This window comes from Scaptodrosophila lebanonensis, unplaced genomic scaffold (assembly GCF_003285725.1).
Source record: "Scaptodrosophila lebanonensis strain 11010-0011.00,11010-0021.00 unplaced genomic scaffold, SlebRS2 tig00000136-arrow-arrow-pilon, whole genome shotgun sequence".
NCBI classification, from domain to species: Eukaryota; Metazoa; Arthropoda; class Insecta; order Diptera; family Drosophilidae; genus Scaptodrosophila; species Scaptodrosophila lebanonensis.
Genome location: NW_022060586.1, coordinates 704,346 through 776,434, shown reverse-complemented (window position 1 = coordinate 776,434; position 72,089 = coordinate 704,346). Strand labels below are relative to the sequence as shown.

At 39.0% G+C, this 72,089-nt stretch overlaps 4 protein-coding genes across 5 annotated transcripts; 1 reads left to right on the top strand and 3 right to left on the bottom strand.

Moving 5' to 3' along the window:
- Nucleotides 1–29,824: 29,824 nt before the first annotated feature.
- LOC115629201 (cAMP-specific 3',5'-cyclic phosphodiesterase-like) lies at nt 29,825–32,051 on the bottom strand. Its single transcript, XM_030525601.1, has 4 exons — nt 31,933–32,051; nt 30,976–31,783; nt 30,188–30,792; nt 29,825–29,858 (listed from the first exon to the last, which is right to left on the bottom strand). The coding sequence occupies exons 1-4, from the start codon at nt 32,049–32,051 to the stop codon at nt 29,825–29,827; spliced, it is 1,566 nt and encodes a 521-aa protein (XP_030381461.1).
- Nucleotides 32,052–35,769: 3,718 nt separating this feature from the next.
- On the bottom strand, nt 35,770–36,282 carry LOC115629200 (pre-intermoult gene 1 protein). The gene has a single exon (XM_030525600.1). It carries the CDS (start codon nt 36,280–36,282, stop codon nt 35,770–35,772), a length of 513 nt encoding a protein of 170 aa, XP_030381460.1.
- A 9,615-nt stretch (nt 36,283–45,897) lies between these two features.
- On the top strand, nt 45,898–48,179 carry LOC115629174. 2 transcript variants are annotated; one of them, XM_030525548.1, is made up of 4 exons: nt 45,898–46,161; nt 46,227–46,472; nt 47,430–47,632; nt 47,697–48,179. In XM_030525548.1, the coding sequence occupies exons 1-4, from the start codon at nt 45,958–45,960 to the stop codon at nt 47,971–47,973; spliced, it is 930 nt and encodes a 309-aa protein (XP_030381408.1). In that variant the 5' UTR covers nt 45,898–45,957; the 3' UTR covers nt 47,974–48,179. The 2 variants fall into 2 exon arrangements, with proteins under 2 accessions (XP_030381408.1, XP_030381409.1); XM_030525549.1 differs by lacking the exon at nt 46,227–46,472 and having other exon boundaries at nt 45,991–46,105.
- Nucleotides 48,180–67,627: 19,448 nt separating this feature from the next.
- Nucleotides 67,628–69,325, bottom strand: LOC115629199 (RNA polymerase I-specific transcription initiation factor RRN3-like). Its single transcript, XM_030525599.1, has one exon. It carries the CDS (start codon nt 69,323–69,325, stop codon nt 67,628–67,630), a length of 1,698 nt encoding a protein of 565 aa, XP_030381459.1.
- Between the last annotated feature and the right edge of the window lie 2,764 nt (nt 69,326–72,089).

Sequence of the window (72,089 nt, the reverse complement as noted above, 5' to 3'; positions counted from 1 at the left end):
CAGGGGTATACTATACTATATGAAATATCTGCTAAACACGTATGTGTTTGTACATGGTTTAAGCAGATATCGAACTTGGCACGTTTTTTGACAAGCAGAATATTACCAGATATAAAGAAAACGTCACGTTTATGTGTAAGAAGATTTTGCCATTCTGGAAACCTCATTGAAGTCCATCCAGTGAACGAACAAATTTCATAAGGTTTTCATGTTTCCCGCTTTTTGAATGAAATTTACACAATTCTTGAAACGTTTCTTGATAATCATTAGAGTTCAGCCTACGTCTTTAAACTTGGCTCAACGTCAATAGCTTTAACATGGCACAGTATGAAGAATACATACTTATAAGTAAGTATGTATAACGACTGGACTGACACGCACTTTAGTAGTTTTGTTGGTGAGTGTTTCGAAAATGTGGCAACACTGTTGTGTCCTGCTCGGCGTAAACGCAGGCGCACCAGCCTCCGAAAATTTGTTCGCTGTTGCACTACACAAGTAAAAAACTCTGACGCAACAAGCTTGCCGTGTGCTTGCAAACAAAAAAAACACTGGTATAATACATGTATATATTATATATACTTGTATATAGATAAATATATATTGCATATAATAATATACACAGTATGCATATATATTCATTAATATTATATATAATATATATGTATATATAGAAATATTTATTATATATGTTTTGTTGTAGAACGCAAACAGCTAGCCGAGTTGTTTTGTCGAAGGCAAATGCTTTTACACGTACCCACTTAAAGAGAAAGAGAGGAAAACACACCGTTAGGTTTAACGCGATGTTGACAATGGCGAAGACGTTGACATGGACGAAGACGAAAACACGACACGTGGTGCCGTAAGCTTTAGCTGCTGTTGGTGCTGCTGCTGCTGCCGATTTGCCGCTGTTGCTCAACTTCCTCGCTAGACGATTGCTTTGTTACTAAAAGGCGGCCGTTGGCGTCGACATTCATTGGTGGTTTGCTTGCTGTTCGGTTCGAACATGTTGCGAGTCCGATGGCCTGCTTGTGTGTAGGTGTGTGTGGTCCAGTGAAAGTGCAGCAGAAAGCTAAAAGGAAAATGGCAAGGCCGGCGGCAGGCTACAGTTTGCAGCTAAAACAAAACAATTTTGTGCGCCTGGCATCAGAAATTGGCAGGCAAGCTGGCCAAATAAGCCAAATCAGAGCGCAACAGACCAGCACTAGCAGCTGCAATGGCACTGGCGTTGGCAATGGCAGTGGCGATGGCAGTGGTTAATGTTTGATTTGGCCCGGGCGCGAGCCAACATGTTGGCTACGCACATGTCCCACGAACGGCTCTTGTAAGAAATTAGGGCGAGCAACATCAAGTTCAGCAAAAAGTAGCAAAAGCATTGGTAACGGCTTATCTTCATTCTGAATCGAGTTGTTTGACGCTGCATTATACTTAAAATTATCAAAAATAAGTTTCGGCTTATGATGTTTGGCTGCAACTGCAGATAAGACAAAATAACATATATACACCTAAATCCGAATCACTTGAAATAGAATAAAAGTTTTTAAGTCAGAGTTTGAAATATCATTTGTAGCACGAGAAAAAACACACTGAAGAACTTAGAATTCATAGTTTGGATTTTTAAGCGAATAAGGCCCATAGGAACATAGATGTGTTACCTTTATAGCCTAATAAACATTAAAAACGTGTAATTTTCGAACCACTATCATGTCTGGTTTTCAGTGCACAAATAGCTTCATTTTAAAGATAGCATCCATAATAATCAATCGTAATTGTACATACGAATTCCTAGAACTTTTTCAGAGAATGTGTGTACATACTTGTATATTGAAATAATTGTAGCTATATCTAATTGTATAATATTATTCACTCATGTTAATATCGAGTTCAAGAAGTCCTTTGGTTTCATCTCGACTCGCTGTAATGACCAACAACTCTTACAAGCTTTGTTATTTATCTTCATGTCAAGATGAGTTAACAAGTAGCGCACTAATAGCATCACAAGTTAAGTTAAGCAAACAAACAAACAACAGCAATATTTCGGAAACAGTGAAATCCCCAAACATACTTATATTTCCAATGCTGGCGACGTTCTGGGTAAAAGCCCTTTGAGTCGCTAGACACATTTGTCATAAAGATTGCGCTAAAATGTATAGCGGACGAAGGGTGGGGCGAGGTGTGGGTGGATGGTTAAATTAATGCTGGAGACAGACAACAATGGCTTATGTCAGTGCAGAGTGACATCAATTGTACTTGATTTGAAGCTGTAGCTTTTGCCTCAACTTGGCACTCTGGCGCCCGCATTGCATTTGTGCAACGCGGCGTATGATTAACAAAATTAGCTTACATTTATCATCCGTTCCCGGGCGAGCATCACTTTACTCAGCACGCCTAAGTGTCCCATATTAAGCAAACCCCCACCACAGAAAAGTGAGTGCAAGGTAAAATAAAATTGTTAGTTTGTACAACTTTAAAGTAAATTAACAATTGTTTCCCAAAGTGGAGAATAAGTTCTAAGAAACTAATTTCAATAATCATAATGCTAATAATTATAATGATAACACATTAATACAAGTAAGTGCTGCCAAAGTTAAACTTTAACTAAGAGAAAATTAATTGCCACGCGACGCTGACTGTAAATACTTGGTAACGGCATTTAGTTTGACGCTAAAGATGGGCGTGGGCTTTTTCGGCCTGACACGTAATTTTTATATATTTAAGTCTATGTGATAGTCCGATTGAAAGGACAAATATTTAGGTGGAATGCAAAAAATTAAACCAAAATAGCTTATATTCCTGAATTGAATATTCTCTGCACAATTTCGATTTTTTTCAAATAAATGGTTCACATTGTTATTTCCAAAAAATCACTTGATTTTGTCAACAATAAAATATATATTCTATACACACGATGGCATATATGTATGTGAGAATGTGAGGAAATCAAACCAGAGAACTGGGGATTCTCAATTGTTCATATTTTTTTCCTCGTGTGTGCCTTTTTTTGCTTTTTTAAGTCAACATGACTTTAGACGAATTCTGAAAATGCAACATGAACACGAGTGTACACACAGTTCTACGAGGCACCACCACCAAGAACAGCGCCCAAGTCCACCTCTATTTGTCGCTTAGCTTGTAGTGTCCTGCCCCCAACTGCTTGATACCTTATGTTGCTTGTTTGTTTTGCATGTGCGAAGCTAACAGATTATTTCTAAATTTTAATTGGAAATCAATCGGAAAACTTGCCTTGACTTGTTTTACTTCACTGAGCTTTAAATGTTAGCTGTCAGGGCTTAAAGATAAGTTCTTGCTGCAATTGTGAGGCCTGACAAAAGGGACCTCAAAAGGGACCCCTTAAGTACGTGAATATTGGGATGGTTAGCTGAATGGGGCCTTAATGTTTTGCTTACACGTGGGGTTTGCAAGAAAGTCAGACATCTGAGTACACACTAAGGTCTTCAATATGTATTATGATGGAAGTATACGAGATCCAAGACATTTCCCTTTTCCACATTTCCATTACATTGTCAATTGCATCAAAAAGTTTTATTTATGAATTCCTTTATCATGAATGTTAAAAAGCAATAATAATATCCTGAACCTGAATTGACATCTAATCGGACTGATTCCGAGTACGCACTGCATATGGCAATTCCATAATTGATCGCGCACCAGACGCATTGTATACTCGTAGATAATAATACTCGTAGAGCTTTCCTCTATTATCATTGCGTTGTTCTTGCATCTGCATTAGTGGAAAATGGGCCTTGGCTCACTCAGAATCATGAGTATGTGCATATAAAGCCATCTACATATGTGTGTGAAAGGGAAAGGGAAGGGGCAGGGACAGGGGTTGGGGGGGGGGGGGGGGGGGGGGGGGGGGTGTAATGCTTTTTGGTGGCTTGGATGTATGAAAGCGCAACCGAAAAACCTAGAAGTTTGCAGAGAAGGAAACATTTTTGCTTGTTTTTCCCTGCGGCTTTACACGCTTGCGTTTGTTTCTGACGAGCTTGACAGTTGTTGCCATGGATTGCGTCTGTTTGTCTGTTTGTCCGTTTGTCCGTTTGGCTTTCTGCCTGTCTCGCTGCAAACCGAGTGTGTGGGCTTACGTGCATTTCATTATTATTAGCAGTTTGTGCAAGTGTTTCTTATCTCAATTATGGAATTCTGTATATCTAGTGGTTGTTGCTTTTATAATTATTTTTGTTGCTGCTGTAGCCACAGCTCATTTAATTAAGCAAGCTAATAATAACAATATCGCACTGCACAAAGCTGTCATGCAGAAGCTTCGCACATGATCTTGGAAACAGCCTTCCATGCCATGAAAACAAAGTCTCGCTTATATACGTACTGTACTAAGTTTACTCGTAGACGAGTACAGTCGTAGGCACAACTATTTTGACAAAGATAATCAGTTGAATGATATTGTTGTTATATATTATAAAGGAGCAGACCATATTGAAAGGGACAAGAGAAGGAGACAAAGAAGATCCGATGGAGTGGTTTACACTTCAACAAACAGTTGTGATAAAGAACCTTGTTTCTGTACATGCACATTTTTAAAAAAGTTGTTTGCTCATGGACTGTAAGTCTCAAGAGGATTTTGGCTTAAATAAACAAGCGAGGGTGGTGTCCTCTCGTGTTTTTAATGGAACTTTGTTTCACTCTGCATGAGCCTTATGTACTTGTAACAAGACTTGAGTTCCGGTGGTTACATATATATTACAACTGTAATGATTGTTGTATTTAGAAGTAGCTACCCAGGAACAAAAATAAAATATCCATGCAGATCGAATGATGTGACGTCGTTTTAAACGTAAAACCGTATATACCATATGCCACACCGTACATGGCAAAACTACATACGGTACAACTATAACAAATCTAAAGAGCTTTACATACTTGTATAATAACAATTACGAGTATAACACTATATGATCTTATTATAGACTACACAAAGCACCGGTGAATATCATAATGTTAATATATTATTATAATAATAAGACCTAGTACCTATCGTTGGAAAGATATATATTCAAAAAAAGCCAACTTTAGGAAAAAGTTAGATTTAAAAATGCAAATTTATTTATTTAAATTAAATACTTATGCTTAGGGCTTTTTAAAACGTATGACAAGTTATATGCTGGAAGGCGAGAAACAATTACAGAAATTATCCTATGTGTTTTAAGGATCATTACTCATTACTCTTTATATATCCAACTACCTCCAAATCATGCCTCCTTTAAAGTAATCTAATGTCATAACATTTTCATCGACTAGTTTTAAAATGTTTCTTAATTTTGAAGCCCAACTCCGCAACATACCCGTAAGTCTTAAAACGAAGGATATATTTTTGTTGTCAAAGTAATTATACCTATGACTGTGCATGCGTATGTATTTGTGTGTATCGACGTTAAAGAGAAATGTAATTCAATAGGAAAGGTAAATTTAACGTTTCGCTCTTGTCAATAACAGATTGTGGCATACGTTGCATAATTGTATGCCCACAGACACAGACACACACACACACACACACACATACCCAACTGTGCCTCCACAAAGTGGCACAAAATATGGCAAAGTGAATTTGCAGGCCGCCCTTTGGAAATCATTGACATTTAATTGCTTTATGCACAAACACACACACACACACACACACACACACACACACACACAATTACATGCCACAGGGCTGAGCTCAGGCTACTGTGGGGGTCACAGGTGGCGGATAGTGAACGGCCTGTGCAAACAGGCCAGCTGCGAATAACCAATAAGCAGTCCCCGACCAAGAGCAGCAAGGATGGAAAGTGCGTCTAAACGTGGGAGTAGCAGTGGCAAGACTGCAGACCCTAAAGAAGAACCGGCATACCAAGCCGAAATACCCACGAGCACACCAAATGGAGAAGCGGAAAAGCGGGTCCGAGGACCCATCAGGATCGACCCCAGTAAGATCCTGATTATGGTATACTGGGCAAACATGCAACACCTTGAACAGACGATATTAGGCTGGTGGGTGAGGTATTCTGTTACCAATATGGGCTGGAGTGGAATCTGGTCCAGACGGCTTTCAGGCTAATGCGTCACCTGCCCCCGTCCCGTTAAAACCTGGCAAGCCTCGTAGAACGCTCTTGTAATCGTCCCGTTAAGTTGGGGTGTAGGGTCAGTTAAGGTTATCCTTCTGTCTAGCTCCCGGTCTGGCTCTGAACACATGCACTCATAAGGTCTTGTGTCAACCCTCGCATGGCCTCCCTGCATTGCAAAGATAACCATGGGACCAAATAAGGGTAACTACACAACGAATACAAGATAACGGCTACGAGTTGGGACCCAACAGCTCAAAAATGGAAAAAACAACAACAACAACACTGGCGGAAGTACAGATAGGCTCTAGCCCTCAGGCCGGCGCAAAGAGCGCAAAAGAGGCACTAACGGGAAGCCCGGGGCAAAACCCGTTCCAAAAAGCATCGAGGCTACCACGCTCCCCAGTACAAACCCTGCAGGTGCGGAGTATGGAAAGATCACGGTCATCTCCTCCTGAACTAGAGAGCGAACCAATGCTAGTCCAGGTTCCGAAACAAGGGAGAGACCCTCTCACGAAGTTGGGGGAGAAAATCGGCGAGCTCAACGAAATGTTTGGTGGTGGGAGAAGGTCTATCCACCAACCAATGCGCGACCTGGTGGCGGTGATAACATCACTATACCAACAAATAGCTAGGGCCAAGGAGCCGCAGGCAGAGAAATCCGTGCGTACAAATGATAGGGGCACACAGACTGCCCGACAGCAAGAGGTACGCGGCACACCAAAAAGGCTAAGAGAAGAGGTAGAGAGACCTAGAAGAACACCTCCAAAAAAGACGAAAACTAACAGACAGGAGAACCAGGATAACACAGATGCAAGCATGCCGAAAAGAACACCGAAGCCAAAAACCGACAAAGCAAGCGGACCGAGTCAAGAGATGGAAAAGGCACCAACACAAGGAGGAAGCAGCCAGGCAACCAGCAAGTGGATACAAGTATCAAAAAAGCGAAGGAGACCGCCTAGGCCTGATGTCATGATTATCAAGCCGACGGAGAAACTGTCATTCGCAGATATTCTCAGGAAGGTAAAAAACGCCCCTGAATTGAAAACAGTCGGAGAAGAGGTCCATGCCGTACGGAAGACGCAAAAAGGAGAGCTGCTGCTCGAATTTAAGAGAGCAACCGATGTGACCACCGGACAACAACAGGAGCACATCAAAAGCATACTGCCCACAGAGGTCGAGGTCAGAATGCTTACACAAGAAGCCACGTTCGAGCTAAGGTACCTCGATGAAGTGACTACGGAGGACGAAATACTCACCGCATGGAGGAACCAGATAGGTGACATACATGGCGAGGCCATCAAAGTAATCAGGGATGCTCCTGGTGGCACTAGGACGGCCATAATCGTCATACCGGAGAAACAGGCAAAAGAGGCAGAAGAGTTAGGCAAACTGCGAGTTGGATGGACAGTCTGCAGACTACTCAAAAGGTCTACACCGACAAGATGCTACAAATGCCTTGACTTCGGGCATATGGCAAGAAACTGTAGAAGTCTCAAAGACTGGTCGAAGCACTGCTTCAAGTGCGGGGGACTTGACCACCTAGCCAAAGCGTGCCAAGGAGACCCACACTGCCTACTATGCAGAAACGACCCAAATGCCGACGCCAGGCATGTCACAGGAGGGCCTAAATGCCCCCACTATATATCAGCCCGCAGGAAGGTCCTGAATAAACACAAATGAGGGTTCTTCAATTGAACTTAAACCACTGCGAGGCTGCCCAGGAGCTTCTAAAACAGATAGTGCGCGAGCAAAAAATCGACCTAGCAATCCTCAGCGAACACTACAGAGCGGATGACTCACAACGATGGACCACTAGCGGATGCAATAAAGCATCAATATGGACATGCGGCAAGTATCCACTTGAGAAGACGCACAGCGGCGAGGAAGGATACGTAAAAAGCACAGTGAACGGAATAACATACTACAGCTGTTACTACCCCCCCCAGCATGCCGCTAGAGACGTACAGACATGCACTTGATAAGCTCGTCAAAGACGCGGAAGAAGTAAAGCCCATAGTTATCGCAGGCGACTTCAATGCATGGGCAGTCGAGTGGGGCTCAAATCGCACGAACCTCAGGGGAGAATACCTTCTTGAAGCGTTTGCAACCCTGGATGTAGCACTGCTCAACTGCGGTGAAAAGGACACTTTCTCCAGAGGGGGGAGAAGCTCAAAGATCGACATAACTTTCATCAGTTCTGCCCTACTACCCTCAGCGGAATGGCACGTATCGGATGAATACACGCACAGTGACCACCAGGCAATAATATTTGAGATCCACAGACGACCCACGAGACGGAACCCAACAAATGGCACCCGACCAAATCCAGGATGGAGAGACACCACCTTCGACAAAGAGGCATTCAAACTGTCGATGGGTGAGTGTCACCTAATGGGTAGTGCGAGCAACAAAGCGACCATCCTGATGCGTTTCATTGCTGATGCCTGTAACGCGTCTATGGCCAAGAAAGGCCAACAGGCTAGAAGACAACCCGTCTACTGGTGGAACAGACAGATTGCCGACCTCCGCAAGAAATGCATACGCGCACGTCGAATATGCCAGAGAGCTAGAGGTCGCGAAAACTTTGTCGAACTTCAAGAAGAGTATAAGGCTGCGAGAGCCACCTTAAAAAAGCTATCACCCAAAGCAAAAGGAACTGCTACAGAGAGATGTGCGATGACGTTGAGAATAACCCATGGGGCACAGGGTACAAGCTGGTAATGAAAAAGCTAAGCAGCTTCCGTCCACCAGTCACAACATGCGCTACGAAGCTCAAGGCAATTGTGGAGGGACTCTTCCCCCAGAGGGCAGAAATTACATACTCAGTGGCAAGCTGTGAGGCCACAGAAAACATCCCAGGTGTCACTCTTGAAGAATTAGAGGCGGCGAGCAGAGGACTAAAACTAAAGAAAGCACCTGGAGTGGATGGAGTCCCAAACATTGCCCTCAGGACGGCTATCGAACACGAAGCTGAACTATTCAGAGAGACCTTCGACGCATGCATTAAGGAGAGGAAATTCCCCCGGATCTGGAAGAAGCAAAGACTGGTGCTAATCCCAAAAGGAAATATCGCCCAGGACGCTTCAGGCTACCGGCCGCTCTGCATGATTGACACTGCCGGCAAACTACTGGAAAAAATAATTAGCAGAAGACTGGACGAAGCACTGGAAGGAGATGGCCTCTCAGACCGACAATATGGCTTCCGCAAAGCCCGCTCCACAGTAGATGCGATAGCAGCAGTTATACACACAGCGAAAGACGCCATTAAAGGAGTGCGGTGGCTCGAGGGAGAAAAAGAGTACTGCGCCATTATCACGCTGGACGTGAAAAATGCCTTTAACTCAGCAGACTGGGATGTCATTCTTGCAGCACTTGATGGGAAAAATGTACCAAAGTACCTAGTAGAGATCATTAGGGACTACCTTAACGACAGAGTGCTCCTGTACGACACAGACGAAGGCAGAAAGCATTATGCCGTGACAGCGGGTGTACCACAGGGATCAGTGTTAGGCCCAATACTATGGAACATAATGTATGATGGCATACTTAGGCTGGAACTGCCCAAGAGGGCAGAAATCACTGGGTTCGCGGACGATATAGCAATAGTAGTGACGGGAAAACACCTTGACATACTGACAAGAATGTGTAACAAAACTGTAGCAATAGCTAGGAGCTGGATAGCAAGCATAGGACTCAAACTAGCTGACCACAAGACAGAGGTGCTACTTGTAAGCAGCAGGAAAAAAGTAGAGTTCATAACAATAGAAGTAGGGAATGAACAGATCACCTCAAAAGCAGCAATCAAGTACCTGGGAGTCATGATAGACAACAGACTCAACTACAAGGAGCACCTCAAATATGTTGGAGGACGGTGTGCTGGAGTAAGCAATGCCCTAGCACGAATAATGCCCAACCTTGGTGGACCGAGGCAAGACAGAAGGTTACTATTGATGAATGTAGTCACATCAGTAGCCCTATACGCAGCGCCCATCTGGTCTGAAGCAATGGCTAAAACTTCATATAAGAAGCACCTGCTCTCAGCCTACCGAAGGTGTGCCCTTAGGGTAGCTTTCTCGTTCCGTACTGTATCAACGGAAGCAGCAATAGTAATCGCAGGAATGCCACCGCTAGAGCTGCTGGCAGAGGCAGAAAAGCAGAGGTACCTTGGCAGAAGAACCGGCGTAACATACTCCCGGAGGCTAAGTGATGAGGCGATGGCAACATGGCAACGCCGCTGGGACACATCCACCAAAGGAAGATGGACACACAAGCTGTTAGGAAACATAAAGGAGTGGATCGAAAGGAGACATGGGCAGGTCAACTACTATTTGGCCCAGCTGCTAACAGGACATGGCTGTTTTCGCGCATACCTGCACAAATACAAGCATGACAACAACAACACTTGCCCGGAATGTGCAAGTTGCATAGAAGATGTAGAACACGTGTTCTTCCACTGTTCGCGATACGACCGCCAGCGGAACCACCTAGAAAGGGTAGTAGGGGCGCAGGTTACACATAGTACGGTAGTAAACCTGATGCTGGCATCCATCGAAAACTGGACCCATGTGTGCGACTTCGCCAGAGAAGTCATAAAGCGACAAAGGATGGCAGAAAAAGAAAGAGCTGCAACCCTAGAGATCAGCACTCGCTGAATCACCACCCCCTGAAGTCATGCTTGACGGCGGTACCGGGGGGAACACATGGTCTGGAGGATACGGATAAGGATGGGGGTTTAGTACGTAGGCGCGAGCAAGCCAAAGAGTAAGTCTTGTCTCACATGCGAATCGTGCATATTGGTAGCTCGGGCTACCAATATCTTTCGAAGATTACCCAGCCTTTAGCTCGTATAGCTATAAAAAAAAAAAAAAAAAAAAACACAATTACATGCCGATACCTAGACATGCGTATGCGTAGCCGCACAGCCACACTCTACAGGTTTTACTTTTTGAAAATTCAATAAATAGGTAAAGCTTGGTTTTAGGCATAGGTAGCGACTAACGCTGCGTATACACAACAAATTATATCCCTCGCTCGCTCTTCAGCTATTGCCCTATTGAGTTATTGTAGTTGTTGTGGTGAGCGGCGCTGCACTGCAAAAGGCCTATTAGCTAATGAGACCCACCCTCGCCCACGCCACCCCCTCCCAACTAGACGCTAAAAGGCATTCGCGTACTCGTATGCTTGTTTGGTCAGTTTTGCATTAGTCTTACGCTAATCTATTTACGAACTTGGGGACGAACATGGGACGAAGCTGTCGATGGTATGCATGCAGTATCTCCCAAGCAAAATGATGAAGCCTCTGTATTCCAGAGCTATGCAAGTAACTCCAGCTATACGTATAAGAGATTGTTCGAAAATACAGGAAATTAATTTAAGCCATGGAGTCGAAAGTAATTTGGTGTAAATGTCTTCGTATCCGAAGCATAAAAGGGCCATCATGAAATCCCCACCAAGAATGTATTTTGATTCTTAGAAAGCATAACAAAGCAAGTCGTGCTTGGCATGTTTACCGACTGTTCAGTTCGCCTGTCTGTGTAAAGGAGGGATCTCCGAAAGCATAAGAACTGGACTCGCCACACATGGTATGAAAGGACACGTTTAAGTGTTTGTTTCGAAGCACCCTCCACTACCCACCTAAATAAGTCCTGTTATGCATTTTCTGTCTTAAATTTTCTGAGCCTATTCACCCATTATCTATAGCAAAATTTGAACGTATGCAAGACTAATGTACATAGGGATATGTATAGTATGTAGAGCTATCCCAGTACTTCAAAATATTACTCATGTAGATACTTAGTTTTGAACGAATGTAGCTAGCACGCATTGAAAAGCGCGGCCGACCTCACACAGCTATGAATTCTCGATCATTATTTTGTGATAAGTTTATATAGCCATTTTATTAACACAAGTATCCTAGAAGGTATAAGATATGTATATATTCTCCTAAAATATAAGCAGGACCATTTTGTCCTTTATTTTCGATAATTATTAGCTAGACAGCGAACTATAAAAAAGATAATCGATTTAGAAAACCTTGTCTTCATGGGAATATTTATGTATCCTATACATATTGTATTTACTTAGGGGGATTATGCCAGTGGACTAGGAATAAGAGCCAGTATTAAGATTATAAGGAAATGGTAATTTTTAGGCTGTTTAACAAGAAGCAATGCTCCTAATCTATTTATTATATCTCCATATGTATCTAAGGTGCTGATCATAATTATAAGACGCATCAAAAATTAAACTTTCAAACCTCGCCACGCCTTTGCCCTTTGTATATTGAGAAAAAAAAAAAAATTTAGGTATGTACTTGTATAGGCTAAAGGCTTTGCAAAAACCTAGGCCATTTCTTATTTGAGATAGGATTATGAAAGTCCCGTTAGTTTTACTAAGAAAGCTCAATCTTAACAGTTCAGTAAATATAAGGTGTTTTAAATTAAAAACGAATAAAATAAGACATTCTTATTGAATGGCGTGATTAAACCTTTTAACCAGCTAAGAAAAAGGCTTAACTATGGTCTATGCTAAACCTGGATTGAATAATAGCCAAATTTCAAGAGCGATTGGGCGGAGTCGTAATGCTTTTAAGCCTTACCTGTAAATATCTATATTTTGACGAATTTTGAAATTCGAATTGAACTAGTCAGGAACTAGGCATTTACAGCATTCACATCATTTACAACGCCTTAATTTCTCAGTATAGATTACTATTTGGTACAAAAAAAAAATCACCCATTTTACACTTTAATCCATTGAATATAAGTAAATATTTTTTAAAATTGAAATTATCTTCATGCTGTACCGTTCCCTTAAGGAGGCCTAAATTGTATGGGTAATATATAAGAAACGACATCACCCACCGCGCATATATGTACCTTTAAATTTTAATTCCGTCTACAGTTGTCTACAGAGATGGAAACACGTCCCAAACGCCCCTTTTCTGCATATAGGCAATGGTACGTTGCGTCTGGCCGGTAACTGATAGAGGAAGGGTTACTGAAATCGCTAAGAAATGTCGTGAAGGGTGACAGAAAATGAAAGAGATGAAGAAGTTGGTCTGGAAGACGCGAGCAACTATTCCCATGAACCAGTCTAAGCAAGAAATGAAAGATTGGAAGGCAACCCTTGGCTACAAACTACTTTAAAAAAATAAAAATTGTTAATTTAAATAATTTAAATCAAAATATTCAATGCATATGTATGTAATATACATAGTACATATGTACACAGAGCATTTTTGTATGTGTATATGTGTGTATGTAGGTATAGGTGTGTAATAATTATACTTCAGTATATACATCAGCAATCGGCGCGCATTTAAGCGATAAGTGTGTTTACCAAACAAAACTTCATATATCGGTAATTTTAAATTAACTGCAAACATTCATGTTTCTTAACAGCTCCAATTATTTAAACACAGTCCGCTTAGTTATTTCTAGGTCTTTTCCAATAATGCCTGTGTTTTGAGTGTACAGATATCACAAATTTAAAATGAAATTTTAATTTCGCAACATAATTATTTGAGAATCACTAGCGTGTGATCTTTTTGTGCCATTTTGCACAAATCTGCTAGTTTATTCAAGCTACGGAGATGCAAGCAAATAATTTGCACACAAACTCAACATTGTAACAATGTTGAGTATTCAAAAATAAGACCAAAAGACAAAGTTGTGCAAACCGTTGTCCGGTTCAGTTTTGGAACAACAATTTATATTTGGGAATATAAGTCCCACTTTAAAGTCGTTGATTGTATGTTTCTTCTTTGTATTATTCATTTTATTTCCTCTCTTCCTATAACTACCCTTACAGAATATCTAGCCTTTCTCCTAAAGCATCCGCCGTGCTATCGCTATCATATTTCTATTTATATGCATTTCCAATAGAAATTATTTTTTTTTTTCTGTTTAATCAAAGCATTGAAGCCGTGCATTCAGATTAGCACCTTAACAATACATTTTTACAAATATAAAATAGCCCAACCTCGAGCACTTCCGCGCGAGGATTAATAAGTTAGCGGTGGCTTATGCTTATCTAAATGTTTTGAAAAAACCTAATCGTTTCAGTCTTCGCAAAGGTCTAGCAGGAAGGAGTCCTCTTGCAAGCAAACTGCGGTGACTCAGAAGCCTGTCACTGTATCTACTTGTATGCCTTCCAATCTGCTCCTTCACGGTGAATAGGTTTATGTCTCGGGGAAGGGTCGGGAATGCTGGCCGTTTTCAATTTATGCTTGTAGTGTGAAAATACCACAAGCTAATAAAAAATCTCGAACGACTTTACGGCTTGAAGTACCGCCAGCTGCGGCCGTGCAAGACGAACACAATAACATAGAACTCTGGAACAGTAGGACTGTAAACTAATGGCCGTCCTCCCGTTATCCGCCAAAGGAAAGCCGGGCCAATATCTAATTAAGCTATCACTGCTTCAACAGCAACACTTAATTCCTCTATTCTCATGGTCAGCGAACCAGCTTATTTATAATACCATCTTCTCGCCTATTAGGACCCATATCCACTACTAAGTATAGTACATTATACTCGTATGTAGTTCTGTTCAGGGCACGCTCTAATTATTTGGTTCATTTCAAGATTCCGGCCTTATTTAATTGTTGTATTTATAAATGTTTTCTTCGTTGTTTTTCTGTTTTTCTTCTCAACGTATTAAATCTTCTTAAAAATTCAGTACATTTTGATTTAACAGTTCACTTTTATGGACATTTTTAAAAAGTAATATGTTTAAAAATAACAAGATTATTTTTTAGCTTTGAGGACGAATTTGATAAAAGTACTAGCAATGAAGTACCAATATCCTAAGATTGAGAGAAACGGGAGAAGTAAAAATATATAAATACTCTTTTATCGGTAAAAATATAGCAAACTGTAAAGTTCACGTCAAGTATGGTACTCATAAAGGGCAAGCAGGAGATGCTAAAAGTTTTCTACTTACGTTACTCGTGCCTGCTATTTAGCGGAGTTCAAAGGCAAATAATTGCAAAACTTACCTGAAAATAAAAAAAGTTTATGTTAAGAAAACTTAATTTATAATAATTTATGTAAAAAATGTTTGTAAAGTATGAACAGAGAGAGCCGAGCTAAGTAAACAAGCATGTACACGGCAATTGTAAGTGTAATTGAAACTGCAAATGTCTTTGGCCTTCTAAATCAGGCGGTTATTTATAGGTAATACTTATTAGCAATCGAGTGCATTTTCGAATAGTTGACAGAAATTCTAGAAATGTATATTCGAAGTTTAAAAGCATTTTAATGTGAAAGTTCAAAGGTACCCAAGTAGTAGTAAGTGGACATACCCTGCGTCAGCTTCAGACTTTTTATTGTAAGAAATATTGCTTAATATGGTGTGTTACGGGCCTATGCTCGTATGTATTGCAGTGTTCATATACTACCCTTAGTATGTTGCTTTTAAGAGGTGAAGTTTTCGAAAGCTTTAAAGCTACACGCGTTTTTGGACGTCTGTATACACATAGGTGCTGGTATTGGCTGCAACGTGAAAAGCTTTCGCATCGAAAAAGCACCAACAAGTTTGCTACTTAGCTTTAAGCTTATCAAAGCTTTTCATTCGCACTTTGTGTTGAATATTTGGCCAATACCATTGCCCTTTGCATTGCAGCACACCAGGCGTATACGCAATTTGTCCATATTTCGTTTAAAATTAAGAGCTTCTACATTTGAATACTCGGTAGCCAAAGGGTAAAAGGGTATACTTGTACTAGTTTTGTGCGATGTGATTGTATAACACACACTAGGAGGTGTGGCAGACCGCACAAAGTATATATTTCCTTGATCAGTATGGCAAGCCGAGCCGATAAAGCCATTTCCCTCCGTCCGTCCGTCTGTCTATCTGTCCGTTTGTCTGTGTGAACGCAAGGATCTCGGAATGTATAAGAGCTTTTATAATGGAACTTGGTATCCAGATTCTCCAAAGCCAAAGAACTGACGGGCATAAGTTTATTTTCTGATGGACCCCTTCGCACTGCCACGCTATTAACAATTTTCTGGAATTCAAATTTGGCAATTACATCCCGTTAAGGCTTATGTATCCTCGTGTTATGTTTCAAATTGATGGATCAAATATGCAGGAAGCTATAACCGTAAGTGTAATCTTTAAGAGCTGGGCCCGCTCGACTATAGCATTCCTTTGTCCACCTGGATCTCACAGACTACAAGAGATAGAGACACCAAATTTTGCACAATGTTGCCTTCTGTGTGTACACTGTGCAAGTTTATTTTATTTTTTTGATTTTGTCCCCAATAATAGGTTTTCCGTAACGCCGTTCGTATAATCACCTATATCTTGGAGACTATAAGACTTAGAGACACCAAAATTCTGTCCAAGATGCCTTAAATGAATACGCAAAAAATTTGTATTTTGAAATTTCCCTCCCTCTTCCCTTTTGGTAATTTTACACTCCCGCAAATTTGGCAAATTCCAATTAGTGATTATGCGTTCGTATGCTAAGTTTCGTCATGGTAGGCCGATTTTAAAGGAAGTCATAGCCATATATAGGTTCTCTCTGCTCCAGCGCTGCCCACAGCTGTTGTTGCCGCTGCTGTGGTTGAACTTTGTGTTGCATACATGCTTACACAGACATGCATACACTCACATACAAGTACATAGATATTTTAAAATTTTTAAATTATCATACTTTATTAAGTTTTTCTAATTATTCTACACATATGTACAGAGTATTTCAAAGTCGGGACACCCGACATTAGCTTCTCCACTTGTTTTTTTATGTACCCCCACTTCCCTACGCGGGATTTACCAAAACTGCGGAGACTAGAGACAGATGTCCTGTAACGGTAAACTATCGATAGTGTACACGTATTTAGTGCCATCGATTGTTAATCACCTTCAGGACATACTATATATTCTTGGTCAGTACTTATAATAAAATGAGCTGATATAGCCATGTACGTCTGGCCATCAATCTGCCCGTACGTCTATATGAATGCGGGGAACTTTGAGCTCATATCCCAGATAAGTAGACAAACAGATGAAGCTGTACATATATAGTATGTACATATATGACCAGACCTCTTATTGGCTATTGTGTGTTTTAAAAAGACGTCCTTTGGTTATATACAAAAATGCAGGTTATAGTTTTTGGCAGCTTAAGATATACAAGTAAAATGTTTTCTACAGTACTGGGCTGTTCTCTCTTGGTGATGTACCGTTTGCCGAATTTACTTTTATTTTTAGTTTTGACAATAATTTAAAAATTCCTGTAGCGTTTTTGTTGTACCAAATGCCTTACACGAACACCATTTGCGTTTATTGATTAGCTGCGAGCTATTTTCGTGCCAGCAAGCAGCAGGTTGGTCGACCTTAAAGCGCCGGCAACGGAAACCGGCATGTACTAAAAATAAAAAGCGAAATATATCAATTGCACTTAGCGGGCACCCTCCACCAACGCACACGCCCACATATTCTGAAGTTCAATGACTACTAATAACGGCGCCATTCAGCCGTAAATGATTGTCACAAAATGTACTAAGCCATCTCTGGAGTGGAGGGTTAATGCTGGGGGTGGCTTAGCCCAGTATTGGGGACATTTTACGGAAATGTGACCACAATGTGAAAGACATTGCAGACACCAATGGCATCCGAATGGCAGTTGGTTCTGCGAGTAGTCAAACAACTGAATAATCCAGCAGTTGATTTCCACTTGCTGTCTATAAGAAATTATGCAAATCAAAATAGCTTCGAAAGACATATTGAATCAAGTGAAGCATAAATATTGAATTCAGACCGGCTGCCAAAGGGCAGGTAAAGTGGGAATATATTTCAGAAAATTTACTTTGGCACTTATGATGACATTGAAGGCCCTCAACCATACATACCCAGACATAGCCATGGATCTCTACTTAGGCGCTGACTTGACTTCAGCTCCCGAGGCTCGTCAGCTTATAGGATGACTGCCTTTCCTGGACATCCTAATTATTTATATTTATTTATTTATTATCTCATCAACAAAGCATTTACTCTCGATAATTTGTAATTGTAATTTCAACTTCAAAGATAACAAAGCCACAAATATAATTTTTAAATTATACTCCAAATAATGCCTATTTTATTTGCCATCCGGCTAGTTATGCCCCGAGCAAAAAAGCCAAAAGTGTTTAGAGACGTTATTAGGCCTAAACAAGAGAGAACGCTACAGTCGAGCAAGCCCGACAGTGAAATACCCTGTACCCAGGTAAACTTCTGACATTGAGGTATATGCGCCCATAGCAGCAGCAAAAAGAGGAAGAAGAAGAGCGAACTTGTTGCTGCAGTTTGGCGAGAATTTGTTTCGCTAATAACTTTTCTTAGATAATTATATATAAATTATGTGTGCAAAGTTTGGTTTAGGTAGCATTTGAAATGTGGACGCTATTGACGAAATTCTGCAGCGGGGGAAGGGGGGGAAAATTAAAAAAAATAAAATAAACTCGTCCTTTCTCGGGCTCAGGAGAATCTGGATACCAAGTTTGGTTATTCCAGATCTTATACTTTCTGCGATCCTTGCGTTCATACAGACAGACAGACGGACAGACGGACATGGCTATATCGACTCGGCTTGTCATGCTGATCAAGAATATATATACTTTGTGGGGTCTGCCACGCCTCCTTCTGTGTGTTCCATGTACACTCGCACAAAACTAATATACCCCTTTACCCTTTGGGTACAGGGTATAATAACAGTTTTGCGAGTTTAATCCCATGTACCGATGATACAATAAGTCCGTTTCCAGTAGAGCAAATGTCATGAAATTATCACTCAAAGTCGGTAAGGGATGTACCTATCTTTCCAAACTAAACAGCCACATAAAGATGGCAATGCCAGAAAATGTTCTTTTCCAAAACTCGTATTTACTTTGTTTCAGTCATTGTACATACATGAAATGCCTAGGGAGGCATCGTGCTCGCAACCCCATTGAATAATGTGGGTCAACGTGTTGGCGTCATCACCTTGATTGCAAAATAAAAATGCGCTCGCTCCTTTAAGGTTGAACTCATGCAATTTCCCTCTCGGAGCCCATCACCCATCGCCCATCAACACGCCACCATTTCCGCAATGGCAACAATAAACAAGTGGAGAAACAAAGGTCGGGTGTCCCGACTTTGATATGCTCTTTGCCTATGTGTAGAATATTTATAGAAATTTTAAAGAAGTGGAGAAGCTAAAATCGGGTGTTCCGGCTTTGAAATACTCTGTACACACTTATGTGTAAAATAATTACATAAATTAGAAAAACTAAGAAAATATATAGGGGGCACTTTAAAAAAATTATTTAAGCTTGCACAGCGTACACACATAAGAGATATTTGAGCAAAATTGGGAGTCTCTAGCTCTTTAGTCTCTCAGATCCAGGTGTTCATACTGACAGAAAGATGGACAGGGATAGATCGACTCCTTTTCTCATGCTCATCGAAAATATATGTATGTACTTTACGGGTTCTGTAACGCATCCTTCTCCCTATTAAATTGTTCACCTCCCGCAAACCTAATATACTCGTATTCAGTTCATGTACAGAGTATACAAAGTATACAAAGAGAGCATTGGACATAATAATAGAAGGCATAATAGAAGAATGGGACTGCGAATTGGCAAAGCCAACAATATTTACATTCAATATTATGGATTCGTCGCTCCCGTTTTCATCTTCGCCATCGTCCTCGCTCACGCCACTCGCTTGCGCGAATGACAGAAGCAATAACAATAGAAACAGCAACGACAACGACAACAGATAAAGGCAGAGACATGCCGGCCAATGCTCACGTTGCTCCGGAGCAATTGCACGTGTAATTTGCGCTCACTCGGCTGGAAGGGAATGGCAAGCCATTAAATGTGGCCTGACCAGGGGCTTAGGCATAAAGCTGGAGAGCAACAGATAGAACGCGACCCCAGTGTCCAAATTGAAAGCGTCTACAATAATACTTGTATTGCACTAATCGTAAATGCAATTAAGTAATCTATTATCCAGATGGTGTTCACAATGCTTTAGAATCACAATGGATCGGGCCCAATTGTTAAACACCCTGTACCCACTTCCACAAAAATCAATTTTGTATACCAAAGGGTATACTAGTTTTGTGCGAATGTATGAACGCAAGGATCTTAGGAAGTATAAGAGGTGGAATAACCAATATTGGTATCCAGGTTCCCCTAAGCAGATCAAGTTTATGTTCCGCTATTAGTGATTTTCCATAACTCCCGTGGTTGTTGGGATTTGAGCTCCAACTTGGCGATTCCTTCGAATTACTGCTTATCAGCTTTCGTGTCAACTTTTATCAAGATACATAATGAAGTCCAGTAATTGCCATAAATTTAATCTTTGCCAGCAGCTATTGTTTTTTTTTTTGCTGCTTTGCCTCATCCTCGATCAGCATGAAAAGACCAGCCGATTTAGCCCTGGCTGTCGGTCTGTCCGTCCGTATGAACACCTAGATCTCAAAGACTATAAGTGCCGGAAACATCACATTTTACACACAAATGGCTTGTATGTGTACGTTGCGTAAATTAATTAAATTTTTTCTATGTTTTTCTTTTTAGCCCCGTATGTTAAGATCCATTATGATAAGCCAGTTAGAAAGAAAGTGATAGTCATAAATGTAATTTCTACCCAAGCACTGCCCGCAGCTGTTGTTGTTGTTGTTGATGATCTTTATTGACTTACTTCCGTACAGCACACATATGTATGTCTTAACTTATGTATGTATGTATTGCCTATCTTTTATTTAAATTAACTAATGTACTTCTTTGAATAAATTTTCAATCTTTTCTGGGCTAAGTAAAATGTGCTTATAATTAAAAGTTTATCTATCTATACATATAAAACAGTTTTTTCTGACTGACTGATTGGTGATCAACGCACAGCCCAAACGGTAAAAGTTAGGAAGCTGAAATTTGGGCTCAAGGATCCTATCATAGTGAAGGTGCCCACTAAGAAGGGATTTTGGAAAATTCAAGCTCCAAAGGGGGGAAAACGAGCTCCAAAGTTTGTTTGAAAATTCTGTATTTCTGCACCGATCAACTTTAAATTTGATTTTTATAATCTATAAAAGAATACAAATAAAACTGCATACGGATTTTCGAAATTTGTGGTGGAGCTTGAATTATTGGGGTTTTAATATTTATTCACCTTTTCAAATGAAAAGTTTGTGTTGTAAAATTTTTCCGATCGATTGATTGCGTACAACGTGCTGAGGAAGCACACAGTTAAGTCAGGACTGGCAGTCCGCCCGGTGCGTAACGAAGATATGTACATATGTATGATGTACATAGTACTTATTGTACTATATTTGCTATTTGGAAAATGAACTCCTTAAAAAACTTTAGAGAGCGTCGAAAGAAGAATATCATATAGTAAATAAACTTATAATTATAAGCACATTTTACTTAGCCCAGCAAAGACGGGCAAGACCTGCTAGTTTAATACATATGTTTTGTGTCTTTGTGAATCTATGCATGTCTATGCGTGCCTATACGTTCCTGTATTTGAGCATGTGTGCAGTACAATGTTGAACCAAAACAGCAACAACAACAACAGCTGCGGGCAGCGCTTGTATAACTATCACATTTATGGCTATAACTAATGACCTGCTAAATTGGCCTATTATGATAAAACTTAGTAAACGGACACATAATCACTAACTGAGAGGTAGTTGCCAAATGTGAGTTCGAAATTCCAAGAATTACGGAAGCTATGGAAAATCATGAATTGCTCTGGTGAGGGGATAGGGAGTGAATTTCGGAAAATTTTCTGCTTATTCGCATAGAGCATCTTGGACTAAAATTTGCAGTTCCTATGTAGGTCTCATAGTCTGCGAGATATAGGTGATTAAACGAACGGCGTTTCCAAAAATCCCCTTTAGTGGGGAAGTGGGTGGGGAAATCAATAAAATATAACACGCTCGTATAACGTACACACATACAAGTAAGGCATCTTTGTGCAAAATGTTGGGTGTCTAGCTCTTATAGTCTCTGAGATCCAGATGTTCATACAGACAGACAGACAGGCAGACAGAGCTAGATGCCAGGTTTCGTAATGATAGGCCGATTTAACAGGAAGTTATAGCCATATGTGTATATATGTATAGGCGAGACATCCACAAACACACATACAAGTATGTACAGAGTATTTCAGAGTCGGGACACCCGACTTTAGCTTCTCTACTTGTTGGTGTTACATACTTGAACAAGTATGTACAGGTCAGTTCTCGAATACTATGAAATGCGTTTGCTTTCTATTCTTTCTTACTATAGAGTACACAAAATCTAATTGACGTCATAAGCAGTATTTTGTCTAATATAGGGAGTTCGATTTTGATGTTAACATTTATTTGCACTTAAAACTTATTGCCGAACAAGTTTGAAATAGACAAGACCGAAACAGAGAATTACAATTTATGGAGCCTGACAAGCAACATGACACATTTTTGTCTATCCTTGCACGTTTTTTGTTCGGAAAAAAATTGATTAACTCGAATGTAATAAACTAATATTTTGTTTTATGTGCACTTTGTTTTTATATTTGAATTTTTCTTAGCCGGCTCGCCTTCTGTTGTTCGTCCTATTTCTGTTGTTGACCCTGTTCCTATTGTTGGTTCTGTTGCTGTTGTTGGTGGCTCTGTTCCTGTTGTTTTTGGCTCTGTTTCTGTTGCTGTTGGCCCTGTTGTTAGCTGCAGGTCGATTTTTGTTATTATTTTGATTGTTAACTGTTGGGCGACGGTTTGTTACACCATTACCATTCGCTCTTCGCCTACGCTGCCTCGCCCTCCTATTATTATTTCTGTTGCGATTACCATTTCGATTGCCACCACCGTTATTGCCACCACCACTAGCAGTAGACGGCTCCGCAACATCTGTGTAGTCATCAGAGTCCTCGTCTCCACCATCTTCCTCATAGTTATAGTCATCGGTGGCTTGTTCGGTCGTAGCGGGTTCTTCAAGTCCAGCACTCTCAGTATTGTCCTCATAATCAGCGTAATTGTTTTCATCGTATGAGGTTTCATCCTCCTGGGCTAAGGCTACCGCCAACACCATTGCCAGAAGGCACAGAAAATAAATGGGGCGCATTTTTTGTTGTTTTTACCTAACGTCTTCGAGCTGCTGTAGCGTTTCTGCAATTCGTCACGCCTTTTATAGTTCCCAACAATACCCATCCAGGCTGTTCAAACTAAAAATCCCATATCTGAGCTCTACAACATTCGGCATTATGGCACAGAGCCTAAGCGAAGCCCAGCCCTGGCGAGTGGCATTGCCTCAACATGCTTCAGGGTATTGTTTAGTCGTACTGTTGGCAGCGGAGTTCTGGCATGCAAATATTTGTGCCTACCTAAGTGTTAGACAAAGACAAATGTGCTGTCATTGTGCGTCGGAAAGTTCCTTTTATTTGTATTCCATCGGAAAGGGTATTTCGTGTTTACTCTTACAAATGTATCACCCACAAGGAGGCAGGACAGAACCCATGCGGTAAGTAATAAGTCAGCAATGAGTCGGAATCGCCTAGAAAGAGCTACCATATCACAGAGCTAGCAAGTACAAAGCAGCAGAAGTGGCAGATCAAACTTAAGAAGATTCCTAGGCTCAAAATAGCTTCGTTATAACGGTTTTGGTTTTGGAACTCCCATATTTAGAAATGTATTATTATATTACTATAAAGCTGTCATGGGAGGGATGTTCTTAAAGCAGAGTTTGTGCAACGAAAATTGAGCTGCTTATGAAAATGCTGGGAAATACATTTGAAAGAGTATTGGAGGTTCAGCGGCCAAAGCTAAGGGTATATACTTGTTTTCTTTAAAACACGTTTTATTAACTCTTGTTTCCATTGTCTCCGCTAGTATGCAAGCATTTGAACAGCTGTTGGTGGCATTTTGGGCAAATTTTTTGGCGCTTCCATAAGACCGAAACCATATGGACAAATAAAACGCACAAAGAGCATTGTATGTTGAACACACAGATGGCCAAACAAGCAGACGCACAATCCAAGACCGAAGACGCAAATGATTGAATTGATGAACGGTATTCTGATTCTGAGGCCTTGTCTATAAAAATCAAAGGCTTGGAACGTTACGGCATCACAGACGCTTAGGCAATTCAAGCGATAAGCAATATGAAACTTAGCACTCTCTTGGTTTTCATCGGCCTACTGGCCTTGGCTTTGGCTCAAGACGACGCAGATGTTGACGAGTATGACTACGACGATTCTGATGCTGGGGACAGTAGTCTTGATGAAGAAAGTACTACAGATAATGTCCCAGCAGATTCTGAAAGTGGTGCCGCAGATGATTCCTCAGATAGTGCCACAGATGTAACCGAGGCTGTTGTAGATGAACCCTCAGATGCCGTTACTGAGAGTGATGATGTGACCTCCGATATCTCTGAGCCCAGCGGCGATGTGGACAGCGAACCTGAAGAGGATTTAACGACAGTTGCTCCTACCCGCAAACCTGGACGTAGGCCAGGTAGGAATAGTGGCAGAAAGGGAAACCAAAATAAACGTGGACGAGGAAGGCAAAACAGTAGACAAGGACGCAGACAGAGCAGGGGAAGGTCTAGCAGGAGCGCCAACAGGAATCGCAGTCGTGGAGGTTCCGCTCGTAGCAACCGCAGATCCGTGCGCGGTTAGATATCAAGTGCCCTCAATATAAACATTATATTATCAATGTACTCGTATACATAATATGTTTTCAATAAAACTAACTGGCAGAGCAAAAAGATGTGTTCCAATCTCTTCTGAAAAGGCGACTAAGGATACATGAAATCATTTCTATACTCTGTACATGAAATGTACAAGAGTATATTGGGTTTGCGGGAGGTGGAAATATATATATTCTTGATCAACATAACAAGACGAGTCGATCTAGCCCTGTCTGTTTGTCTGTCCGTCTGTTCTATAAGACCTAGCGACCCCAAAGATGCTGTGCCAGTTTTTATACTCTGTACATAAAATGTAAAAGAGTACTTGTATATTAGGTTTGCGGGAGCTGAAAACTGTAACAGGCAGAAGGAGGCGTGCAGACCTCACAATGTATATATATTCTTGATCAGCGTGACAAGACGAGTCGATCTATGTCTGTCTGTCTGTCTGTCAGTCTGTCCGTTTGTCCGTTTGACATCAAACTTTGCACAAAGATGCCTTATGCGTGTACGCTATACGAGTTTGTTTCATTTTTTTGATTCCCTTATTCACCTTATGCAACTGCACAATATATAAATGAGCACACATATGTACATTTTATATGTAGGCATTTGTATATACTATACGTCATTAATTTTTGCTATGCTAGGCATCTTGTATTGTTTCTTGGAGTTTCTTGGCCAAGTTCAAAGTAAATTGGAATTCTTATTTTTATACCCTGTACCCGTAGGGTAAAAAGGGTATATTAGGTTTGTGCAAAGTATGTAACATGCAGAAGGAAGCATCTCCGACCCCATAAAGTATATATATTCTGAATCAGCATGACGAGAGAAATCGATCTAGACATGTCCGTCCGTCCGTCCGTCTGTCCGTCTGTCCGTCCGTCTGGATGAACGCAAGGATCTCAGAAACTATAAGAGCTAGAATAACCAAAGTTGGCATCCAGATTCTCCTAGGTCCGAGAAAGGACGAGTTTATTTTATTTTTTGGAATTTCCCCCCCCCCCTTCCCCCGCTACAGAATTTCGTTAATAGCGTCCACATTTCAAATGCTACCTAAACCAAACTTTGCACACATAATTTATATATAATTGTCTACTGTTTTTTAAAGTTTTATTCAATTCGGTCAATTCTAAGAAAAGTTATTAGCAAAACAAATTCTCGCCAGTACAACCCCACCAAACTGCAGCAACAAGTTCGCTCTTCTTCTTCCTCTTTTTGCTGCTGCTATGGGCGCATATAACTCAGTTTACCTGGGTACAGGGTATTACACTGTCGGGCTTGCTCGACTGCAGCGTTCTCTCTTGTTTAGTGCTAGCCTACACTATACAAGAAAACTTGAGTATAAATTGCAGCACCTTAACTCTTACCATATGGGCTATGTGTTGATTGAAAATACATTCGTACATAGCTTTCGTGTTCCAATTTATCCATGGGAAATTTCAATAATTCACGCCCAAAGGAAAACCTAATGAAGTCCCAATGCAAGTAGGAATAACAGTAGAACCTGCTGGCAGAGCTTGGACAGAGATTACATATATGGCTATAACTTCCTTAACATTTGACCTATAATAGTAAAAATTAACAGGAGTGGACGCCGTATGCAGTATTCTTTGTATTCTTTCATGGATAGTGAAACAATTTTAGCTTCCTAGCCCTTACCGCTTGGGCTTTGCGGTGTTGACGCGTTGCCTTTTCGTGACCCAGGAAAACCACAATACTTAAGGTAGTTTATCTTGTATTTCTTTTAAGATTATACAAATTGAAATTAATTTTGAAGTCGATCGGTTAAAGAATGCAGACTTTTCAAACATACAATGGAGGATGTTTTCCCTCTTTTGGAGCCAGAATTGTCCAAACCTTTTTATTGCTCACCAACACTGTAGAATGAAAGTTGAGTTTAAGTTTCAGCTTTCTAGCTCTTACCATTTGCGCTGGGCCATGATCACCAATCAGTTAATAGGTCGGGACAAATTATTGTATAAGAATACATATACTGATAGTATGTACAACATGATGCGATAAAATACATCATTTAAGACTTTTGATATATTTATTGATATACCTGCTATTCTATATATTATTGATTTTTGCAGTTGGTTAATTGTAGGCTCTAATGCATTTTATTTAAAGCTATGGTTAGCCTGTCAATTTTTACAATTAATATTATGCATATTTTGTGGAAAATTTATAACAATCCAAATAGCAATCGTAAGCTACTTATCGAAACCTGGGAAACACGCAATATGCTCAAATTCACTTTCTGCATTTCTGCCCTTATGTCTTTAGCTGAATTCGCCAAACACCCATGGTCTACCACAATCGGAACAATAAGGCAACAAAAATTCCCTAAAATAAGGCCCGGGTATACTCGCCGGCCAGCGTTGCCAATATCCTGACAAGAAGCTAGCTCCCACGGTACATACAATTTTGGCACATTGTAAAATATTGATTGAATTTCAGTGATTACCAACTGGAGAAATGTCAGAGGAAGCCCAAGAACAAGGATTATATATATATTTAGATATCTGAACACATGAACAACTTCACGGATACGGCAAAATGAGAATCTTTTCAATATATTGGCAGCCTCTTCAAATCCATTGGATTCGTACCTTCGAGACTTGTGAGATCGCAAAAATAATTAGTTAGTAATTATTCTTCAGACATGCTCAAATTTTTAGATATTCCTCCCAATATGGACGATTATTTGAAGGATATATATTAATGTAACAAATTGTAGATATGAGCATTTTATAATAAAAATAAACTATAATTAATACGCTGAATTAAAAAAATTTTTTTTTAAATATGAAAAATATATTTTATTAATCTTGACATTATTTTAAAAAATGTACATTAAATGTTTTTTATGTAAAAAATATAGAACTTGGCAGTTTTATTAGACAAATATTGCACCGGCAACATAATCCAACTTTGAGAAGAAGTCTAGAAGCACAATGTACAATGCTTTGATTCGAAGCTTGCGATTTTCTCTTTCCAACTAAAGTTGGTTGACGAAAATATGCTAGATAAATGTTGCTTTCAACACGCAGTCCTACTGCCCCAACTCCATCTGTTTTCACTCCTCTGTTATGTCCATATCTTTCCTTTTCCTTAAACCTATACCTCGCCGTCCTTCACTTATCTGATCATCTTAAGCTGAAGGCCCTGAAAGCCAATGCTAGCACAATAACTTCTGTTACTTTAAGATTTTTATTTCAATCTAGGATTTAATAAATAAGAAAAATAAGGTATTTTTATTTAAAACTAATAAGAGACCTATGTACTATATACTAACTGATATGCAAATATATGGAAATTAACTGCCCAAGACTACTTGTAAAGCAACTCAAGTTTGTGTGCAAATTATTTGCTTATTTATTTAACCGTAGCTTAAGGGATTTACTCCATTTTATTTATGTTAAAATGGTGTATATGAGCAATTCTATTACAATGTTTCTGAAAGTTTGTTGTTAGGGCCTTTTGCCAGAGAAACCACACGGAAAAACTTTAGCTTGTTGCTGTCCGGCTGCTCGTTTGACTCTGATTCTGATAAGCTTTTTGAACCTCATCTTCGGCGTTTGTTTGAAGGCCATTTAGACTCTGCGGCTAAACAAAGTTTTGTCACTTAACTTTTCTAATTTGATTAACTCGTCTAACTGCAAATTGATTTCATTGTGAGTCGGTAATTGCCTGAGCTCGCACTTCCGAGGCAGCCTCACTTCTAAGCCTTGCCTAACCAGTCTAACTTTATAGCCTGGCATAAATTGTAGTTGCATGCAACTTGGCCCTGAGTCCTGGTCTCGATGCCCCACTTCGCCTTTTCCTTACTTGCGGCGCTACTCACAATGCATTGGCAATGTAATTGCGCATACGCCACGTTGTCACCGTCAAGCAAATATTGTTGAATTTACTGACGCGCATGTGGCATAATGAGTTGTTCAATGAAATCAAAACATTTGTGCAAATATAAGTACATACCGGTATGTACACGTACATACATACTTGTACATGCGAACGTGTATGTACAAAAAATCCATTTCAATTAACTTTTGTTTACCCAGCGCTTATTTTTATTATTTTATTATTACTTGTGTGACGGAAAACCATGCAAAGGTGTGTGCGTCTGAATTTAGTCATTCCATTTGATCGGAAAAAACGGAAATACAGACATTTGTGAAAAAGAAATATGTTTCGAGCCATGGGACATGGCTGAGAACTACGAGTATTGCGGAAAGTGGCGAAGATCTATCTGCGATAATTGCTGTTGATTGCCTTTCAATAAAACCCCGGCCACGGGGTGCAAAACGTGTTTCATTTATTAAATGCAACACGCTCTGCATACTTGCTGAGGTGGTCTTAGCCTAAGGGAAAAAGGCGTGACTGTAATAATTTCATAAAAGCAATTAGTTACAAGCCAAATAGAAACCTAATGGAATAATCTTGTTCGCGATACTTGTATATATATTCACTTACCCGTCCCTCCAACCGCGCATTTCAATTATTAATCCTTCAACAGTTCTTAGACTGTCCACTAAGGCTTCTAATTTTTAATGCCCCTTTGTGCGCCCACAAGACTTGAGCGATATTCGAAAAAGTGTAGAATGCTTAAGTCGTGTCAGCTCGACTTTTATTTCTTTGTCTTTCAACTTCAATAAACTATGTTACAGTAGTTTCTATGGCAGCCCAATCATAATCAGAATCGGTTTTATACATTACAAAACTGTAATGGGAATCAAAAGTTGCTATACTAAAGATCTTATTAAGATTAAGATAAGTACAAGTATGTATCAAAATCGAATCCATTTCGAAAACTAACTAGATTCGATATGCCCATGAACGAGGGCCAATACAAGTAACAACACTGGTTGGACGACAGGGGGCTTTGCTGGGAGATGTTAACTGTTCAGATATACATAGATATACCATTCCAAATTGCAAGCTGATCCATCGATTACTCTTTTCGTGCTTTGTAGTTATCGACAAAATAGAGGACAAAAAGTGCAATACGGATCCTAATTCCTTTTTTTTTTTATTTAGGGCAGAAGAACATGTAAAGCTGTGCTTGAAACTCTGTGAATTGCTTCCGCACCCGCCTTACTCGCCTGACTCAGCATCTTCTTCCTGTTTCCTAACTTGATAACATGGGACAGAAAAAAAGAACTTGAAAATCATGTTTTTTCGAGGAGCACCAACGTCGTATATGTTGTCTAACTTAGTCTGAGGTCAGGGTCAGGGGCTTGAACGCTCTTTGCAAAGTGGGTTGGAAGATAGATTTTGCAGGTACCTGCATGCAGTTTTCAGTTTTATGTCTGATCTATTTGCAGCCGTTCTTGTTTTAAGCTTCGATTTGGTTGCATATCAAACACTTTATTGCAAGAGCTAGGGCCATCCCCAGCAAGGGTATCTTATATTTAATGTTGTTCTTGACTTGCTTTGTAGCTACAAGGCAGTACTCACCGGACATTGGCCAACGTGTGCCTGCGATTCTTCAGATAGCGACTATGATATTTCTGCAGATCGCAGATAGATCCCTGTTCGGCCTGCATTTTGGTGGGCAGTAGCTGTGAGTTGCTTGGATGCGATGCAAGCGCCGAGGCCGACGACGAGGCAAGGCGATGATGGGCGGCAACGCTAGCGCTGCTGCTGTTATTAGTATTTGTGTTGCCGGTACTTCCGGTCGAGGCGAGTGTCTCGTTCGAGTTGCTACCGATAACGGTGGCCGAAGAGCTGCCGGCAGTGGTGCTACCGATAGGCGCAAGTACAATGCGTGACCAGCAGGACTTGTGGGGCTTGCGAAACTTTAGCTTAATGCGCGGCGATGGTGTTGAAGCGCTTGTATAATCAATCTGGGCTTGACCGCTGCGTTCGGTAGCCCCGGTAATTCCGGTGGCCGACGACGAGGTTCCGGAGGAGTGATGCACACTCTCACAGCTGCCACAATAGTTGCCAACGGAGCCTACAGTTATAGTAGTTTGTGGTTGTTCTTGCTGTTCCGAGCCAGCTGTCTCAGTGCCTGTTTGTTGCTTATTATTGGCCAAGTGTTGTTCGGATTCTTCTTCCTCCTTGATGTGTGGAAGGGGAGAGGTTTGTGGTTGACAGCTGCAACGTGTTGACGTTGCACCACCCGTTCCACTGCCACCGCCGCCGCCGCCGCCGCTGGTGCTGGTGCTGCTGCTCGACTGATTGCTGCTGGAGCTGGTTTGCTGTTGTGTGGTGTTGTGGATTGAGGCACTGCTCGGTGGTGCTGAAGACGTAGGACTGGGCGACGGCGATGGCGTTGGCGAGACGGGCTTATTCGACAGCAACGTTCCTGCTACACCTGCGCCACCCGATGCTGTGGTGTTGCTCACACTGGTCGTGAGCAAGCTCAGAGCGTTTTGTGGCGCACTGCCTGTAGTTACTTGAAGTACCACTGCCGTGGGTGAGACACTGGCGTCACTGAGGGTTTCGGGTTCGGCGCGACGCGCTACAATGCCACTGGACAAGCTGGCGGCTGCAATATCTGCGGCACTAAGCGGTTGTTCTAAGTCCTCATCAACGTCGTTGATGAGCGTTTTAAGAGAAATGGGCGTGGTCACAGAGGTGCCAATTGTGTCGGCCAGCGAGTGTTTTTTTTCACCTGTCACCAAACCGGACTCGAGATCTCCGAGCGTTTCCTGTGGTGATTGTTGTTCTAAGTCGCCGCCTTGCTGCTGCTGTTGCTTATTCTCGGAAAGCTGCTTCAAGTCGTCCGTTGTCTGCACGGGCGATTGAGACGGACTTGTGGCGGGGGCTGCGGAGCCGCCCCCGCGACAAGGTAGGCAACAGCGAAACACTGTGCCACCGAAGCACTTTGTCTTTGGCTTTGATTTTCGTAGTTTGCTGTTACTGCTCCGGCTACACCGGCTGCTCTTACTGCTCTTGTTGCTGCCGTCCAACCGCTTCTCCTGCGTCGTGCTGATGTGCTGTGCCACACCACCTGTTAATGGTTCTACTGCCGATCCGTGACCGTTGCTATTGTTTTGCGCCAGACCGTTACCAATACTGCCAATGCTGCTCCGGCTGGTGCCGCTGCTGTGGCGCTGTAAAATAAAATTTGTAGATATTTTATAATTAGTAAAGCTCCCCACTCTCTCTCTCCCCACAAATAGGACGACAGCCGCACTGGATCGTCCAAACACACATCACACCGCACCGCACCACACCACACCACCACACCCCACCCAAACACAACCTTGCCCATGAGCGCTGGCTGGCATTTGCCACTCGGAGGCTGCTCTGCGCATTTCTGAGCACCATTTTTGAATGTAAGCCCGTACGAGAGCTTGGCCAGACGCATCATGGCCGTAGCCCTGCGTCGCCCCTTGTTTCCAACTCAAGTCCTGGATCGTGAAGTCGTTTCGCTCGGGGCATTAGCAGAAGAATCCGGCAACGTATGACTGTAAAGAAGGAAAAAACACCGAATATTAGCTTCGCTTTTCCATAATTAACTTAACTTAACTTAACTTAACCATACTAACTAAAGCAACTTAGTTTTTTTTTTACTACCAACGACCGATCGTGGTGAGGAATAACACAGAAGGGTACCAAACAAGAGTTGAGCCAGCGAAATTCTTAAATACCCTAAACCCACTCTTTAAAAAAACACAATACTAAAAGTATGTGTACTCAAGCAGGCTCAACTCTTAAATTCCCACTCTCAAGAAAACCAACAAGAAAATGTATAACTATTATACCCTGTACCCGTAGGATAAAAAGGGTATATTAGGTTTGTGCAAAGTGTGTGACATGACGAGGGAATCATCTCCGACCCCGTAATGTATATATATTCTGAATCAGCATGACAAGAGAAATCGATCTAGATATGTCCGTCCGTCTGTCTGGATGATCGCCTGTATTTCGTGTGTGCACATGCTCGTCATCCTTATCCTAATTTATACGAGTTTATTTAATTTTTTGATTTCCCCTCTTTCCATGATACAGAATTTCCAAAACTACGTAAACCAAGCTCTGTACACACAATTGATATGCAATTACCTACTTTAATTTTAAACTTCATTTAAATCGGCTAATTCTAATAAAAGTTATAAGCAAAACAAGTTCACACCAGTACACAAGCTGTAGCATAAAGTTCGATCTACTTCTTCTTTTTTGCTATATCCTTTTACCCTTCTGGTTTTAATATTATATTTCGAATAACTCAACCCGTATGCGTTTAGCATATTTTACGTTTCTTCTCTTCGGTAACTTCTCTAATTCGGAATCGGAGGCGTCAGCTGACGTTTGGAAAGGTATACATTCAGAAGAGGGAGGATTGATTCCAGAGCTACTTCCACCTGATTCCACTTCATTTTCCAAAACTTTCAAAACATCATCTTATCATCGCCCAGTGCTTGTGTTTTTTTTAATAACTTTGTAACCTTTATTTTAACCCAGGCTCGAGAATCTTCGTCCATGTCTTCATCTTAAAGCACGCTAAAGACCTCATCTTTTGGCAAAGGCTCGTTTGTAGCGCGCAAGATGGTTACCAGGTTTAACAATTTAAACTTAAGCTACGGACACATAATAACTATCGGGATTAGTTAAAAACTGCCAGAATTACAGAAGACATGGAAAATTACATATAGTGGTTCTGGATCTGGATACCAAGTTTGGTTATTATAGCTCTTATACTTTCTGAGATCCTTGCGTTCATACAGACAGACAGACAGCCGGACATGGCTATCGACTTTTTGGGGTCTGGCACGTCTCCTTCTAACTAACTAACTAACCCTTTCAACCCTTGGGGTACAGGGTATAAAAATGGGTTGAGAAATGCAGCTTTATCATACCAACTATTACATACATATGTAGGTGTACATATAAAATCTGATAAATATATACATTGTAACTACAAGTTTCTACATACAGAGTATATACTATATATGTATATGAACATATGTTTGTATCTTAATATGTCGGTACATAAATTTAATTGATTCATGCAGGCCCTACATATGTAAATATGTATGTGTGTATGTACATATGTATGTATACTTGTATTTATTCAAGTTTGCAATTCAGTAGTAATATGTGTTTAAGAATGTTGTGAATTGCAACTTTCCGCTGTTGTACATCGCAAGAATACATTCACAGAAAGGGCTTGTTGCTAAATGACACTCTAAATGAAAACTCTAAATATGCGAGCAGCTTTTTCGGCCCGTCATAGCATTTTCACGTAATTGGCTTTAAAGAAAACCCAAACGCACATGCACGGTGAATGAATACGCAGAGTATTTTTGAAAATCGAAATATCAACAAAATGTGGATATATGTACACATGTTGCATATGGTAGTCCAATTTTAAGGACCTACATACATACATTAACATATTTGTTCAAAATTTTTATTTATTTTATGGCTTTTCTCGACAATAAAATACATACTACAAGTATGCATAACGCAACGTTTTAAGATAGACTATGAGCAAAAAAATTTTAAAAACAAATATTTTGGTCGTATTGTTTTTATTGCATTTTCCCGTTCGTGTCTTTTCTGAATCTATCTCTATTTGATATGTCTGTCAATGCGTGTGTGTCTGAATGTCAGTCCCCAACTATTTGATATTTGCGAGCTTTGTTATTTATTGTTGCTGCATTCATATGTATATTGAAAAACATACATACATATATAGTTCGAAAATCGTTGAATGCCAATTTGAAGATATACAAGTAGTTATGTTGATTATGTACCCCAAATTTGAAATCGATCAGACAACATTTATAAAACAAACTTTTCATTTCAAAAATAGTGAAGAAATATGAAAAAACCCCAATAATTCAAGCTCCAAGACAAATTTCCGGTATGCAGTTTTTCTTGTATTCTTTCATAGATTGTAAAAATCAAATTTAAAGGTGGTTTAATTTGATTTTTAAACAAATGTGGAGCTCGTTTTCCCCTCTTTGGAATATGAATTTTCCAAAACCCCTTCTTAGTGCGTACCGCCACTATACTATAATATTTGAGGCCAATAATCAGCTCCCTAGCTCTTGTCGTTTGGGCTGTGGGCTGTTTCCTTTTGTGCCCCAACATTTTTTTACAGGAAAACTCCCAAAATGCGGGTTTTTTATCCAAACTTTGGAGCCTATTTTCCACTTTTTTCTAAAACCGCTTCTTATCGCCCACCTTCACTATGAAGGGATATTTGAGCACAAATTTTACCGTTTGGGCTGAGCGTTGATCACCAATCAGTCAGCCAGGACAAACTGTTTTATATAAATAGAATTCCAAGAATTACGGGATTTATGGAAAATTTTCAATAGCGGGGGGTGGGGGAAAAGAGAAAACATTTCTCATATCATTACTCATCTAGGGCACCTTGGGGCAAAATTTGCTGTCTATAACTATTATAATCTCTGAGATCCAGATGTTAATATGGCGGTAATCCACCCGCACGGATGGACAGACATGTCCAAATCAATATCTTTCATCTTGCTGACTAAGATTATTTACAGCCTTTATGGGTTCGGAGATGCTTCCTTTTGCTTGTTACAAACCTAATATACCCTTTTTAAAAATCGGTGGAGGAGGCGGTAGATGGAAGGTGCTCCAAGTGCGCGATTTTCAATAAAATGGCACATAGGTAATGGGCTCCCGAAACCACTACTACAGGTATATTTTCCAAGGACGGCATTCCCAATGGATGTTATGCTGTTTTAGTGAGCCTGCAAAATGAGGAACACCGTCACCCCACCTTCACTACTTTTTGGACACCATTTGGAAATAGTATTTTCTTGTCTAAGTGGTGTTTTGGTAAATATAGAGGTTACTGGATGGACGAAACGCCTCCAAGCGGCAATAGGTACCAAAATAGTCTGTGATTTGAACAATTTTTCGGCTAGCCAACCAACTCAATATAGGGTTATCTCGCTGACTTAGCCTAAGTAATTTGTGAGCATTTCGGGAAGAATTCAAGAATTTTATTATTCTACTTATCTACTTCCAGTTAATCCCGTTGCTTTAATTGTTTTGCCAATTTGTTTTATTTATTCGTTGTGTGAGATAAAGGTTATTCTCAATATTTAACCGCGGTTTCTGTTGCTGCCCCTATTATTTCTACGGTTGTTGTTGGCTCTGCTACTGGCACGATTATTGGTGCCCCTGCTACGTCTATTATTGTTGCGCCTGTTGCGACTGTTGTTGCTACCTTGGCGATTGCTGCCACGGCGGTTTTGACCACGACTACCTCTACGATTGCCACCACGACGATTAGCACCGCGACGATTGCCACTGCGAGGAGTAGTGCCAGAGTCCCCATTGCTACTATCGCCTCCTCCAGTAGGTGTTATAGAGTCGCTGTCGTTTTCTTCCGTTACTCCAGTATCGTCTTCAGTGACAGATGACTCTTGGCTAGGTGTGGTGGGCTCAGCATCGGTGATGGTGTAATCAGCATTAGTGTCGGAGGACTCATCCCCGGAATCAGTATCGGCGTAGTCAGGCGTAGTCGGAGAGTTGGACGAATCTTGTGCTGATGCTACTTGGCTGAGCATAAGTAGCGCCAGAGCAAGCAGGGTTAGAAATCTGAAGTGCTTCATTTTCAAAATCGATTCCCGAAGTCATAGTTTCGTTTTGAAACTTTGTCTTTTTATAGCTATGAAACGGAAAACACTGAGGCACTAAATAATAGAGCCCATAGACGTTGTGGTTCAATACGCATATGGACGGAGCTCTTTCATGTACATAAATATGGTATGTGCGATTATGCAAACAAATGCCAAATTTAAAACAAAACACGGGTTTGCTTTCTGTATTTGCTAAATGTGGCTGATAAAAAGAAAATAGAACCTTGATGGCGTCATTAAATCATCAGATGGTTGCACAGTGATGCCAATTATAAGTGTTAAAGCGATTTGAGCTTAAAAAGCATTTGGTATTAAAAAAGATTATTATTTTTTTTTTTTAGTAAGGTAATTGCCCTTCCCCAGCAACAGTTTCGTTTCAACTCTCTACAGCTCTAAAGCTATATAAATTAAACGTTGCACATGTAATCCTACAATTTCAAAATTTCCTTTTAAGTGTTTCAAAAAGTCAGACCCAAGAGAGGCGAATATTTCATGGGTTTTGGCTGTTAATGCCCTCGGGAACTTGAAATTGACGTTTTGAGAACTCATAAATATTACTACTTAAGACTAGCTAAAATAAAAAAATAAAAAACGATTATGTTGTGGGTGTGTGGAGATGGGATCTATGACAAAAAGAGAATGAAGTGCTGAAGACGATGACAGTCGATAAAAATAAAACAAGAAACTCCCACTTCCAAAAAACCACATAATTGTTTTTTTTTTTAATGAAACTAATTCAATTCAATTAATAGCGACCGTCACGACCGTCGCGACGGTCACGTTCGATGTCCTGGGAATGCGCCTATCGTTCTTGATAAATTATATAATAATATTATACGAGTTCTATTAGCTCGTAGTAGCAAGCCCAGGAACATGTTAAGATGCAGCTCCACTCACTTGCCACTTGAAGTCAATTTACGTGATGAACCCAAAAAGTGTTATGCCAAGTAGTATACTAAGTATTAATTATTAAATAAAGCGAGCATAGTTTCAGGTGTGCAAGCTAAATAAGCAAAATGAGGGCGCAAAGTATGCGAAACTATTCCGTAAACTTTTTAAAAAGCACACACTCATGCATTCAGGAACTCATACAGACAACTGAACATCAAGCGGAAATGCTAAGGTCGGGCGCCTCGACTTTGAAACACTCTACCTACGAGTGTGAGTAAAATAATTATTTAAATGCACGAAAATGTAAGAAACAAATATATTTGATCAAAGCTTTACATTAAACTAAATCACATATTAATGTAAGAAAAACTGGGATTAGATACCCTATAATTGAAAATATAAAATTAATGTTTAGAGTAAAGTTAGATATGTTGATACTTGAAAATATTTTAGTCTTTGTGTAATCGATAATCTACAATGTACCTTATTTAAATTCGTTGTTCAATTTGTATACTGTTATAAGAATATTTTATAAGAATAATAATATTTAATAGTTCTTAATAGAATTTGAAATAGATCATATATGAATTAAATTAAAATACATTTTAGAAAGTGGATTTGGTGGTAATAAAATTATAAAGATATACAATTTTTTTTAAATATGTGCATAAATATCGCCCGTCACTCTTATTATTAAGGTAAGATAAGTCGTAACTTTAAAGTCTGATTAATAGCCAAACAAAAATAATAGCAAAAAAAAAAGCCAAAAGCTTTTGGAACGTGAAAGTGTCTTATGTCATAATACGAACACGCCACTCGTAACCAGTTTTATACTAAGAGTTACTAGAAGATATGGCAGAATCTTCTTGAGTCTTCTCCTTGAACCTCCCTAGTCTTATCTGCTGTCATAGCCCAGTCGTCGTAGGCAAAAAAAAGGTCAACCACGGAATTTGTGATAATAAGCTGAAAATTAGTATACACCTTTGTTTTGACGTTCGATATGTTGACTCAAAAGTATCATATAATATCGTGCCCGCGTCTTAAGATATTCACGGCGAAAGGTCAAAGGTCATAAAATTCACGAAAACTTTTGTATCAACATTTTTTTCATACGATTCACCTTTTTGAGATTGAGCGCATATAGCCTAATGCAAGGTCAAGCATGAGTTACTGTTACTGTACTATATGACTATATATATTACTATATATATATATATGAGATTAATTTATTGTATTGAAACTGCACGACTTTATTTTAGGTTATAGGTGTTTTTGATTTTATTAATATTATTTAATTAGTTTCATTTGAAAAACAAAATCCAAACAAAAATTGTTTTGGACATGAGAAATGTTTTACCCAAACTTTTCGCATATGAGTTGTGGCTATGAAAACTGGAACTACGTGGTTGGTACTGTCGGGAGTAAGTCGTCAACCAACAACTGCCATCAAATGACCCGTTTGCGCCTCTAATTCTACTCTTCTTCTTCATATAATAATGAAAAAATAATAAAATTCACCCTGATCCTCACCATCTGTCTCCACAGTTTTTCTTTTAATTCAAAAGGAAGTAAAGACCTGTATTTTATAGCTCAGTGTTTACGAATACAGTATTGCATATTGTTTTCGATGCTGCTTTGCTCCTGTCGCTGATGTTGCGATGTTGGTACTGCTTTCCTTGTTAGCTGTGGGAAAATCCATCGCCGTGATAAAGCACAGCATATTTTTTATATTGATTTTATTGAGACATTTGCAAAGTTAATGTGCGACATGTGAACAAACAGACTTTTGCAGGGCCTGCAATCAGTTCAGGAACAGACAGATAGCGCTAACAAATGGCAATCGGCTAAGACAAGCAGGTAGCAGGCGGGAAGAAGGGGAAATGCAGAGCAGCAGCAACAGCTGCGCTCAAATAAATTTGAAGAAAAACCATTTGAGAGCTCTGATGCAATTCGATTCGTATGCTATATATAGTATACTTGTACTTAATACATGGATGCTGCCTTCAATGTGTGCAAATGAATGTTTGTTCTTCTGCACAGCAATCCGAGTGCGTGGGAAGCACGGCTATCACATAGCCCCCAGCTTTGTGAATCCAGCCTGACGCGAATCTGCGTTCAATTAAGTCGAGTCGAATAATTTTATTGATTGATGAACACCCTTTAATGTGTGGGCATCGTTTTCTCGCTTTGGTCGGCTCTTGCACAAAAATAATGGCACAAGATATAATGCTACAGTCGAGCAAGCCCGCCAATGAAATACCCTGTACCCAGACAAACTTTCGGCCCTGAGTTAAATGCGCCTCTAGCAGAAGCAAAAAGAAGAAGAAGAACGATTAGAATCAGAAGCAACCAGTAGAAAAGTTAAGGTCGGATGCCACGATTTTCAAATACTCTGTACCTTCGAGTATGTAGAGAATATTTATATACGTGTTAAATACTTCAAAAAGCCAAACAAATAAAATCTTAATAAACAAGAGAGAACGCTACAGTCGAGCAAGCCCGACAGTGGAATACCCTGTACCCAGACAAACCTTCTCCCCTAAGGAGCGAACTTGATGACGCAGTTTGTGGATGTGCAAGGTATGTAACAGGGAGGCAGAAGGAGGCATCTCCGACCCCATAAATACTTGTACATATATTTGTGGGATGTGAGTAGTAGAATGCGAGAGTAGAATGCCCTACTAGCAACCCTGGCCTAGTACCGCATCGGAAATTATGGATAGGCTTGAGAATCGAACACGAAAGGAGAATAGTTGTGTTGCTGGAGTAAAGTTGCTAGAGTGTGTGGATAGAGAGTTGTTGCCAAGGCCAGTTTGAATTGTTGTTCGCGGAAGTGCTGTGCTTTCTTTTTATTTTAACCACAAGACAATATTCCAAATACATTATCTAATTTGTATTAAAACCCACATATTTTATTCTTAATCAGCATGACCAGACGAATCGATCTGGTCTGCCCATCCGTCTGTCCGTCTGGATAAACGCCTGGATTTCGGAAACGGCTGAGCACAAACTTGGCAAACAACACGAGCTTATTTAATTTTTTTAAATTCCCCCCTCTTCTCCCCGCCACAGAATTTCGTCAGTACCGTCCACATTCCGTCCAAACTTTGCACACGCAATCTATTACCTACTTTTGTTTCAAGTCTCATCCACTGTTCGACTGTTGCGTTCTTTCTTTTTTTATACTTATCTCTCCAAGCCTTTCTTACCATTTGCGTTGTCCCTCTCTGCACTTACCCAGCAGCTTGTCCGCCATTGTGTTCTTACTCGATGGAAGCCTGTAGCCTGCTTGTCTGGTCAATTCAGTCCGACAGTCCTGACCGAGCTGTTGTTTCCTTTCACGCCAACGACGCCATGGCAGCGCATTTTATTGACTTTATTTGGCTCTTGCACCCAAGGGATCATTTTGCACGCAAGTAGCAGACGAATAAAACAGTACGTACGAGCTTATGGATTGGGCCGAACGTGTACAGCAGACAGGTAGCCACATAAATATTTAAGTAGGAATAATAGAATCGTTGAAATTAAAAGTCAGCTTAATGAAGTCATCCACCAAACTCATGTGAAAGCCAAACAATAGGCGTGAAATCGATATTTGATATTAAGCATGTTACATACTCGTCATAAAATCGAAAATCCCGAGTCTGGCTCTACATTCTGCAAAAATGTGAAGGGGACTGATAAAGCGCCTGTCCCAAAAAGAAACCGTGTGAGATTGTTGTAATACTATAGATTTAAAAATCAGAGTTTTTCATTGCAGATAGGGGGCTGCGTTTTTTTTGCCGCCAACCTTTCGCTAAGCCTTATAAGTATCCCAAAAGGATCCCAAAATGTTCACATATCAAGGGCGTTATAAAAGTTACCTATGAGAGGACCTTATAATGAATTCAATAAACAAATATCAGCGCGACTTTTTGAAAGCATACCTGCTACAAACACCAGTTATAGTTTAGCGAGGCTCTCCTTAATGACATTATGTTGAGAATGCGGTTAGATTCTTTCTGTTGAGGTGACTTAATGTTTAATAAATATTATTATTAATAAATTGAAGTGCATCTTGTACAACACAAAGATGCAAAGATGTTTCCACTGTGCGACCAACTCAGCAGATCGTTCGATCCTCCAGTTGGATAGCTGCTTGAAATCCTGTTGCTTCCGTACGGCTAATTGGCAACTTAAATATGCAGATTGATTGATTGATTTGATGCATTATTGGAAGCACAGCAGCAGCGGTTGCTTTCGCAGGCTCAATTGAACTGGCAGAGCACGCATTTATACTCCTCACCAAATCCTTGAGCTCGCACAACAGCCATGAACTTGTTAGAGCTTGAATTAATGCTTGCCATTTTATTTCTCCGCTTTTGAACAGCGATAGACAAGGGCACAATTTTATTTATATTCTACTGCACCATTTGGCCAAGCATCGAACACTTTTGTAAAGGAAGGATGAAAGCAGAAGCCGCTGCAGCAACAACGGCACCAATTGTACCAACAAAAAGGAGCTTACAATGGCAATCACAGAAGACAGCGTTCTAGAGAAATACAAAGTGCCCGCGAACAAAAAAAAAACAGCAGTACGTAGCTAAACACGGCGAATAATTTCCATTTCCATTTGGATACGAGGACGTCAAAACGCACGCTCTAACAATTCAGTTTAGCAATGTTTTTACTTCCATTTTAAATATGAACTTAACGACATGCCGGGGTATTTGTAAGAAAGGCACACCCTGAATTCTAGAAGTATATGTGGGTAGACACCGATGGTGGCGCTGTTCCTGATGGTTAACGTTGTCACGAACAAATGCAGCAAACGCTTAACAAATCCAAATGGCAGCATTTGCAAGTTTTAAGGCAGCCATTAGGTTTGTAGCCGTTTTTATACTTTTATAGCTGAATGTCTCTAACGGAAACTAAATTTCTGTCGCTTAATAATGCAGCAATGGCAGAATATTATCTTATTACATTTAAATCGAGTTAAGGATCCATCTCCGTTTGCGCAGAGGCCATGTACCTTACACTAGTAAAACAAAACTCGGCAATGGTCATAATAATAATAATAATTATCACTATTATTTTATTTTAATTGTACTGATATTTTGTATTTCTTTGTAAATATTTCATTAGGCTTTGCCTTCCTACATATCTGCTCATTAACTAAATTATACTTCAATAGATATAGGTAATGGGAGCTTGAACGATCCACACATACGTATTTATCAAACCAAATATGGATGCACTCTATATAAATAGAAAGCTGAAATTTGGACTCAAGTTTCCTTTTAGAGTGTAAGGAAACATTTATGGTTTTGAAAAATTCGAACGTCAAAAGGGGGCTTCAGGGACTTCAAAGTTTATTTGAACAAGTAAAAAAGCTAAAGTCGGGTGTCCCGACTTTGAAATACTCTGTACATATGTTTACAATAATTATAGAAAATAAAAAAAATTAATAAAATAAAAAAAAAATTTGATCGATTTTAGCTCTCTCGGTATTCGAACTCACGTAAGGGGTTTATAATTGCACATTTACATAGCAGTGTGTGAGTGTATGTATGCCTATGCGCATCAATTCATGTCTGTGTAAGCATTTTCGCAGTCAACCAAACAGCAACATCAACAACAGCCGCGGGCAGCGCTTGAGCAGCGCTGCAGCAGCAAATATATTTATGACTATAACTTCTTGGTAAATCGGTCTGTCATAGTGAAACTTGGCATACGGACACATAATTACTAACTGGTGGTATTTGCAAAATTTTAGTTCGAAATTCCAAGAATTACGGGAGGTAGACAAAATCGCATTTGCGAGAGAGAGGAGGGAGGGAGGGAAATTCCAAAATATACATTTTCTGCGTATTCACACAAGGCATCTTGGACTAAAATTTGGTGTTCTTAGGTCTTATAGTCTCCGAGATATAGGAGGATATAGGATATATATTTATACTTTGTGGGGTCTGCCACGCCTCCTTCTGCCTGTTACATTTTTCAGCTCCCGCACCTTCTTGTACATTTCATGTACAGAGTATAAAAACAAGAAAGGAATGCTAAAGTCGAGCAGGCTCAACTCTTAAATACCCTGTACCACCCCACAAAAAAGTAATTAAATTAATTAATAAATTTAATTAAATTAATTAACTAAATTAATTTAATTAATTAACTAAATATTAACTAATTAAATATAAAATATTCCATGCATACATACATACATTTACATCAGAATCGTGCCTTATGCGTGTTTGTGTACTTGTACATATGTATGTATGTGTGCATTGGGCCTGGTTATATGGCTATAACTTTCTTTCCGATCATTCTATCATAATGAAACTTAAAATACAAAAAAATAAAAATATATAATTACTAACCTAATGTGACTACCAAATTTTAGTTTAAAATTCCAAGAATTACGGGTGTTATAGAAAATCGGTAATAGGGGGGGAGTGGGGGGGTGGATCAGAAAAAATGAACAAACTCGTCCTTTCTCGGTCTCAGGAGAATCTGTATACCAAGTTTGGTTATTCTAGCTCTTATACTTTCGTAGATCCTTGCGTTCATACAGACAGACAGACGGACATGGCTATATCGACTCGGCTTGTCATGCTGATCAAGAATATATATACTTTGTGGTGTCTACCAAGCCTCCTTCTGTGTGTTCCATGTGCACTCGCACAAAACTAATATACCCTTGTACCCTTTGGGTACAGGGTATAATAAAAAGTGTCCCGACTTTGAAATACTCTGTACATATGTTTAGAATAATTTTAGAAATTACAACAAGAAAGGAATGCTAAAGTCGACCAGGCTCAACTCTTAAATACCCTGTACCTCCCACAAAAAAGGAGAAAAAGAAAAAAAAATTATTTTTATACCCTGTACCCGTAGGGTAAAAAGGGTATATTAGGTTTGTGCAAAGTATGTAACATACAGAAGGAAGCATCTCCGACCCCATAAAGTATATATATTCTTGATCAGCATGCCGAGAGAAATCGATCTAGACATGTCCGTCCGTCTGTCCGTCCGTCTGTCCGTCCGTCTGGATGAACGCGAGGATCACAGAAACTATAAAAGCTAGAATAACCAAAGTTGGCATCCAGATTCTCCTAGGTCCGAGTAAGGACGAGTTTATTTTTTTTTTTAATTTCCCCCCCCCCCCCCCCCCCCTTCCACCGCTACAGAATTTCGTCAATAGCGTCCACATTTCAAATGCTACCTAAACCAAACTCTGCACACATAATTTATATATAATTGTCTACTATTGTTTTATTCAATTCGGTCAATTCTAAGAAAAGTTATTAGCGAACAAAACTGCAGCAACAAGTTCGCTCTTCTTCTTCCTCTTTTTTCTGCTGCTATGGGCGCATATAACTCAGTGACGGAAGTTTACCTGGGTACAGGGTATTACACTGTCGGGCTTGCTCGACTGTAGCGTTCTCTTGTTTTTAATTAAATTAATTAAATTAAATACAAATTATTCAATATATACTCGTATATACGATAGTGGAGACATGTTCATGTACAGTTTCAACAGCATACCATAACCAAAGCAGCAACAACAACAACAGCTGCGGGCACTGCATAGTCATATATACATATATGGCTATAACTTCCTGTTAAATCGGCCTATCATTATGAAACTTGGCATCTAGTCCTTTCTGTCTGTCCGTCTGTCTAGCTGTCCGTATGAACACCTGGATCTCAGATACTATAAGAGCTAGAGACACCGAATTTTGCACAAAGATGCCTTATATGTTGATTAATTTATTATTATTATTTTCTAGTGCGACAAGTAAAATTCTTATAAATTACTGCACTAGTCACAAAAACAAACAATTTTCTAAGAAAAACATTTAAGACGATTTGATTAACCTACTTACTTAATTTATAAAATTTAGAGATTAGTTATTGTATTATTTATTACTACGGACATTTTATATTGTTGGTTACTTATTTTTTAAGAACAAATTTAATTTATCCCTGAATTACGATGCACTATAATTTTCTTTAAATGTTGTGGTAGTTGATTCCAAAGGCGAGTAGCATGAATAAAGAATTGCCCTTCAGAACTGCCAAGCTTGTGCCGTACATAATTTATATTATTGGTGCTTGTGGAGGCACTAAAACGTAGTTTTCCATACAGATAGCACGGTTCTTTAGTATATATAATTTTATGCAACATAATTCAAGTTCTTGAATTTACGCAAGTCCCTAACTTTATATAGTAGTCTAGCAGGTCTTGCCCGTCTTTGCTGGGTTAAGTAAAATGTGGCTATAATTAAAAGTTTATTTACTAAGTATATGATATTCTTCTTTCGAATGTGGGGTCTGCCACGCATCCTTCTGTGTGTTACATACATGCGCACACAACTAGTATAGCCTTTCACCCTTTGGGTAAATTAAATTAAATTAATTTATTTTTTTATGGGGCGGTACAGGATATTTAAGAGTTGAGCCTGCTCGACTGTAGCGTTCTCTCTTGTTTTTGAGTTGTTACTTTGTTTAGACGAGGGGTTCTCAAGCCGTTCTAAATTTGTATTTATTTTAAACTTGTGTTGAGAAAAGAAACAAGCAGTAAATGAACCTAACGTCATTTGCAATTATTGCTGGATAAAACATCTACACTCATTATTTTGTGTGGGATTAAAATGCCGCCTAAAACACGAAAACGGACAGCTGAACAGCGCGAGGGTGGAGAGAAGCGGAAAAAAACGGCCCTCTCCGGTACATCACGAACTATTGAAGTTGCCGATTGAGCTCATCCATCGCATCATGGCTAAGGTGAGCTTTCGGCAGCAGAAACGGATGCGCAATGTCTCCCAGAAGTTGCGTGACACGCAGACCGCCTACATCATGTACTACCATCGCAACTACGTCCGCAAATTGAAGCGCCTAGAGGCGAAGGCGGAGGCGAATGGGGGTAAGGATGTTGATGTTGATGTTAAAAGGATGAAGTCAGTTCTATCTCTATTGCATGTGAGTGTCAAACGAAGGTGTATAAGTGGCTTTTCAATTCTGGTCACCATTTTCCGACCCTTCAGATTTTAGATCAGGCCACCAGCTTCTACGTAAGCGCCGGCTATTATTCGCAGTTCGCCAACAATTTGCTTCCGTTCCACGCAAAACTCGAGATGGGACAGGAAGGTATTGAAGTGCTGAGATCACATAGGTTTATCGACCACTTCTACGACGAATTCGAGCGTGTTCCCTCAACCTTTAGTGACAAAGAGACAACCGTGATGCACTTGCGCCTTATTTACACCGTTACATTATTAAATTTACTGCGCGTGAGTACTTGGGCAGTTGTTATCACTGACAATATCGATTCACGTTCCGGGCTAGGTCTGGCTAACATAACGTTGTTTTTTTAAACATAATAGTATTTCCAATTGCGATTCCAAACAGTTGGCGAAACAATGTTTTACACACTTTTCTCATAATTTCAGTGAGTTAATTGCTATCACGAAAGGATATAAATACAAACAAAATACACTCAATAGACATATTTGCTCGAATAGGAACTGGGCACAAGTTATAGTACATGAAGGAAAAATATCGACTCGATGTCCATTCGATGTTTATCCATCTCTTGGTCTTGCAAAATAACGTACTTTGATAGACATTTCTACTATATCCTGTACAAGTATGTAACAGTCAAAAGAAATATGTATATATTTCTAATTAGGGTATACAGGGTATTTCACTGTTGAGCTTTCTCGACTATAGCCTTCTCTATTGTTTCGCAAGCATTTGGTAAGAGGACTGCTTTATGCTTAAAGACTATGTTTGGATCAGAGCTTTGTTGATGTAATCATGATTGAATGATTGAATAATATAATACTGCAAGGTTCTAAAAATTGGTGGTTTAGATATGTAATAGTTATCTACTCCATTCCCATTCTCAGCCTACTAAAAAATATTTAAGTACATATTATAAAATAAATCAAGTATTCGTTGCCAACATTATTTTTTTTCGGTGACAGTGACTGAGCAAAATATTTTAAGCGATTTCTTCATTAAGTCTCTATATCACTTCTTTATCGTATAATTATGTATTTATTTATTTTTTTGTTATCATTTGCAATACTATAGTTAATAAGAATAAGAATAAGTTTGGTTATATGTATTATGTTTCCTGATTCGAAGTTTTTTTTGTTATAATAGAACTTACTTCATATACTTGTAAATACCACTATTCCCGATATAATCAATATGTGGTTATTTTAAGTTACTCTCTACACTAGAAATTTCGGTATTTTCGTATTCTGAGGTTCGAAAACTCAATCATGCATTTCAAAATTGCTTTGGAAGTAAAAGACGCATTTATAGGCGTCATTTTTGAAAGTATGACGGCGCGCCAGTTCAGCTCGCGGCGCGGTTTGCGCGTGGCATTTATTTCCATAGTTAACCAGCTGTTGGAACAGGAACAATTATATTACGGAGTTAAGTAAGTATGCGGTATTTAAGTTTACTTTTTCGGATACCGAAATATTTTGTCTCTTTTAAAAAAGCGGCTCGTATCAGTACGTTGCAAAAATGAATGGTATCTTCCATTATGGCTTGGAAAGGACACGGGCCAGACGGTGTACCCGCCTTAACCTGATTTTTAGCGTTCTAGCTCCGCGTAGTGTTTGTCATCTATTAAGGGATGCCATTCATGGACTCGTTGATCCGGATAAGCCAATTCCTCTATTGAACACGGCAGTATTCAACGTGCGCTTGGATGTGAAGAGCGTGAGAAGTCTAGAATGTGTTGAAGATCAGGACTATCACTTAAATATAACGTAGTTTTAGAGTAAAAGCTTGCAACAGACCAAGTTGGAAAGTCGTGTTTTTAGAGATTATCAGGAAAATATTACATGGTTCGTGAAAATCGCCTATTTCGCTTTTCAAAATCAAAGATGTATGCAAAATAATTCAATATTTCTGAAATATATTCCAATTATGTAAAATCACTTATTGTTAAAAAAGAAAACAAAAATATATTTTAACAATATGGTTATCCATTCAGTTTTGTTTTTGGGTCTATTGTGCGCCATGCCACAACCGATATTTGTGCCACACGTTTGGTTATCGTGTTTTAACTTAGAAGCCAATTGGAATCATGTTCCATGAATAATGGATATTTGTGCTCTTTTGAATAAACTAACAATAAGGCTCAACATATTATTAAATATGTCACACCTTGCTTTGCTTTTCATACAAATCATATTTATACAGAAAAGGAGTTTAATATGCTTATACTCTGTACATGAAATGTAGAGGAGTGTATTATTCAGCGAGAGCTGAAAAATGTAACAGACAGAAGGAGGCAAGGCAGACCCCCCAAAGTATATATATTCTTGATCAGCATGACAAGACAAGTCGAGCTGTGTCTGTCTGTCTGTCGGTCTGTCTGTTTGTCAGTATGAACACCTGGATCTCAGAGACTTTAAGCTAGAGACACCAAATTTTGCACAAAGACACCTTATGAGTGTGCGCTGTACAAGTTTGATTTATTTTTTTGATATAGGGTATTTCACTGTCGAATTAGCTCGACTGTAGCGCTCTCTCTTGCTTTTTTTCTTTTCTTACAGTGTATGTAAGAGTTGAGCCCACTCGTATAGGAACAAGCAATCCATCAGTGCTTTCTCTTCATTTGTAAGACATTGTGGCCTATTCAGAGGGCAACATTTTACGCCACCCCAGCGAATATTCCAAAGATATCAAAGTAACTCATCATATTTTGGTCGAGTCAATGCCTGGTTTCGACCCCCACATGCCATATATCTTACAAATTGAATTTAAACCCGCGATATATGCGCTTTGGTCCTGTAACTTACGGTTACAATAACATTTCGATATTATTTTGGTGCTGCCTCTAGGTGTGTAGCAAAAAGGGGGTGGAGAAGAGAGCGTGTCCCATTGTTAACGCTTATTTAGAATGTATATAAACGGTTCGTTTGATTATTTATTTGCGGTTTTTGCTGCTCTTGTTAGCGGCTGACTCCAAGGGTGAAAGGTTAAACATTGCCCAAGTCAAGCCGCTTACCACAACATACGTACACGAACGGAGCGACCGAACAGTGGGACAAAGAGCAACAAGTTAAATTATATGCTCGTACGCATCACATTCCCCGCTCCCACAAAATTTCACGCACATACTCGTACATATTCTTCAAGCACACCGAAATGCTTATAAAAAAGGAAGAAGAGAAAAACAATACAATAACACACAATGCGGCCATCAAACAATGAATGCTGCCACTCAAACAATGGCCGGAACTGTTGCTGTTGCTGTTTCTGTCGCAGGAGTTGCCGCTGTCGGTGTTGCCGCCAGGACAGCCGCCGCCCCGGACTCGCCTCCACAAAGTAATAACAAGGCGAGCAAAGTAGCACGAAAGTATTCTATACTCGTATATCCGTATATGTTGAAAAAAGGAACGAATTGCAAAGCACAAGCCAGCGAGTGGTGCTTTGGTGGAGTTGGTGTGGGGGGCAAGGGGGCAAGGGGGCGGAACACCATGCAGAGAAGAGCCAGATCCAGAGCCAGAGCACCGGGCCAGACAGTCGAGTTGACAGCGGAAGTGGAGTGGAAATGACATTCGTCTTCAGCACATGCAAAGCAAGTGGATAGTATACGAGTGTTACATACTATATGTGTGTGCGTGTGTACTTGCACGAAAGTATGTGCAAGTATACAAGCATGTGTATATGTAATTGCATATATGTATGAATGTGTAGATATGTGCAAATATGTATATTTATATATAATTATGTGCTAATGATTATGTATGTACTATGTCCATACAAAAACCTCCAAACGAGGTAAGGAACTTAGTGGCGACAATAAGTCTAACAACTTTACAGCTCACACAATTCCTAATATCAGTTGGCAAGAGTCCCTCTCTCTCTCCCGCTGTACCAGTCTGTCGGTCAGCTGAGGAAACGGTATACAAGAATTTAATTATCATACACTGCAGAGCACTGTCTTTCTCAAATTATTAGAAAAAATGTTAAAAGCAACTAAAATGAGGAGGGCGGCTTACTACCAAGAAAGTCTGGCAAGACACATTCGATATCGTAGAAAGTAAACTGTCGGAATCTTCGTTTGTGTTCTGTCGGATAATTGCGGGCAATGTGGGCTTTGCTCTTGGTTTGCTCAATGCGTTCTGCTGTAGCGCGTGTGGATGTCGCAAAATGTTTGCACACGCACACCTAAGTACACACTCAAATACTACACCCACATGCTTGGATAAATACAAATACACTAATACTTGTATATGTATATGTGTATGTCTATGTCGACATTGTGATATATGATGACCCACACACACACACACACGCACACACAAAGCACTCGCTCAAGAGGCACACAATTACGCCGTGTCTTCGTTTTGTTTTCGCCTTTTTTCATTGCTCTGCTCCTTTTCGACGACTTCTTTGCTGTTGTTGTTATTGTACTTTCACTGCTGTTGTTGTTGGCTGTAACTTGTTGAAAAATGCCTTGAAAATTTGTTTCGTACTGCTTATTTTTAAATACTTCAGGCTAAGGGTACACGCATTTTGTTAAGCAACACCAACTCACTCACATACATATTTACAAAGCAAAGAAAAAAATGCGTATACGAATAAGGAGTATTTTTTTGTTGCCTGCTTTTGGGCGCCACCAATGCTGAAAAATGCTTGTCGGTAGGCTGAAACACAATCGTGTACATATGTATTTTGATATGTAAATACGTATATAATTTTAAGAACAAATGCCTAGCCAGTCAACGACGACGGCATACACATATATTCTTGTATATATAAGTATATATAGGCAGTGGGAATTAAGCAACAGCAACAAAAGACACCAATAAAAGCAACCAATTTTCCGTGCTGTTATTCCGCTGTACCAATTGTTAATTCCGTATGCAAAGCGAATGAGCAAGTGTCAAATTTAATCAGTTACTTTCGCGTCGCTCTTCTCTTTTTCTCTACGCCCCTGACACAACGCTGCGTGCCTAAACTATCTATGCGGGACAGTACACACAGTACACACTCGTAGGGTACATAAATGTGTATGGAAGCGGCGAAGTAGAGAAGTAGAGGCAAAGGCCTGTATGTTGTCAACACCGACGCCGACGATATGCCACGAGCTGGGAAGACTACCTAGGCGACACACATGACACACATGGCCGTCAACAGACAAACACACACTGGCACTCACATACACATACACATGCACATACACATACGAGTATGTACGTCCATGAGAACACTCTCGTTTATCCTCATACAGCTCACAGCTCAGAACAGCTACACAAACAATTGTGCTTTGGCATGTATTCGCCTGCTCTATCATTGATTTTCATGTTTTCTTTGCCATTTCCTGCTAAACCAATAAAGGAACTTTTGACATATCTTACCATACTCGTAGACTGCCGTTTGCACTCGCTGTCTAATTTTGTAAGATTCGAAAGCAGGCGCTATTTAAAGGTCGACACACACCATTGTTGCTTTCAGCAGCAGCATGCCGGTATGCCGATATTATGCCTACATATAAGCCACCAAATATCTATACATTTATCCATCCATTGCATGGCCCAATGAACCCTTTCATCACTAAATTAAGACAAGCTCGAATGTAATACATATATTTATTGGCAACCGCCTATAATGACTTCAACTCATGTGTGTACTCTAAAGGTAAGGAAACAAAAGACACATCCACAAAATGCAACTTACTTGTATTATTGGTTAGATGCGCTCAGTTTGGTTCTCTCATTCAGTTATACTCAATAGTCTGTTTGGAACAGTTCAGCTACAATCACAAAAAACAACACTAGGAAATTTAAATAGTTACAAGCAGATATAAACCTTTTTCGCATCCCATCGATTTTTTCTCCACCATGTACTTTAGTAAATATAAACGGTGCACATTTAACTATCGATTTTTATATATACGAGTACGTAGCGAATTGAAATAGAAGAGGTAGGAGGTTAGGTATTTCGCCGACAATATAGTATATTGGATTGTTTTACTTTACTTTACTTATGTAAAAAAGCCATTTTTAAGCAAATTTCTATTATAATTACTGTTGCTTTGCACTCAACTTGTTTTTATATCTTAATTTATATCTATGAGTTACTTAATAATTTGGAAAAGTTGTACAGCAAATAAAGCAGATCAATATTAGTATTAAATATGAATACTAATTAGGTCACAGATTCAAATTATACGCTCTATTTTACACTTGAATAGGCATTACTTGTATAACAATGAATGGAATAAAAAAATACATATGAGTATGTGCATGTACTATGTATGTATATATGTTTCAAAATAATCCTCATCTATATGGATGCAGTAAAAAGCATTTCTACGAGTACTTCATGTACTTGTAAAATAAAGGAGATCCAAATAAATATTTCGACCTGTACCCAAGGGGTATGTACTTGGACTTGAGGAGTAACATAACATACTTCGGCAGATTTTTATTTTTAAGGCCTTTCGCAAGACGTCTTAACTATCCCTTAGCGCGCTTATTACTCTTAATGTCAAATGGCAGATAATGCCCCAAATAAGTAAAGTTTTAATAGTCTATAATTGAACATTAAAGCGACGCGAGCCCGACTTTTGTAAGCCCTATACCCACCTCTCCCACCCACCACAATCAATTTAATTGAAATTAATGCAAAATTATGCAGCAAATAATATTGCATTCCAAAACACATACTTTTTTTTATACTTTTCCTGTGACACCAAAGCAGCAACAACAACTGCAAAAATTGATCTATTGCGAAAGATATACCTATATATATTCATATAAAATGTGTATACTTTCTGAGGTCGGGTCTGTTGCATACATTCCGACTGCACTGTAGTGTAAGTCTTAAAGTAAATTCAGCTTAAGTGCTTAAGCGCACCATACAGTTAAAAGGAGATCTTTAGAAGTTCAAAGCAAGCTTAAATGCTTATGTGGAGGTAGAAAAAAGCTGTTTGCACCATTTCAGGTATTGGCATATGCAGAATCTTTATGAATTCCTTAAATCAACCCAAACCAGACCTAAATGCATGAGTTAAAAGCTTAAATAACAACTTAACATAAGCCTTTGTCGCTTTGTGCTGCTAAAACCATATTTTCCGTTGACGCCAACACCAACGCAGAGTCAATCAATCAATTAGCTGAAGCTGCTGCGCATCAATCAAACTCAACTATTTCTATTTAAAGGCAATTCATTGCAATTTCGATTCCACACGTCACTGCCGTAAACTTTTTTAATGAAGATAATAATACTTATCTGCACAGGCCGTGTCCAAAGGCTCCTTTCCTCCCCACTTCTGTCTGTGTTCGAGTACGAGTGTGCCTGTGTGTTTTTAATTTTGTCAATTTGTTTTTGTTATTGCCCGCTGTTTGTTCTTGTTGTTGTTATTCTCGCTTCTGTCCCAGCTATTGATTACATTGGCAAGTGTCACTCGCACTACCAAGCCCCCATTCCCGCACAGCTGGGCATCAATGTTCGGCACTGATAATTGTCGGGCTGTGTTGCCTCTACATCTGCAAGGCTTCTGTGTCAGCGATAGTCATCATCATCGTCAGAATTACCATCATCATCATCCGCATGATCATCAATCAAAGCTCCCTTTACGCTGCTCCTGTTGAGCTTGCTGTTGGGGGAACGCCCCCCTCCTTACTCCTGCTGTGACAGTGAGCACGATTTGACAGCGATTGCGACAATTACAAGTTGCGTGTTCGTGTTCGTGTTCCTGCTCGTGTTTCTACGGCGGCTTAGATGGACACAATGGGTGGCGGGCTCGCTGAATGACTCAAAGGACAACAAAACCAACATAGCAATAGCAGCAGGAACAGCAGTGTGGAAGCCAGCTGCAACTTGATGCCATGCGCCTCATGCTTGCAACAATTTGTTGTTCCTTCTCCACAGGTGCAGCATGAAATCCAACCTGGAACACACACGTTCACACAACAGTGCTTGCCGAGGGCGTACGCAACTTTTACAAAGGGGGGTCCAAAAAATTAAAATTTTTGATTTAATAATCTCTATATATATAAAACAGTTTGTCCTGACTGACTGACTGACTGACTGACTGATTGGCAATCAACGCACAGCCCAAACGGTAAGAGCTAGGAAGCTGAAATTTGGACACAAGATCCCTCTTATAATGAAAGTGAGCACTAAGAAGGGGTTTCGGAAAATTCGAGCTCCAAAGGGGGGAAAACGAGCTCCAACGTTTGTATGAAAAATCTACAATTTTTATCCGATTAACTTCAAACTTAGTTTGTATATTCTCAAAAAGAATACAAAAAAAACTGTACACTCGGTTTTTCAAAATTTGTGTTGGAGCTTGAATTATTGGGGTTTTAATATTTATTCATTTTTTCAAATGAAAAGTTTGTGTTATAAATTTTGTCCGATCGATTTCAAATTTGGGTAATATAATCTACGTAACTAAAATTACAACTTTGCATTTAACGATTCTTAAAATATGCATTTTACAAATGCAGGTAGAACAAACAATACAAAATATCAAACAGTTGGGGACAACTAAGTATACATACACACACACACACACAAAAAATACATACAAGCAGCTGTTCGTGTAGTTGCGTGTAAACGGTTGAAGTAGCCAAAGCAAAATGTGAGACACTAATGTGTGAATGTTCATTTGTACACATGTATGTACATACATACATACATATGTATGTACAAAAGTACATTCGTCTTGCACTGACAGGGCAAGAAATGTTAATTAATTAAAAATTATTAACATTATAACATAAACATTTTTATGCTCTTTTTTCTTTGTTTAGTACATTTGGCATAAGGGGTTTTTAGGACAACGGACTACAAGGGCGTACACAGGTTGGGCAGGGGGGACATTTCTCCCCTTAGAAAGAATTTCGCATTATGAATTACGCCAGCACCATATGTATTACATACGTACATACGTCTGTATGTATAGCATGTACATATGTATGTATGTACATCAATAAGTATGTATGTATATATATACATATACATATATACATATACAGGTTTGTATAGGTTTGTATGTACAAGTATGCAGTGGGCTATCGAACACTGTTGTTTAATTGTAAAAAATAGTTTTCTATGGTTTCAAATCAAAATTTTTAAAACAACAACTTCAAGTTATTGGCTTGCAAATCTTCTTTCGTTTTGATCATTTACGCCTGTTCATTACATACGCAAAATGCCAAAAGTTTACAGTTACAGTACACATACAAATAAATTTGTATGTATGTATGTGTACAGTGTACAATCGAATACAGTATTATAATCAATATCTCTCAAACGATGTTTTTCGATGTATTTGTATTCGACATGTATTACGATATATCAACACAAGTATCGATATTTTCGATATATCGCATTTAATTTTATTATTGGGGTTTTAATATTTATTCACTTTTTCAAATGAATAGTTTGTGTTATAAATTTTGTCCGATCGATTTCAAATTTGGGTAATGTAATCAACATAACTATATCAACAAATTGGCATTCAACGATTAATTATTAGTAATATGTTTTTTACTTGCCATATATCAAATATCAAATAGTTGGGAACAGTTCGTGTCTATGTGTGCCCATGCATACATACATATGTACAAGCATATGTATCTATGCCTGTATATGTATGAAGCATGTAAATACAAAACAACAACAACAACTTCAAGTTGTTGGCTCGCTCATCTTCTTTCGTTTTGACCATTTAATGTTAATTGCAAAGGCAAAACGCCAAATGTTTACAGTTACCGTCGCTAAGCAACGACTGCGTAAGCGATAGTAAAGCAGAAACCGAATAACGGAGCTACGCATATTCTGCTTCGCATTGCGGGCAGATGTATGTATGTATATGATTTGTTCTTATTGATCTCAATAAATAATTAGATTTTATTATTTAAATATTCTGCTTATTGCATTCAAACTTCGATATTTTGATGGTATCGGTGGCTTCAACTATCGAAAGTTTTACTCTAGCAAATTGAGATGAGAATTGTCAGTGCTTTTTGATCGTGGCTCATCGCTGCACGGCATTGACACGAGTGCCGTGTTTCATATTCCGAGTTTGTGCGTGACCGTATTGACTCAAATGTGAATTTAAAATTAGGATATACCCTTATAATTATTCCCCTTTTTTGCACATAGTCTATCTTAAAACGTTGCGTTATCTCTATATATAAAACAGTTTGTCCTGACTAATTGGTGATCAACGCACAGCCCAAACGGTAAAAGATGAAATTTGGACTCAAGTATCCTTTCATAGTATCCATCATAGTGTAGGAGCACACTAAGAAAGGCTTTTGGAAAATTCTAACTCCAAAGGGGGGAGGTTTAAAAAAATATTAGTTATAGTGGTCATGTTCGTTTAAAGAAATAGTTTGGCAAGAACAAAAATGTAACGGACTACTGAACAATTGTTTGTCAAGAACAGAAAATGTTCATTTAAATACCTTAAATGCCTTCCTACTGGTAACTTATAAGGTGAAAACATATGGGTAGGTTATGCACACACAAAATAAATACAATTGGAAACATTATATTGAGCCGGGTTAAGACGGGCAATACCTGCTAGTGACTAATAAAGAATCTTCATCAAATCCAACTCAGCTCCATTTTAAGGCGAAATAGTGCGTCATAATCATGAACGTGTGGTCGACTTTATTTGGCAACATTGTTTGTAGGGGGCTAAGACAACCCCCATGTAATGCATGTTCGATGTGATTTGAAAATTACAACTAGTTGCTGCTTATGTGTTCTTTGTTAGGTTTCATCGTGATAGGAAGTTATAGCCATAAATATTATCTCTGCCCAAGCTATGCCAGCAGCTGTATTGCCCACATGGACATGATACCAATGTAAATGGACAGACTTACACCGTTAACGTGCATTTTTGTGCTTTTATTTAACTTCTGTTTTATATGTTTGTTTTTTTTTGCCAATTGTCCACTTCTTCCTGATGTTTCCCGCTACCGTACTTCGTGAACACCGTTTGTAATTCCAAGGCTACGGCATCCAAATCACATTCTTATACTAGATACATCCTAAGGTTATCTGCGGCAGCAGTTTTCTCTCTTTCTCTTCTTTTTGCTTCTCCTATGCGTGCACTCCAGCACACCTGGTCGGTTTGACGGTAATTTTCCCTCTTCTTCATGATTTATTTATGATTTAAATATTCCTCTATCTTGTTTTTATAATTCAAATCCACTATTAAGAGTATAATAAACGAATTAAATACACAATTCTCATCCATTATGTGTTCTAATATGAATACCTAATAAGTCCTAATTTGTTAAACTAGTTAAAACAAGAAAGGAATGCTAAAGTCGAGCAGGCTCAACTCTTAAATACCCTATACCACCCCACAAAAAATAAATAAATTGAATTTAATTATTTAATTAAATTAATTTAATTATTTAATTAATTTAATTAAATTAATTTAATTATTTAATTAATTTAATTAAATTAATTTAATTTAATTATTTAACTAAATTAAATATAAAATATTCCATGCATGCATACATACATTTGCATCAGAATCGTGTCTATGCGTGTTTGTGTACTTGTACATATGTATGTATGTGTGAATTGGGCATGGTTATATGGCTATAACTTTCTTTCTTGGTATACGGATATATAATTACTAACTGGATGTGTCTACCAAATTTTAGTTTAAAATTCCAAGAATTACGGGTGTTATAAAAAATCTTGAATAGGGGGGAGTGGGGGGGTGCATCGGGAAAAATGAACAAACTCGTCCTTTCTCGGGCTCAGGAGAATCTAGATACCAAGTTTAGTTATTCTAGCTCTTATACTTTCTGAGATCCTTGCGTTCATACAGACAGACGGACGGACAGACAGACGGACAGACGGACATGGCTATATCGACTCGGCTTGTTATGCTGATCAAGAATATATACATATACTTTGTGGGGTCTGCCACGCCTCCTTCTGTGTGTTACATGTACACTCGCACAAAACTAATATACCCTTGTATCCTTCGGGAGAGTGGGGAAAATGAAAATTGAAATTGCCTGGGCGACAACCTGTCAACGTCATTAAGTGCATGCAATTAATGAAAGTCACAAAAACATTTGCAACCAGATGTTTAAGTTCGATGATCTCGTTGGGGTTTAGGCCATCAATGACCTGACAACAAGCCACACGACGCTTAAAAACACTCGACCTGTTCATACGCCCCCATATGGATAGGAATAACAATTCACACTACATAGTCGCATACTTGGAGAGGAACTTGGACCACTTCAGTTACCAAATTGCAATTATGTGATTATATAAGTTTATGCATTCAGAATTTAATTTAAATAAGATAGAACGCTACAGTCGAGCAAGCACGACAGTGAAATACCCTGAACCCAGACAATCTTCCGGCACTAAGGCAAAAAGAAGAAGAAGCACGAACTTGATGTTGCAGTTTGTAGACGTAGGACTAGAGTGAAATGGTTTCGCTGATAACTTTTCCTAGAATTTACCGATTTTAATGAAATTAAATGAAAGTGGAGTGGAGTGTGGACAGTATTGACGCAATTCTGTAGCGGGGAGAAGGGGAGCAAAGGCAAAAAAATAAAATAAACTCGTGCAGCCTAAGGACTAGGAGCGTCTAAATACCAAGTTTGCTTAGTGTGCGCTCAGCCGTTTCTGAAGTCCAGGCGTTCATCCAGACGGACGGACATGTCTAGATAGATTCGATTGGACATGTTGATTAAGAATATATAGACTTAATGGGCTCGGATATGCTTTAGATACTTTGCACAAACCTAACATGTATACCCTTTTTAACCTACGGGCTAAAGGTATAATAACTGTCATTAATATACTACTTGTATATTACCAATTGGAAACGGTACCAATGGTCGGGGACTGTTAGTCGCAGGCAGAGACGCACGTGCGCACACATTCGAGTGTACTCGTGTTTATATAAGCTCTGGCGTGCTGTCGATGCGGACAGTCTCTTGGTGGGTAGTCTGTGGTCAGCATGCTGGACAAAATGTCTGGATTGGGCATTTGAAATACATTTTGTTTAAGGCAGCAAATAAATGTGTGGCTTTCTTTTGAGCGGATTGATATACTCGTATAGCGCAGAATACCTAATTGTTTGAATTAAAATTATTTAAAGCAATGTGATATAATATGTGATATAATGGAAAGACTATGTCGTCTCATCTGTACACGGTATGACATAGTTAAAGAATGAAATGCACGCACTGGCTTAGCACATTTTTAAGAGTTTCACCTTTTTCAGATAATATACAAGTATAGCGTATATCTTTTGCCTGGCTTAATGGTTTTCAAAACGTTCTTCTTGAGTACTTGTCCACTTTTGCATTTGGCTGGACATTCTTCGAATATTCTTATAGGCTTTAGCGGCCTTTTCAATCTTCATAAAACGTTGGCCTGGGAATAAAAAGATGTGATTGAGTGCGATGCCACGATGAGGATTATTCGTCTTTGTTGGTTCTCCTCAATTGTCCAAAATCTGCTCATTTCGAATTTAAGGTCCTAATTTTTCCACTGCAACCGTTTGTGAAAGGCGTTCGCAGATCCAATGTGGATAGGCAACATGCAGGGGTTTTTGGAGGTAGGTCCATGCATATTGCACATGCCACCTATTTACGGAGCCCACAAACAGCGACCGAGACGTGTCTCACAATGACGGTTTCATTCGTAAACAATATTGTAGCATACATTTCGAGGCAGTGGCGCTTTGAGCATAACCATCAGATGTGATGAGCTAGTTGCCTTCGCCAACGTAAATTAATTGATTCGGAGGGGAAAAGGAGACATAGGTTCAGCTCTACACGAACTCCTTCGGATAATAATATCTTATGCTGCTTAATTTTCTTATTCTACTTCACCCAAAGACAACAGAAGAAAAACAAAACAACTCTTCACAAGTTTCTATGCGCAGTATGAGTTTTATGGAGACGGGCGTGCGCATGCCTAACTTTCAGCCATAATTGGTCATTTGATAAGAAAAATTATGAAAAAGTTGCTTTTCCGTGTTGCATTTGGACTCTCAAGTGCGCACGACGTTCGAATTTTTTTGAGTGCCTTGTTGACTGACTTGCTTGTTGGCTGACGCGCTGATTGTTCGTCAGAGTTTCGTGGCAAATTCCACGGGCACGTTGTTCAACTTTTTTATGGCTGTCAATAAAAATAACAACAGGCAGCCAGGCCAATCCACTTCAGGCCAACAATAAAAGCAATGAAGCAAAATCAAATAAATAAATGCTCTATACACATTAGATATACGAGTATGCATATTAAATATGAATATCATATGGCTTGGGCATACAAATATCTTCATTTGCACATGCTGGCCACGGAAGCAAAACGAGCAAAGCGAAGCGAATTTCTGCATAATATTTTAGTGACGAAACTGTAATACAAGTATAGTGTGTATCAAGAAAGAGCGCTACAGTCGAGCAGGCCCGGCATTTAAATACCCTATACGCAAACAAACTTCCGCTGCAGTTATGCGCGCATAACAGAACCAAGCTGAAGAAGGAGAAGAGGAAACTCGATGGTGTACTAAGTTTGTGGCGTAATACTAGAGTAGTAATGATCCGCTTATAACTAATTCAAATTCGAGTGGAATTGAATTGAATGTTTATGTAGCTCTGATATTAGGGACAGAGGGAAACAAACAAACACATAGTGGAAATGCTTAAGTCGGGTCCCCCGATATGTGTAAAATAATTATATAAATGTAAATTATTAGAAAAAATTGAAACGATATCTCTCTATACTGATTGTGAATATATGTATGTATATATGCAAGGGTGCACGCAGCTAATACAAAAGGGGGGGCCAAAAAATAAAAATGTTTATTAAATAATGCACTTAAAAAATAATTTATGCATATGATCATTGAAAAAACACTAGCAAAGACATTTTTCCAAATAAAGATAATCATTGGAATATAAACGTTATAGTTTTTCTGAACAATCTGCGTCAAAAATATTTCGCATATCTAATGTAAATATCATTAAATTAGCAAATTACTAAATGTCTATTAAAACACCAGCATCCACACACCTCATCCAAAACAACCGCACAATAGAGATGCCCAATTGGCTCAAATAGAAAATAAAATTGTTCGAACATCACATTTTGCCGAGTTAAGTCTAAATTGGTGAGTCAAACGGAAGTTAAAAACAAGAGAGAACGCTACAGTCGAGCAAGCCTGACAGTGTAATACCCTGTACCCAGGTAAACTTCCGTCACTGAGTTATATGCGCCCATAGCAGCAACAAAAAGAGGAAGAAGAAGAGCGAACTTGTTGCTGCAGTTTGTGGGGGTTGTACTGGCGAGAATTTGTTTCGCTAATAACTTTTCTTAGAAATGACTGAATTGAATAAAATTTTAAACACTAGTAGACAATTATATATGAATAGTGTGTGCAAAGTTTGGTTTAGGTAGCATTTGAAATGTGGACGCTATTGACGAAATTCTGTAGCGGGGGAAGGGGGGGAAAATTAAAAAAAAAAAAAATAAACTCGTCCTTACTCGGACCTAGGAGAATCTGGATGCCAACTTTGGTTATTCTAGCTTTTATAGTTTCTGAGATCCTCGCGTTCATCCAGACGGACAGACGGACGGACAGACGGACAGACGGACGGACATGTCTAGATCGATTTCTCTCGTCATGCTGATCAAGAATATATATACTTTATGGGGTCGGAGATGCTTCCTTCTGTATGTTACATACTTTGCACAAACCTAATATACCCTGTTTACCCTACGGGTACAGGGTATAAAAATAAAATATATATTTGACGCAATTCTTGTTTCAAATAAGTACCACATAACTGTGAATTAATTAAACAAACTTGGCGAAAATTGTGTGTGAATGGTCATAAACTGCCATTTGAATATAATATAATTTTGAATTCAATTTCAAATGCAATTTTTCGCAAAATATAGATCGCCACAGCAAGACGCAATTTTCGTCCAATTTACGGAAGCACGCGCCAAATTCTAAATGTTATAAAAACTTTTGCCAATAAATTTAATTTTTAATAAGCAATATAAGTGGAATTCCTTAGTGGGATCAGATGCGTTTCTCAATCATTAGCGTTGTATTTTCCAAACATTTAATTGGCGTTTCCTCGGATTCTCGCGCTCCAATATTAATGCAAATAGCATATTTGTTTTTTAGTTAACTTAGTACGTTACAGAATGTAAACACAATTAGCAGGTCAAATGTACTCGTCGACAGTCAGCTGTTGCTGGCAGCTGAGTGCGTTACAGGATTTATATAGAACTAGCAGGTATTGCCCGTCTTAACCCGGCTCAATATAATGTTTCCAATTGTATTTGTTTTGTGTGTGCATAACCTACCCATATGTTTTCACCTTATAAGTTACCAGTAGGAAGGCATTTAAGGTATTTAAATGAACATTTTCTGTTCTTGACAAAAAATTGTTCAGTAGTCCGTTACATTTTTGTTCTTGCCAAACTATTTCGTTCAACGAACATGACCACTATAACTAATATTTTTTAAAGCTCGTTTTCCCCCCGTTGGAGCTAGAATTTTCCAAAAGCCTTTCTTAGTGTGCTCCTACACTATGATGGATACTATGAAAAGATACTTGAGTCCAAATTTCATCTTTTACCGTTTGGGCTGTGCGTTGATCACCAATTAGTCAGGACAAACTGTTTTATATATAGAGATAACGCAACGTTTTAAGATAGACGATTTGCAAAAAAGGGGGAATAATTATAAGGGTATATCCTAATTTTAAATTCACATTTGAGCCTTTTCGTGTCATATTGAGTCAATACGGTCACGCACAAACTCGGAATATGAAACACGGCACTCGTGTCAATGCCGTGCAGCGATGAGCCACGATCAAAAAGCACTGACAATTCTCATCTCAATTTGCTAGAGTAAAACTTTCGATAGTTGAAGCCACCGATACCATCAAAATATCGAAGTTTGAATGCAATAAGCAGAATATTTAAATAATAAAATCTAATTATTTATTGAGATCAATAAGAACAAATCATACATACATACATCTGCCCGCAATGCGAAGCAGAATATGCGTAGCTCCGTTATTCGGTTTCTGCTTTACTATCGCTTACGCAGTCGTTGCTTAGCGACGGTAACTGTAAACTTTTGGCGTTTTGCCTTTGCAATTAACATTAAATGGTCAAAACGAAAGAAGATGAGCGAGCCAACAACTTGAAGTTGTTGTTGTTGTTTTGTATTTACATGCTTCATACATATACAGGCATACATGCATATGCATGTACATATGTATGTATGCATGGGCACACATAGACACGAACTGTTGCTTGTTGTATGTATGTGTGAGTGTGTGTATGCGATGTCCCCAACTATTTGATATTTGATATATGGCAAGTAAAAAACATATTGCTATATTTTAATCGTTTAATGCCAATTTGTTGATATAATGTTGATTACATTACCCAAATTTGAAATCGATCGGACAAAATTTATAACACAAACTATTCATTTGAAAAAGTGAATAAATATTAAAACCCCAATAATAAAATTAAATGCGATATATCGAAAATATCGATACTTGTGTTGATATATCGTAATACATGTCGAATACAAATACATCGAAAAACATCGTTTGAGAGTTATTGATTATAATACTGTATTCGATTGTTCACTGTACACATATGTACATACATACATACAAATGTATTTGTGTGTGTACGGTAACTGTAAACTTTTGGCATTTTTCGTATGCAACTAACAGCCGTAAATTATCAAAACGAAAGAAGTTTTGCGAGCCAATAACTTGTTGTTGTTGTTTTAAAAATTTTGATTTGAAAACATAGAACACTATTTATTACAATTAAACAACAGTGTTCGATGGCCCACTGCATACATACAAACCTATATATGTATATAAGAATGTATGTACGTACATACATACTTATTGATGTACATATGTACATACTATACATACAGACGTATGTATATATGTATGTACGTATGTAATACATATGGTGCTGGTGTAATTCATAATGCGAAATTCTTTCTAAGGGGAGCAATGTCCCCCCTGCCCAACCTGCGTACGCCCTTGTAGTCCGTTGTCCTAAAATCCCGTATGCCAAATGTACTAAACAAAGAAAAAATAACATAAAAATGTTTATGTTATAATGTTAATAATTTTTAATTAATTAACATTTCTTGCCCTGTCAGTGCAAGACGAATGTACTTTTATACATATGTATGTATGTATGTATGTACATACATTTGTACAAATGAACATTCACACATTAGTGTCTCACATTTTGCTTTGGCTACTTCAACCGTTTGCACGCAACTACACGAACAGCTGCTTGTATATATGTATGTGTGTGTATGTATACTTAGTTGTCCCCAACTGTTTGATATTTTGTATTGTTTGTTCTGCCTGCATTTGTAAAATGCATATTTTAAAAATCGTTAAATGCAAAGTTGTAATTTTAGTTACGTAGATTATATTACCCAAATTTGAAATCGATCGGACAAAATTTATAACACAAACTTTTCATTTGAAAAAATGAATAAATATTAAAACCCCAATAATTCAAGCTCCAACACAAATTTCGAAAAACCGAGTATGCAGTTTTGTTTGTATTCTTTTATAGATTATAAAAACCAAATTTAAAGTTGATCGATTCAGAAATGCAGAATTTTCTAACCAACTTTGGAGCAACTTTTCCCCCCTTTGGAGCTCGAATTTTCCAAAATCCCTTCTTAGTGCGCATCTACACCATGATAGGATACTTGAGCCCAGTTTTCAGTTTCCTAGCTTTTACCGTTTGGGCTGTGGGGTGTTGATTGTGTTTCAATTTTTCCACGGAAAACCCCCTCTTTTTCATGCCCCAGGAAAAATGGTGAAAAACCAAGTATAGAGTTTTTCTTGTATTCTTTTTGAGAGTATACAAACTAAGTTTGAAGTTAATTGGATGAAAATTGTAGATTTTTCATACAAACGTTGGAGCCCGTTTTCCCCCCTTTGGCGTTCGAATTTTCCGAAACCCCTTCTTAGTGCTCACTTTCACTATAAGAGGGATCTTGTGTCCAAATTTCAGCTTCCTAGCTCTTACCGTTTGGGCTGTGCGTTGATTGCCAATCAGTCAGTCAGTCAGTCAGTCAGTCAGTCAGTCAGTGAGGACAAACTGTTTTATATATATAGAGATTAGTCAGTCAAGTGTAAGCGTCGACAGTCAGCTGAGTCTCACAGCTGGCTTGGAGGGAAAGCTCGAACAAATGAAATCTTTCGAAGTTCTGTGGCAGCGACGTTCATATGTATTTTTTTGGGAATTTTTAAAAAACAACTGTAGCCGAAACCACGGGAGGTTTCTGTGGCAACCCTGATATAGTTTGTGAGATTTGCCTTCTAACAGGTAATTCATAAACTGACATATTTGATTAATCAAAAGGAAACCAAGCAGCTGAATCAATTTAATGCTTTAAACTCCAGGATTCTGTATAATGGATTAACCCCACGACAACGCATATGGTCGACCACGGGCATTACATAATACGTCAGCAATATTTAACAGCAACTGGGCACAAGTGGGCAAATAAACCAAACATGGCCAACGGTTCAGTTAACATGGCCACACCTAATGAACCACTTGAGGGCATCGGCATTACCAAATACTCGTGCATTGTAAGAAAGCCTGTAATATTAATTGCCAACAACGCTGCACTGGATAAGGTCCGCAACTATAAATTGTAAACTTAACATGAGCCACTTAAAGAAACCCAACGTTGTCCATGTGCAGCAAAACAGCACCTGGAAATACATTAGAATATTCAACGCTGCCTCTGTGTAGGCGAGCAATACATAATACGACTATGTACATAGCTTTAAGCAGCGCTGTCTGAACTTTGATTAAGTGTTAGAGTTAAGAATGAAATAAACACTATGTTCGAACTCTCAACCGATCAACAAGTGTTTTCAATTTTCCTCAAAGTCAAAAGATAAATAAGTACATAAATCAAAAGCACCAGGATTCATCTAAATGCACCAAAAAGTCTACCAAGCACCAAACCTATAACTCGTACGTATTTCTATGCCCTGTACCCACAGGGTAAAAGGGTATATTAGTTGTTTGCGAAAGTGTACTTGTAACACAGAGGAGGAGGCATGGCAGACCCCACAAACTGTATATATTCTTGATCAGCCCTATCTGTCTGTATGTATGAACGCAAGGATCTCAGAAAGGGTAATCAAAACAAGACAGCAGGCAAGACAGTAAAACAGCCTGTACTCCACAAAAAAAGAAAAAAAAAAAATTATTAAAAAAAATTGAATTTATTAACTAACTTCAGTATTGACCTATCATGATAAAACTTGACATATGGACACATAATCACTAACTGGATGTGAATACAAATTTGAGTTCGAAATTCCAAGAATTACGGGAGTTATGGAAAAAAACACAAATTGCGGGGGAGTGGGGGGTGAATCAGAAAAACAAAAAACACAAACTCGATCTGTCTAGGGCTTAGGGGAACCTGAATGTCAAGTTTGGTTATCCTAGCTATTGTAGCTGAGATCGTTGCGCTCATACAGACAGACGGCCGGACGGGCAGACGGACTATCGACTAGTCTTGTCATCCTGATCAATAATATACATATATACTTTGTGAGGTCTGCCATGCTGCTTTTCACCCTTTGGGTACAGGCTATAAAAATAGCTCTTATATTCTCTGAGATCCAGGTGTTCATACGGAAAGACGAACAGACTGTCTGTCTGATAGATAGAGACAGATAGGGCTAGATAGACTCGCTTTGTCATGCTGATGAAGAATATATATACTTTGTGGGGTCTGCCACGCCTCCTTCGGCCTGCTACATTGTTCAGCTCGCGCAAACTTAATAAACTCTTGTACATTTCATGTACAGAGTATAAAAAAGACGCCTTTAGGATTCCCACAGCTGCGCTAGTATTTTTTTGGGGCTACAGAGTATGCCACGTTCGGCCTTCATTGCTGTAAAACTCTCCCTTATAACTTTACAAAGTTCCATAACAAACAAAAGTAAATTAATATCATATATTTCATAAGTCACAATCTTTCGCAAAACAACAGGTCGTTTTAAAACTACGTTTTTTTCATACAGATGCCAAGAAATTAAATTAGATACTCCATTAAATGTACATTGCAATGACCAATTCAAGTTATCAACTGGGTTATAATACATTAACATTCAAACAAAAGTAAATTAATATCACATAGTTCATGTTTCAATCTTTTACAAAACAGCAGGTCGTTTTAAAACTAAGTTTCTTTTCATACGGACGCCGAGAAATTAAATTAGATACTCCATTTAATGTACATTGCAATGATCAATTCAAGTTATTAACTGGGTTATAATATATTAACACATAGTATTAAGCTTAATGTTCCGCATGTTGAATCTGCTAATTTATGTTAGGTATTACAACCTAGAGAGGTCCCTGTCGAACTCTTTTTTGAGGACTGGGATACTGCCGATTCGATCGGGTCCTTCAGCTCGTACACCTTGTACACCAAGTAGTTTGGCTTGATGAATTTGTTCGATAATTTCAGTGAGTATGGATCAAATGGAAAGAATGTATCGAGGGTTTCCTCTGGCAGAGCCTCGTCATGGCGATAAACGATGGCCAACTTGTGGCTTGTATTCTGCTCCAAAACAGTGTAGCAGTGCGCCAATTGGTGAGCACGCGTCACAGCAGCAAAAGCGGTGGCAACTGGTGGTAGACAGTAGCGTAGCGGATTAAAACGGCACAGTACTAGCCGGGAGAGCTGCAAGGACTGCAGAAAGCGCAAGTTTTTAGAACTAGCAGTAAGATCTTGAGCTCGAAACGCTATCAGATAAAAAACCGCGTGGCAAACCGAAAAGAAGACTATATTGGTATTGGAGGTACACTCTTCATCACTGTCGTCTATATAGGTATGTGCCCATCTGCAAAGTTTCTTTAGATATGAAGTAATGGTGTTTAATGGCAAGAATTTGGCACGCGCCAGGAAACTGGCCATGTAGCAGATGGCCGCATGTCGTATAACAGCTGACGTTTTAGGGTTCTGCATCTTCTGCAACAGCATGCAGAGGAACGATTGCGCAAACAGTTTCTTAAAGCTGCAGACGTAAAAAATTACGAATTGGACGTGATGAGTGTCGTGGCTGGGAAGCAGCACATTCTCGAAAATGTTCAACAGGATCTTGAAAAAACGATTTTGAGAACAGCGATCTTCGTCTGTGGAGTCGGGTGCGGGGCGGCATTTACTTTCCAAGAACTTGTACAGTTTCATTAGACATATGTCCAATGTTCGGCCGATGGGGTGCTTCACCCATCGAGACCGTTTTGACCTTGCTGTTGCTATGTGAGGATCAGCTTCCTCATCGAGATCAATTTCGGCCGGTGGTGCATGCACGTCTAATATTAACAGCTTCTGCAGTGCCAGGTGCAAGAGCAACTCCGCAAAAATGGGCTTATATTCTATGAGCCAGAGCAGATTGTGCAGAAAACCAGCCGTAACATGTGTAGGTCTCTTAAAGTATGGAAAGTTTGCAGCTGTTGCATCATAGACTACGTCCATTGCTATAGGCACTGCAGTCAGTATGCGATTGAGTAGAGCGTGCACAATTTCCAGCTCCTTGCGTACACCTTCCGACGGGGAACCCTGGATCCAATCACAACCATCCAGACTGCTCGGAATCCAGTTGCCGATCAGGTTTGGCACACCCACGTGTATATGAGAACTGTGCGCAAGCAACACATCTATGCTAAATTCAGTATACGCCCGCACTGCTTTTTTGGACCGCTGCTTCCAGGACAACGACAGCAGAGCCTCTACAACGTCGGCGAACTCTGATGAGAGATCATGGACAATTTTTCGTGCATCTTTCAAAATTCTCACAGCTTCGTCATCGCTTAACGGTGATTCACGAAGAAAAAATGCAAATGCTTCAACTGCTTTGAAATCGTTGCTATTTAGGGCCGCATTAACCGATGCGATTAGGCCTATTTCTCTTGGCATGGAGAAGCGCACGGTCTTTAGGGCCGCTGTCCTGGCACTCTTCCAAGCTGCTCGGGTAGCGGGTTTCAGTATGGACGTAATGTCCGACTTTGCCGTGGAAACAGACATAATTCAACGGATACAAATTAAAGGAAAGCCGGACAGCTTGTACTTCCCGAATTGGCGCAATTTCCAACTAATTGCTCTGTTAATTAGTGATGTAAATATGCAGCGATACATCGATGTATCGATGTTTTCGAATTTCGATGCATCGATGTTTTAAAAAAATTAACTTTCCATAAAAAAAAGTTAATATTAGGCGGAAAATCAACAGAGATGTTTGAAATATGAAATGTTTTTATATCAACAGAGACTCTGTCATTATATTTTACTTAATGTTGTTAACCAATAGAGTACTCATAAAATTGACTTTTGATGAATACTTAAAAAACCGTTTTAAAAACAACAGCTACGCCTTTTAAGCATATAAAGTGTGACATTATATATGAAAAAATGAAGATCCAAATGCTTAACAATCTAAAATGTGTAGCGTACACACATACGGTGTCTTTGTGCAAAATTTGGTGTCTCTATCTCTTATAGTCTCTGAGATCCAGGTCCGGACGGACAGGCGGACGGATGGACATGGCTATATCGACTCGGTTTGTCATGCTGATCAAGAATATATATACTTTGTGGGGTCTGCCACGCCTCCTTCTGTGTGTTACATGTACACTCGCACAAAACTAATATACCCTTTTACCCTTTGGGTACAGGGTATAAAAATATATAACACATACATTTACATCAATATCAAGAAATAAACGGAGATATGTAAAATCACTAAGAGCGGAGAAGTGGGGAAAAAAATGAACTTATCCTTTCTCTGTATGCCAAGTTTGGTTATTCTACCTCTCATACTTTCTGAGATCCTTACGTTCAGACAGGGCAGACAGGGCTAGATCGACTCGTCTTTTCATGTTGTTCAAGAATAAGTATACTTTGTGTGCCACGCCTCCTTCTGCGAGTGAAACTTTGGACTCGAGTGTTCCTTTTATTTTAAGCAATGCATATACACTTCTAGTTGAGTATATGAACACTGAGACATACTACACTGATAACAAAGTTGCATAGTACAGATGAATATTTTCATGTTAAATTTAATGTTCTGCTATTTCATATTCAAATCAAATAAAAACATCGTAAATTTTACTAAAAACATATTCAATTAGTGATTATACCCTGTACCCAAAGGGTACAAGGGTATATTAGTTTTGTGCGAGTGCACATGGAACACACAGAAGGAGGCTTGGTAGACCCCACAAAGTATATATATTCTTGATCAGCATGACAAGCCGAGTCGATATAGCCATGTCCGTCTGTCCGTCTGTCCGTCTGACCGTCTGTCCGTCTGTCTGTCCGTCTGTCTGTCTGTATGAACGCAAGGATCTCCGAAAGTATAAGAGCTAGAATAACCAAACTTGGTATACAGATTCTCCTGAGACCGAGAAAGGACAAGTTTGTTCATTTTTTCTGATCCAACCCCCCACTCCCCCCCTATTACCAATTTTCTATACCTCCCATAATTCTTGGAATTTTAAACTTAAATTTGGTAGTCACATTAGGTTAGTAATTATATATCCGTATACCAAGTTTCATTATGATAGAATGATCAAAAAGAAAGTTATAGCCATATAACCAGGCCCAATGCACACATACATACATATGTACAAGTACACAAACACGCATAAGGCACGATTCTGATGTAAATGTATGTATGCATGCATGGAATATTTTATATTTAATTAGTTAATATTTAGTTAATTAATTAAATTAATTTAGTTAATTAATTAAATTAAATTAATTAATTAATTAAATTACTTTTTTGTGGGGTGGTACAGGGTATTTAAGAGTTGAGCCTGCTCGACTTTAGCATTCCTTTCTTGTTTTACTATAATATGAAAAATATTCAAAACAAATTGTAAAACTTTACTATTAAAGTGTGTCATATTCAATTTAATGTTGAACCATATTAAATATTAATATGCACACACTTCAAAAAACAAATAGTTATTTACTATATTCCATAGTAAATTGTAATATTTTTCTCAACTTTAATTTGAAGTTTTTTGTAGTCGATTTAAATATACTAGAAATATATTAAATTTCAATTGGCTAGAATTCTCAAGTCAATTTTCAGCGGGGTTGTGTGGTATAAATACAAAGCTTAACCGCTTGACATACAGATATGGTCGTTAGGTATGTGTGAAGTAAGTGTTATTCAATCAGCTGCTCCTCACTTTCAATATTAATATTGATTCAAACTATATCCGTACTCTAAAACGCATAGAAAGCATCAAGAAAATTAATTCAAAATAACAATGGAATGTTAACAATTACTTTCTGTTAAAAATGGTTCTATAGAAAAAAAAAAAAAAACAAATGAAATATGTAATCATGGAAGTGTCAATATTGAAAAAGAGTTAAAAAGGCCAGTGGAGAGTAGACCAAAAAGTGAAAAAAATAGTTTATAATTATAAAAAATAAGCCTTTGGCGTGAATTAAACCCACGTCTCCACATCATCACTTGTGATTTAATATCGTCACACTTTAAATTTAATATTTTAATATTAAATTTTTAAATTTAAGTGCACACACTTCATATTTACTAAAACACACGATGGTGCAAAATCTATGGTAAAAGTAGTTAAATCTACGTGTAAATATTGAAATTTCCTTGGTTTTTTTAATCAGTGTATCAGTGCTCCCATGCATAATGTCACATGATCCTACAAGTATAAGCTGTCGAGATCTCTTCTACTCGTAAATCCGGTACTTCTTTTTTCCAACATACACCACAATTACTTGAGGGCAGCAGCATTTTCACGTGCAG

What these genes read in the sequence shown, in the direction of transcription:
- LOC115629174 (XM_030525548.1), top strand. Translation starts at nt 45,958, where the DNA reads ATGGCTAAGGTGAGCTTTCGGCAGCAGAAACGGATGCGCAATGTCTCC. An exon ending in CATTATTAAATTTACTGCGC is followed by an intron (nt 46,473 to 47,429) that starts GTGAGTACTTGG and finishes TCTCTACACTAG; the next exon opens with AAATTTCGGTATTTTCGTAT. An exon ending in CAATTATATTACGGAGTTAA is followed by an intron (nt 47,633 to 47,696) that starts GTAAGTATGCGG and finishes CTTTTAAAAAAG; the next exon opens with CGGCTCGTATCAGTACGTTG.
- LOC115629200 (XM_030525600.1), bottom strand. Translation starts at nt 36,282, where the DNA reads ATGAAGCACTTCAGATTTCTAACCCTGCTTGCTCTGGCGCTACTTATG.
- LOC115629199 (XM_030525599.1), bottom strand. Translation starts at nt 69,325, where the DNA reads ATGTCTGTTTCCACGGCAAAGTCGGACATTACGTCCATACTGAAACCC.
- LOC115629201 (XM_030525601.1), bottom strand. Translation starts at nt 32,051, where the DNA reads ATGATGCGTCTGGCCAAGCTCTCGTACGGGCTTACATTCAAAAATGGT. An exon ending in CGCCCAGTCCTACGTCTTCA is followed by an intron (nt 30,793 to 30,975) that starts GCACCACCGAGC and finishes CCACACATCAAG; the next exon opens with GAGGAAGAAGAATCCGAACA. An exon ending in CACACGTTGGCCAATGTCCG is followed by an intron (nt 29,859 to 30,187) that starts GTGAGTACTGCC and finishes TTATCAAGTTAG; the next exon opens with GAAACAGGAAGAAGATGCTG.